This window comes from Vipera ursinii (assembly GCF_947247035.1).
Source record: "Vipera ursinii genome assembly, chromosome: 3".
NCBI classification, from domain to species: domain Eukaryota; kingdom Metazoa; phylum Chordata; class Lepidosauria; order Squamata; family Viperidae; genus Vipera; species Vipera ursinii.
In genome coordinates, this window is record NC_139516.1 from 188,567,972 (window position 1) to 188,640,060 (window position 72,089).

The 72,089-nt window shown below is 38.3% G+C and overlaps 3 protein-coding genes across 4 annotated transcripts in view; 1 reads left to right on the top strand and 2 right to left on the bottom strand.

Annotated features, from left to right (window-relative positions):
• UQCRB (ubiquinol-cytochrome c reductase binding protein) overlaps positions 1-7,143 on the bottom strand; it is a 9,258-nt gene extending 2,115 nt beyond the window's left edge. The window contains exons 1-4 of the mRNA XM_083358425.1: positions 7,088-7,143; positions 4,833-4,904; positions 3,492-3,658; positions 1-1,535 (exon numbers count right to left, since the gene is read on the bottom strand). The exon at positions 1-1,535 is cut by the window's left edge and continues 2,115 nt beyond it. Of these exons, the coding sequence (XP_083214551.1) occupies positions 1,458-1,535; positions 3,492-3,658; positions 4,833-4,904; positions 7,088-7,106 (336 nt within the window). The 5' untranslated portion in view covers positions 7,107-7,143 and the 3' untranslated portion in view covers positions 1-1,457. The remainder of the gene's footprint in view (positions 1,536-3,491; positions 3,659-4,832; positions 4,905-7,087) is intronic.
• A 3,046-nt stretch (positions 7,144-10,189) lies between these two features.
• MTERF3 (mitochondrial transcription termination factor 3) lies at positions 10,190-20,895 on the bottom strand. Of its 2 annotated transcripts, none has more exons than XM_083358759.1 (8): positions 20,737-20,895; positions 19,686-20,013; positions 17,824-17,976; positions 16,818-17,007; positions 13,083-13,230; positions 12,247-12,318; positions 11,338-11,499; positions 10,190-10,911 (listed from the first exon to the last, which is right to left on the bottom strand). In XM_083358759.1, the coding sequence occupies exons 2-8, from the start codon at positions 19,996-19,998 to the stop codon at positions 10,717-10,719; spliced, it is 1,233 nt and encodes a 410-aa protein (XP_083214885.1). In that variant the 5' UTR covers positions 19,999-20,013; positions 20,737-20,895; the 3' UTR covers positions 10,190-10,716. The 2 variants fall into 2 exon arrangements, with proteins under 2 accessions (XP_083214885.1, XP_083214886.1); XM_083358760.1 differs by having other exon boundaries at positions 20,747-20,768.
• Positions 20,896-21,033: 138 nt separating this feature from the next.
• PTDSS1 (phosphatidylserine synthase 1) lies at positions 21,034-48,982 on the top strand. The gene is made up of 13 exons (XM_083358758.1): positions 21,034-21,332; positions 24,897-24,988; positions 31,040-31,084; positions 32,389-32,513; positions 34,439-34,597; positions 35,828-35,979; positions 38,098-38,239; positions 40,453-40,565; positions 42,517-42,582; positions 44,674-44,773; positions 45,232-45,300; positions 46,215-46,284; positions 47,442-48,982. Exons 1-13 carry the CDS (start codon positions 21,154-21,156, stop codon positions 47,549-47,551), a joined length of 1,422 nt encoding a protein of 473 aa, XP_083214884.1. The 5' UTR covers positions 21,034-21,153; the 3' UTR covers positions 47,552-48,982.
• The last annotated feature ends 23,107 nt before the right edge of the window (positions 48,983-72,089 follow it).

Below are 72,089 nucleotides of genomic sequence, written 5' to 3' on the forward strand. Positions count from 1 at the left end.
TGTGCCTGGGCAGAACAATAAAACGACACAAAGTTGATATCCATATTGGCAATATTAAATATTTCAGGATGAGTTTATCTTATATTCATGTTTGGTGAATGACACCTACTAAGGAAATCAGTAACACCTATATTCTATTTCCCACTGACATCACTTACAAATTTTTTCCTCCCTTTTTTGCCAAGAAACTCCTTGAGTAAGTGGTTATAAGGCAATGAGACTTATGCTAAACTAGATGCAACAGAACCAAATAAATCTCTGAAGCAACAATAACTCTGAAACTTCTGGTCAATCATTATTAAATTCCAGTCAATTAATTACTATTAAAGTTGAGTTATACCAATACAACAGATTAACAAGCAAATCCTTTACATAGACAAATAAAATCCAATTTATATAGGCCTAAAACAATACTTCAGTTTTTGTAGCTAAGCAGTATCATATATTTCTTAGGAAATAAAGATTTCATAATCCAGGTAATTCTTGGAAGCATATTACAATACTGTGCCTAATTCCCAGCTTTTAAACAAATTGTTGTGTAGTTCTGAAATTAAAAAACACTTGAGGATATTATCCAGTTAAATGATACGATATAGTTTGCTATATATAATTATAATGTAGGCATTAGAGGAAAAGTAGGGAATGCATTCCTGTTTTTCTTTCATTTAACAAATATTTCCATTCATGTTTAGAATTTACCCCAATGCAAATAACAACTTACTGCCAGCGAGACCAATCCTTTACACACAACTTTCAATTTTAATAACCAAATTTTGAAATTTTTCAATGCCAATATGGATTGAATTTAATGAGATCTTTAGTCAAACTTAACCTATGGTACGTTTAAGTAATTTGTCAAGGCTGAATTTACATTCAACTATTTAGTAAATTCATTAAGTGATTAATTCAGATTATGTGAGGTGATTGGCTTTATTTGAAAGTTGGCAAGAACTACAGATTTCAAAAACATACCAATAGAGCATTCCATCTTTCTGAGAAGATATGATGGGAACTATGTAATCCTGATTTTGCATCACTGACATAACATTCAAGCTTCTATTTCCATTTCTAGGGCAAGATAATATATGATCGTTATTCACAGAAGCATCTCTTTAAAAAAAAAAAAGAGTTGGAATAGCAGAAACAAACAGAAAAGGACAGTTGCTATCTATTTTCCCAACTGCAGGAAACATCTGTATTAAGATAAAAAGAATTACTCAGACAGCTGGAATGAAGATTGCAGATCACGTCAACATGTAATATGGCTGAAAAGGTTTTAACCAATTCTTTGCAGCTTAGGAAACAGGATTCCAAAAAGATTTGGTAAGGTTTATTTGAACCGTATGACCAAGTATTACTAAGCAAAGAATTCTAGCTCAGCATTTGAAGTATTCAAAATCTCTGCCCAAACAAATTACATTCTAAAGAAAATATCTGTTTAAATAAATGATAGAAAATTATTTATCTCTGAATTCTTTTTTTTCACGTCTTTCACGCATGACTTCCACCACATGTGGCCAAAGATAAGGCTTATCCTAAAAAGACAGAAGACATTTTTATTAGTTTTACAAAACACATAAAAACTAATACTACAAGCTAAGAAAGAGCAGAAGCAGTAAAGAAAGAGTAAAAATGCAGAGTAAAATAGAAGCTTTTGATTCTGATTTCCTTTGCAGCACGAGTACATTTACAAAATTGTCAATTACTCTGATTACAAAAAAATCCTCACTTTTTTCTATTATCCAATTTTTTTCTAATCATAAACCACAAGTCATAAGTGCATTTTTTCTGTTTCATGCAAAAAATCCCTAAGGAGTTTCCAGTCAATCATAAATGTTAAGATACTGGTTTTTCTTTATCAAATCATTCCTCTTTGCAAGTGTCAAACCTTTCCACTCTTGTGCTTGCAATAGTTTTGCTGCAGTTGTCATATATGAAAAAATGACCTTTTTCTAGTCACTTGTCCATTAGTTCCAGAAACAAAGTCTAAGTATTTTACCCTTTACAATCTTCTGAATTTATTCTTGAGTAGAATGACTTAATAGAGGATATGCAATAATACATCTATTTGTTTGCAATAGTGGTGAATATCTGTAGCTCGGGTGTTGGATGAGGGTGAAGGTTAGTTCTCTGAGGTTGTGGGTTGGTTTCCAAATGCTTCGTTACCAGGCAACATCTTCGGTGGTGTTTAGTAGAGTTCAAATTAGTACACTAAACGGCGCTGAAGATGTTACCTAGCCTGGCAACGAAGCGTTTTGAAACCAACCACAAACTCTGAGAATGAACCTTCACCTTCACATCTATTTGTCTTTTAGGGTACCACTGAATATATGTATTAACCTTATGGAAGTTATTTCACTAAGCACTTGTCAGCTAGCAAAGGACTCTTCATGGCTCTCTTCTTGTATTGTATTTACTGATACGCAGATCTCTATGCACAGGGCACACTATCTTTCTCTAATCTGAGAGAATACGTATGGAGAGGTGGACTACAATACATTGGTCTCCCATGTCACTTTTTGTTATTCAGCTGGGATTGGGAGAGGGGAAGATCTCACCACTGGATTTTTGGTATAGAGTGACACTATGTGAGGCCTTTTAATCTCCAGCAACTCCAGGATATAAAATAGATCTTGTTCTTCAACTGAGAACAAGATTCCTTAGTCCACAAAATGAAAAGCAAAGTAAACATTTTTTCTTTTATACACAGAGCTTTATATTAGTGTTCTGCAGAATCATTTTTATAAAGCAAAATAGAGCATTAGGACTCTAAAAAGTATAAAGGGAGTACTAAAAGTCATGTATTAAGCATTATGCTGTTAATATCAGTTAATTCTACACCAGGCAAGCTTATTGAAACCGCTCCCGATGATTCTAATGGGAGGAACTCCTCTTCCCCACAACATCTTTTTGGGGTCAAAACATTCTGTGACTGCCTTCACACGTTACACCATAGCTTATCTTAACCTTGATTTACCAATTACTGGCAGAATTTAAAACAGCTAGGTACAACTATAACTTCAGAGAATAAAGAATGTTTTTACTTCAATGTCTTCCCTAAGAGGGATGAAACTTCTTAGAAATGAGCATTAATTAGTAAATAGAATGGAGAGCCCTCATGTACTAGAACAGGGTTTCCCAACCTTGGCAATATTAAGATGTGTGGATTTCATATTCCAGAATTCCCTAGAAAGCATGGGAGATTGTCCATAAAACGTAAAGCTGTTAAGATTGAGAAACACTATACTAGAGTCGGATGCATTGCATTGGATAATTATTTAATTCAGATGTTTTTATTTATACTCTCTCTCATACTCACATTCATTCTACTCAGATTAGCAAAATTTCTTTGGGATGATTTTTTTACCATAAAGTTTTAAATATCTTAAATGATTTAATTTCTACAAGGACACTGATATTCCTGCCCACTTTGAAACAACCTTCCCTTTAAAATGGATTCCTTTTATTAATATGCATGCAAGAATTCATACCTCTTCATATTTTGTCCACTCATCTTTAGGAAGAATGTCATGTGTCAGACTCAATTGGGCTGCTCTCTTGATGCGAAATATTCTCTCATAATATACATCTTCCGGAAGTCTTTTTATTGCTTCTTTCACAACATCACTTTCATATAGTATATCATCACGCCTTAATCCTGCAACAGAAAATATTTCTCATATTAGCTAAAATACCAGTCAATTAGATGAGAAAAATGTATTTAGCACTTAAAGCATACTAAGGTCTTGAAGCTTGCAACTGGTAACTCATTGTACAATTAACTGCTGGATATGACACAAAGAAATAATTTTTTGTAGTTTGTTAAGTGTCTGAACAATGGATCATAGTTGAGTCACTCCAGCATCCCATCTCCAACTCCAGCATAATCAAAAGACCCTTTTAAATATTTTTATGATGGTTGCATGATATCGCCATTCAAAAGTCCCTTATGTTGAGTTTCTGAACCAGTCTTGGAATAACATTAAAACTACCAAAAATACATTAATACTTTAGTAGCTGTTTCTAATGTGCCACGCTTATCTTCTCAATGAGTTGAATAAAAACCAAAGCAACAATTTTGTATATACTTATATGGTAGTCTGTTTACTGAACCTAACAGGGCTTCTTCTGAAAAGACATGTGTAAATCTATACTGTGTATTAATCTTTGATTTAGCAGAAATTATGACAGATGTTAATAGCCCGAATCCACTTCTGCATAGGGAGTTGCAAAGTAGGTAAGCTCATGAAGAAGAGGATACTGTTAGTGCAACAAGGAATAGACAATCAGTAATCTTGCTATTAATGACTTTGGTTATCATGTGTGAGCACATCTTATCCTTTAACTGTAACAGGATTTATTTCTAAATAAACATTTACAGGTAGACAGTTAACCATATTGTTTCTCTTCAGTGATGCCTGTAGCTATAGTTGGCAGTAAAACATTCATATTTGATTGTTTGAAGTCAATAGCTTTACGTTCTAGCAAAATTTATGACATAATGAAATACAGATACAGGTTGATACCCATATAGTTGGAACAATTTGCTGTTTTACATTTACAATCACTGTTTGGCTAAACTGATTAACATGACAATTATAGCTATAGTTGTTCCTTTTTAAAGTCACAAAATACACTAATTCAAAGTAACATACTTTAATTTTTATAATCTATTCTGCAACTAATAAAATAAGCAGCAACTTTCTATATTTTCATGGTTTGCTTGTCAATCCAACTGAAAATATTGTTTCAATTCAATAAAGAACTTACAAACCAGTAACATATTAGCAAATAAAATTTATAACTTAAAAATATTCACAGAAAATGCCCACCGTATTTGTTGAATCCTTGTGCATTGTAATACCATTTGCGAAAACTCTCAAGCAAACGACTGCCAGCTGAAACTAGAAGTATGAATCAATTAACTTAAGATGGTACACATGTTCCATGTGCAGACCCAAACATCATCAAAACTATAAATACAGAAAGTTGCAGTTAGAGGACTGCAGCACCTTCAGTACAGAAAATAAGACTGTCAGCTCAGAAAAATTCAACAGTAAAACAGTGAGTACAATATTTTTGAGAAAGGAGAATCTGCATACATGTGTATTATCTTTGGGTGATGATACACAAGCTCAGATACTATTAATAAATTTTGTTACATCTGTCGACCATTACCTTGAATGAATGCATAGTTTTAACTGTATTTGAAAGAATAAAATTGCTGGTTTCATCAGACAATTGCTAGTTATATTTTGTAGATGAAAATATTTTTTTGCACTTGGTATCATACGACTTCAAATTTATTAGTGATTACATGTGAAGACCAATAAACCAAAGGATTTGAATACATTAAGGATGTACAGAATGATACTTTAAAAGGCTTAAAACAATGCAGCTACAAGAATATGAGAAGTAAATATTCCATTTACTGCAGTATAAACAAAACTAGCAATACCTGTAACTAAATAAAAGTACTGAATATGTATTTTGAGGTATATATAAACTAATTAATTTAGGTTTCTCTTGCGAGACTTTTTATATAATCACCCTTATAACTTAGGTATTATATTTTTATGCCTACACAAAACACTAACCACAATGGCAATATTGCAGAATATTTGTTTTAAAACTGTACAGGATAAAGTTGGAATCAGAAAAGGGAAACACTTTGGGAACCAAAGCAGCATCTTTGTATTCTCAAACTTAAGAAACAGATACAAAACAGTGCTTGAGAAAAAAACAACCCTTTAATTACATACTGATAAAACTGTTATCAACTTCTTCCCCTACTAGGGAAACTCCTGTGGCTGCTAACAGCAATATCAAGTTTAAGAGAAGTGAAGCCAAACTTATACTCCTACCCTGTTCCTCTTCCTCTAGGACTCATGTACAAGTACCTTTTTTTCCCCAACTACTCTCCACTAAGCAGCCATGTAGCCTTTAGAAACCACTAAAAATTTCATAGAAGACAAAACAATATAGATATCTATTCTGACCAGAGTAGAAGACTGAGACTTGAAAGTCAAAAAGGGTAGGGCAGGAATGACAGCCATTAATTGCTGTCCTAAAGTTCTCCTTAAAGAGTTCCCTTTTCACATCCAAGTGTTTCAGGAGAGGAAAGGAAGCCCCGAAGTTATCATTTCATCAAAACTCTTCTTATTGCTTGACAGAAGAACCCTTTGGAGTCAGGGTCTACCTAGGCCAGGGGTAGGCAACCTCGGCTCTTTTATGACTCATGGACTTCAACTCCCAGAATTCCTGAGTCAGCTATGTAGGCAACCTCGGCTCTTTTATGACTCATGGACTTCAACTCCCAGAATTCCTGAGTCAGCTATGTAGGCAACCTCGGCTCTTTTATGACTCATGGACTTCAACTCCCAGAATTCCTGAGTCAGCTATGTAGGCAACCTCGGCTCTTTTATGACTCATGGACTTCAACTCCCAGAATTCCTGAGTCAGCATAGCTGACTCAGGAATTCTGGGAGTTGAAGTCCATGAGTCATAAAAGAGCCGAGGTTGCCTACCCCTGACCTAGGCCCTTGCAGAAAAACCAGCAGCCTACTAGAAGCTGGCAGGACAGAGGAGACACAAACGAATACATTTCTCCATCGTCGGCTAGAAGCGGTTTTACTTACTGCCTCTTGGGTGGCTGGCGAAATCGTCTTCTACTTAGCAAATTTATACAAGCCGCCAATTTCATAAAGTCGATTCTTTACGAGAGGGCACAGGACAAAATAAGCAGTTAAAAATAAATGACTGCTAAAAACAATTAGGAGGACGGGGGAGGGGGCAGGATGTCTGCCCTTTTCCTACAGGCGGCTCTTTACTCTCCTTCCGCAGTTCAAAGCAGAGCTAAATTCAATGGGGTTTTCTTCAAAGGAGCCACGTATAAAAGCGACGCTGTACAGACACAGCTGGGCGGTCGAGAACCCTCCTAAGCCCCTTATAATGTCTACGTCCTCTTACCATCATTACCGGTTAGACCAGGCTTGTGTGGGTCACAAAACGACACAATCTGAAATACGCCGCTTTCCCTCGACGGATAAACTCGCCCGGATTAAATTTTCTCTTTATACTTACGTACCGGGTGCCCTGCCCGCCATCTTCACCTCTGCACAAAACCGCACTGCCTCTTGGGAAGAAGAGCGACGTCTTTAAGCCACGTGCTCACAGGTCGCACTGTCACGTGACTCTGAGGTCTACCGCCTGGTTAGCAGCGGTTCGGCCTCATTCCAACTCGGCTCTGGGACGGTTTCAGCGATGGGTCCTTTTCCTGCTGCGTACAACCGAAGCGTGAAGGGCAAATTCATTTTTTTTTACACAAAATGTGCCTTTTTTTTTTAAACCAATAAAATGTGTTGCAAAAAGAAGCGCCCTTCATTGTTATCCGACACTGGACAGCGAACAAGGCTGCCGACAGTGGGAAATGGGTAGTCAAGATGACTTACGAATTGAGTCTACTAAATTTGGCAGATGGAGTAACGAAGTCTCTCTTTAAGAACGGTTTAAGAGAGTAGCTTCAAACAGCCCTAAAATGAAAACCAGGGTTGTTATTCCCTTGTATCATATATTATTTTTCTGGCAGAGCAAAAAAGCCTTTATTTAAATATTTTATCAAAACAGTGGTATGTATCTCAAGGTTGACTCAGCCTTCCATCCTTCCGAGGTAGGTAAAATGAGGACCCAGATTGTTGGGAGCAATAAGCTGACTTTGTAATAATGCCGCTTGGGGTGTGTGTGTGTGTGTGAAAGCCCTAATAAGCAGGCATATACATAGAATGAAGGCTATTGCTAAGCACATTGGTTTGTGCTTAAATTGTAAGCCGCCCTGAGTCTTCGGAGAAGGGCGGGATATAAATGGGATTAAAAATAAAATAAAAAAAATAAAATAAATATTACAGATCTTAAAAAGTTTAAGCGTTGAGAAAATTTCCAGTACTATTATTTTGATGAATCTCCATTCAATCTCAGGTTGTGAAAGCTGGGAAAAATCCTGTCATGCTGTGAAGACCATGGAAGCCGATAAAAGGCTGAATATTTCAGCAGGTCAACAGTCTGAAATTTAACTCCAAAGCAACCATGAAGAATGTTTTTCAAGGCAGGATTAATTCTCCAGGAGCCAACTTTTGTCATCTGGTTTTATCTTTTTATCAATAGCAGGTATTTCAAATTAATTCAGTAACATATACATCTCACACAATCTTGGATATAATTTGAGATCAAATTCAAGTTGCTTTCTGCTTTTAGAGCCTGGCTACTGTTGTATTATATACCCATGCATATCCTGTAAAGTTATTTATAAAGTGACAAAGGTGGGATAAAAATCTAATAAATAAAATCTCACAATCAGAAGTACTAAGTAAAGAGTGCTTAGAAGTAATTTAGATTATAATCAAGTTGAATGCTGCCAAAGTATTTCCAAATGAGCAGACTGAACAAAAAATACATTCCTTTGTGCCTCTTTGTACTATGAACCAATGCTAATAGGAAAAAACCCTACAATTTTCCATAAAATATTTTTTATTATCAAATGTACAAACTGCTCATCTCCCTCACAAAGGGACTTTGGATGGAATACAAGTAAATTGTAAATTATAACATCTTCATGCTATATTTTGGAAAGTATCATATCCAAATATTAGGTTTCCCTTTTCCTTCTGAGTTAATCTTCACAATCATTTGGGTTACTATTTATTAGAAAAGTTTAATGTGAAAATGTATTTTGGAATTACAGTTTAAATCAGATTGTTTTTAAGGTGCAGAACTTCTTATCATAGTGTAGCGCACACAATAGCAATCCAAGATCCCTAATTCAACATTATTTCTTAAATATGGAAATCATTTCTCCATTTTGCCTCCACATTTCTTTAGGGAGCCAATCATTTCATACAGCAAAATGAAGCAGCAAGAACACTGCCACAAGACACCTTACTTCTGTCATTTACTCACTAACAAAAAGGTATGTACATCAGCTTCAGGAAGTACATTTGCTTGGCTCCTCTCAGGCTAACAATAGCACCGAGAAATTTCTAAGAACTTCAGGAAATTTGATTACTCAATATGGAAGGACCTGAGGGTATAAGAATTAAGGAAAAAAGTGTCCTGAAAGTTCTGTTTTTCCATTTAAAATACAGATGGTGACTTTACATCTCGGATACCCTAGGAACCCAGTGTTCTGTTCCAGCCTACGACCGGCCCTGTTTGAATGTCAGGGACAACCCCTTTTTATAGTCAACAGGCTGGAAAAACCCAACCAAATTTATTTACAAAGAAATCAAGTTTAAATAAGAGTTAAATCAAAAGTTCAAACAAGAGTTAAACAGGAATAATAGACCACGACTCTAGCAGACCTTCAAACGGTTGCCTTCAGCAACCAGCACCTCCCACACCTTCCCCTTTTATCAGCAGTCTCAAGGCATGGCTTCTCATTGCCTTTTCCTCCTCTCACCGAGTTGCCTCATGGCCTTTCTCTGTTCTACTCTGCTGGATTGCCTCCTGCTCCTAGCATCCCTGAATAGATCCAGCTGTGAATCATCTACGTCCAATACCTTGTGCTCACAAGGCTGAGTCTGATGAGGAACATGACGGGAGGGGCCAGGCTGAGAGTCCTGCAGTGCATCAGAGCCTCCCTCTGACACCAAAGGCTCTCCAAACCCCTCCTCCTCCTCCTCTTCAGAATCATCAGACTCAGCTGCCGGTATCACAGGCTGACGCTGAATCACAACACCCAGTTGCAGTTATAATTTCTGCATTGGACATGGAGATCTATTCTGCGCTGGTTCCATTGTAATCCTAAAATCATATTATCAAATATGACCTAGAATAGAGATGTAGATACAGAACTCACTTGCATAAAGACCAAGGTCAGTAAATCATTATAATCCCTTGCAATGCAAGAGTAGAGAGTGGAATGGAAGTGCATAGACTAGAAATCCACTGTCTCTAGACCGATGGCAAACCTATGAAATGCATGTCATGCCCCCTTCAGAGGCTGGTTTGCAGGAGAAGGAAGAGTTGGAGTTGGGACCATCTGACAGGGAAGGCACGCCATGGGCTTAGGATGATGCTGTGCTAGGGGTTGGAATATGCCACACAATTATACAATTGTAGAATACAGCCATGCAAAACAGACAGACCTGAGGTGAATACAGCCCCTAAATGGATGAACAACAAGAGAGACTTTTGGTTTGATGTGATTTATAATTATTATGGTTACACTATATTTAATAGGAAAATTTTTAATTTGTCTCAAATGTAACCTGTATTTGCATAAAGACCTCTCCTTCTCTCACCTCTTCCCAGTTTAAATCTTGCATTAGTCTAGTAACTCTGCTGCATCTAATGAAGTGAGCCGTATCTCACATTTATGTTAATCTGAAAAGATGCTAACAATTAAATGTAATAGTATTGATTTAGTCACTGTGGAATAAATCTAAACCCAGGTATTTTTATACTTAGGTAAACATTACATCTAGGTCATTGATAGGAAATACTGGTGGCTGCACTCATGATTATAAATGCTCAATCATCCTTTTATTTGGTCTATGATGTTTCGTTCTCTTATTTAACATTTATCAGCACAGATATAAGTGTTATCTTATTTCTAAATTAGTTTGCATATTTAGAAGTCAGTTTACTTATTGACAAAGTTCTGTCGAAATTTGCAGTTGGAAGGCATACTACCAGACCTGTTTATATTTTTTAAAAAGTTCTTTACAGCGTTTTCAAAAATTTTTCAAAGTCTGTTTCTTTTGCTTTAGCAACTTCAGCACAAAACACATCATCTGGCAAGGCTATCAGTTTTTCCAAGGAGATGTAACTTGGTTGCTCCGGATCATATTGGGCCCTTCCCAGGAATTTAAGAAATAGATGTCTTTCTTTGATTCGTAAAAAATTTGCATTAAAAATCTAAAATGGAAAAAAAATTGAAATGTATCTTATTTGGGCATAAATCATACTGAAATCAGTGGCATACAGTTCTGAGCAACTATGGCAACAGGTCATTAAAACTAGTGACATATGCAAGTAATTTTCATAAATATGGACAATTTCACTTACATTTTAAAATACATTAATGTCTTTATGTCTTGAGAATTTGGGTGAGCCTATTTCTTAGTAGTGGTTATGCTAACTGAGTGTTTTTGGCTGCTATGTTATTTCTTCTGTTTTTACTGTTTTTAATTGCTTGCCACCCAGATACATATATGAGATGGTAGCCATGTAAATCTATTAAATCTATCATGTTGGCCTACAATCTGCATGAGTTCCCCTTAAGCTACCTTTCACAATATGTGCTCCAATGACTAGTAATTAAATAAACTACAAGATTCTTACCTGAGGAAAATGTACCATAAGTCTGTGGGAAATGCCCATTACATTATGCACATAATCAAAAATCTGTGTTAACTTTTTTTTGCTTGTACTTAAGTTCTTAGGGACAGTGTGTGCGATATGGCGGATTTCATTCTTACTAAATCCAAGTTCAACTTCATATACCTGAAAAAGAGTGATTGCAATGAATCAATTTTGAAATTTGAAAAAAGTCAGAGAAATAGATGACATGGGGACAATATTTTCAGGGGAAAAATGAAGCACTTATTTCCCCCCCCCAGTTTTTTATAGAATTACATCTTCAACCTAGCTTTGTGGATTGCCCAAAATAAAACAAATTATAGTATCTTTTCAAAATCTTTGTGTGATTTGTATTCTGTGTTTAGAATACTGAAATAGAAAATAAAGTCCCAGCTTCCAGCAGACTCACAATGTTAACTACTGTTATTGAGCAGTCACAAAACCTTTTTTTATGTATAGCAGAGAATTTCTAACATTCATTGATTGCACTTAAATACTGTATAAGGAGTTTACATAATACACATAATACAATGCCATTTTCTAAAAAAAATTAAAAGATTTAGCCTATTTCATATAAATCTAACCTACACCTCATTAAACATACAACCCCCTCCATTTTTGTAACAACACTCAAGTTATCATACACTACTACGACCTCATACTAGCTTTCCATCATATTTCTGTATAAAGAACTTCAAGGAACTTATTAGTTTCAAGTCACAGGGCTTGTGCAAAATACTTTACATGTACTAAGGTATTATTCCTGTTATTTGTTAAAGTACAAAGTAGAAATGAAACCTGTGAAAATTAGTCAGTTGCTATCCTGCATGACTTAACAACTTTTATGAGCTGAAGTAATGATTTTACAATAATTGCTAAAAGGAGACTTACTGAAAGATTTTCTTCAATTGGTTCAAGTTTGCCAGTTAGCAATCTTGGAAGACGGATTACCAGATTTCTAGTCTGTATTCAAAAACAAATAAATATATATTAAATAATATATATTTAGGTTAAAATTTGTATTTTGCTGGTAAAGCATATTACTACATAGGCAATGTATTCTAGTTGAAAAATATATGGATGTATATAGTATGGTGAAATCATATCTGAAGATAATTTACTTTAATATAATAGCAGTTTTCACACACATGTAATTTCAAAAGAAGTGATATATCTTCTATTTTGGCTTATGTTTGTGTGAAGAGAAGCTATGTGTGACAGCCAGATTCATGGGAAGCTGCTGTGCCTTAGCTAAGGGATTATAGGCCCAGATTTTCTTATTTAGGTGTTATGGTTGTGTAAGGAAAAATCCGCCAGGTATATAACTCAGTGTGAATAAAATAGGAATATATTTTATAACGTAGGTAAAATCTTAACAGGATTTCAGGTTCAATAATTTATACTCACATAAGCAGCTTCAACTTCCATATCAATTGATTTTTATAACCATTCTTTTCAGAAAACTGGGTGTAATGTTATTCTCTGCCATCTAGGTAAATGTCTATCTAACAGGAAGTTTTAAATTCTTATAATGCCAGAAATTCTTATTATTTATAATTTTTTGATGATTTCTTTCAATTATATGTTCACATATTGTGGGAAAATATATATTGTAATCAAAAAAGACTATCAACACCTCTCCAGTTGTTGCTAGATGCCAAACATATGGAATGCCACACAGTGCTCTTTTCAATCTAACATGGTCCTTAAAGGAAAGCAAAAGGTACCTTTCTTGGATTTAGTCCAAGTACATTTTGGAAGAAACCCAATCTATCATCCAGTTTTTCCACAGAAAGGAGAAGTAAACATGGAGCCCTTAAGACCATTTGTGTGACTCCTTCTTTGGAAAATTTTTTTGATATTAGATAGTCGACCCTAGAAACAGAGAAATACATTCATTTATAATGAAATAAATCAAAGTAGTAACCATTTATCCAAATAACCCAAGTTCCCTGCATTATCTATCAAAGAGGCAGATATTTCAATAATATTAACAAGCAAAACAGCAAAATGAAGGGTGGAAAAGTCTGACTAAAGCAAAATACCATGATTCCCAATCACAATAAAATCATAATGTAAAAATGTTGAAGAGTTAACAATTTCCAGCTGTATTTAAATAAAAGTTCTGTGAATACTAGCTGAGTTTTGAGATATGATCTTAGTATCTCATATGGCTTACACTAAAGTAAGCATGGAAAAAGGTATTTTTGCAACTGAATGCAAATACATTTTGATTTTAAGGAAAATGTTCTTAAGTTCTTAACGAACTTAAATGGCATATTTAAATAAATAAAAAAGGTTATCAAACAGTCGCTTGAAAGATATACTTCTTTCTCTGCCCCAAAATCATAACCATGGAAAAAGTGCTGGGAATTCATCTTGGACATTCCTTGTTCTTCTAGCCTCTTTCTGAAAATAGAAGTCTTAATACTATTCAGTTCATGAAAACCTGTTTGTGTGGGAGGCAGGCTTTCTGGACAGAAGGTCAATTGTGAATCTCAGAAAGCATTGAGGGTAAACTGGCCAAACAAATTTGGACAAACCTTTCCACTGTATTATTGTAGTTACAAATGGGATAGTGAAAAAGAATTAACTTGAAAAAGACCCCCAAATTAGTATGTTCTTGGCACTGCCAACTGACCCATAAAGATCCAACTGTAATGTTCTAGTCTTTTTGCTTTAATTAACCTCCCCGAAATATTTATTTATTTTTTATTTATTATATTAGATTTATATACCGCCCTTTCCCGGAGGACTCAGGGCGGTTTACAGGGCATTTTAAAATCATACCAATACAAAATACAAGTTAAAAGACAAATAAAAGATTAAATTATCCCTGAAAATAAAACCCCAGTTAAAATTCTCAGCCTGGGTCAGAGAGCTCAAAGAGCCAAGTCTTCAGGTCTCGGCGGAATGAACGTAGGTCAGGGGCAGTTCTGAGCTCCACGGGCAGCTGGTTCCAGAGGGCAGGCGCACCCACAGAAAAGGCTCTCCCCCTGGGTGTTATCCGCCGGCAATCTTTTATCGGCGGGACCCTGAGAAGACCCTCCCTCTGCGAGCGCACTGGACGAAGGGAACTTGATGCTGGCAGCAGGTGTTCCCTTAAATATCCCGGACCCAAGCCATTTAGGGCTTTATAGGTCATCACCAGCACCTTGAATCTCACCCGGAGGGCAACCGGAAGCCAGTGCAGCTCAAGGAGTAGAGATGTTACATGGGAGTATCGGGAAATCCCCATCACAACTCGCGCGGCCGCATTCTGCACCAGTTGAAGCCTCCGAGTGGTCCTCAAGGGCAGCCCCATGTAAAGAGCGTTGCAGTAGTCTAAACGGGAGGTCACGAGTGCATGAGTGACTGTGCGTAGGGCATCTTGGTAGGTATAGGTATAGGTAACATATTCTCCAAATATTACACAGAAACAATCTACAGGCTTTTCATGCTCATAAATATTTGGAAGATTGGGAAAAGGAAGATTATATAAGGGAATTATTTATTTCATTTTATTTCATTTCCTTCCACTCCATTTTTTAAACTAACATTACATTAACAGAGTCTTATAATTACTTACTACCATTTCACTAGAACCTGCTTGAATAGCATTCACAATCTGATTCCATTCAGATATAACAGAAACCATGTTTTTAGCAATTGCAGTGATTACTCTTTTTTCTCTTTTGTGTGGTACAAGGAAAAAACAATGTTTCTTTTGATTTTAACATTCTCTTGTGAATTCATTTTTTAATTATGCATTATTTGCACACTAACAAGTGAATTAGGGCTTACTTCAGCAGCATCTGAGGTGATTATAAGTTTCTACCATGGGTGCCTTTTTAAAACATTGCTATATAAAGGCCTTTGGAAACTTAAAAGAGATACTGGTCTTGCTCTTGAATCAATTTAAAATCCAAGTCATTTTTACATCTTCCATTAATAAGATGCATAAACATTGAAGTGTGAAGTTAAGCTTCTAGAAAGTGTTTCAATTTCTCTGCCACCAACAGCCAACCAGCACTTCTCCATCTTCAGTGGGCTGTTATGGCACTCCAGACTTCCAAGTTTTTTAAAAATATTTTCCATATCTGCTGTTAGAGGTAATCATTTGGCTTCAGCAGGTTATCACAAAAAGACTGCATGAGGTCTACATAATTCCTTAGTTGATCATAAATATAACTTTTGGCAATACTTAAAATTTGATTCTTAGATATTTCAAACTTCAAGAATGTTATTGTACATTATACTCAAAATGTAACTGCTGAAATATTTCCTCTGTTGATAAAAGGGTAGGTTTTTCCTTCTACCAGAATATGTGAATAATAAGCCTTTAAGAAAATGGCAAGTAAAATGAATTGAATCTCTATTTTTTTCATTTCAATCTACTGTCAAGGAATTTTAACTTTGCCTCATAATGAAAAAACTTGTGATAACGTTTCTGTGTTTAGTCAAATTTTAACAATTGAATTCTGTCACTCCAATTTAGAATGTATTACAAATTTTACTGAAAATAAAAAAAATCTGTCTTTTCAGGAAAACCTCCATGAAAATCAAATGCATGCATTTTATTGGACTCTATTTGGGAAATAATCATGTGTAATAAACAGAAGGTGGTATTCTTTCTAAATAGCAGCTGCTATACATGTTAAAATTGACCACTTGAAATTACAAGTAGTCCTTACTGAGCAACCACAATCGTGTCCTGGTGACTTGGTTGTTAAGTGAAGTAGTTGCTAATTGAAACCATGACTGTGCTTATGATATTACACCAACTTTCCTTTCCTTTACAGACCTGTGAAGGTGTAAGAGCCGTGGTGGTGCAGTGGTTAGAATGCAGTATTGCATGCTAACTCTGCTCATTGCCAGGAGTTCATTTTTGGCCGACTCAAGGTTGACTCAGCCTTCCATCCTTCTGAGGTTGGTAAAATGAGAACCCAGATTGTTGGGAGCAATACACTGACTCTGAAAACTGCTTACAGAGGGATGTAAAGCACTATCCAGCAGTTTATAAGTCTGAGTGCTATTGCTATTGCTAAATGCAAGGGTTGATCACAAAGTTACTTTTTCATCACCACTGCAGCTGTAAATGGTTGCTAAATGAGGTAGTTGCTAAATGAGGATTATCGATATGTTCAATTTGTGACTGGAAAAAACTTGGCCAGCTACACAAATATCCATCTGGAAAATAACAAATTTGGTAACCCACTCACTCAAAAGACTATACTCTTATATGAATAATCCAATGCAGATTTAATAATTCATGTACACCTCCCTTTTTCATCCTCTCAGGCTTCATTCTGCATGCCAGCAGTGCTGTTTAGACCTTCTTAATTCCTGCTACCATACAGAACCTAGCATTATAAAGTGGTGTCATTGCAACAAACAAGAAATCCAAGGGCTTCCAACACAACAGAGCTTTAAATAGGTTAGGTTTGGAGGATGAGGGAGTTGGAATGCCCAGATGTCCTTACCTTGTTTTTAGAACTTCTACCTCTTCATTGAGAATATAAGGATTTTTAGTGAGAAATGCCCCAAACTGTGATTCTTCCAAACCAATATCCTTAAGAAATAGAAGGATTTTTTTAATATCATTTTCAAAATCTAGTTTTACAAGAAGCTGGCCTGCATTTGGATGTTTTTCAACCATGGACAAGTTGACACCTGCAGGAAATTCAAAAATAGATTACATAACTGTTCAGTGAAATTAAATATTTGTCCTGTAGCATGCACAATTTTGTATATGCAAACAGTAAAAACGGTGTGTTCTACTTTAGATCTAAATATGATTAAACTTGGAATAACCCCACTGAAATCAATCAGCTTTAAGGTACACATTATCTTAAGTGACATTAACTTCAACAGATTTACTCCAGGTCGGATCATGTATGAATCCACCCCTGCTGTTTACCAATTTTGAGTTCCACTGCACAATCTATCATTTATAGCTATTTTTAATGTGATTGAGTAAACACAGATATCAATTCCAAATCATTAAAGATTGTGGTAGAGAGAACTCAAGGCTCATTGATTCCTATCATTCTGGTAAAATCAACAGATCAACTCCATTTTTTAAATGTCTCAGAAGAATATTGATTATTGGCACCAAATAATTAAATAGGATACAGAAATTTTAATATGATATTGAGTGTAAAGGTAATACGTAATATTGTATGCATCCTGAGGAACATGTAAATAAATAATAGTTCTAAAGAAGTTTTTTCCAAATTTTTCATGAATTTCTTGTATTTAAGGATCCTTAAATTGTGTAAAAGAAATTGTGTAAAAGAAAGCAGTTTCTGTCCTCAATTATATTTCTGCAATAGAGTATACCTTCCATCTACCACTTTATGATAGAAATATATTCTGCAAACATGAATCTGCTGCGTATTCAAAAACATGACCGTCTATTATATAGTAAAAATGGTTATCAGAGTTCCAACATATCACAAAGTATCTAGCAAGTGGAGCTATACTTACCTAGAAGCACCAATTTGCGTAATGTTTCCGAATGGTCAACGTAATCTCTAAGTGAGAAAGATTCTAATGGAGGTGGTGGTGCAGCTTTGATTTGAAGAGACTCATCTTCTGAAATTTTCTCCAAGGGAGATATAGGCAAATCATCGTCCAAATCTTAAGTTCATTTAAAGTGAAAACACACACACACAACCCTGATGTTAAAGAAGTGATAGAATACCAAACACATCAATAGCTTTTATATGGTGAACACCATTCCGCTGAGCTATCTTAGCTACTGATAAATAACCCTAATGAGAATTCTTTTATTATTCTGGCTTTAATTATTATTCCTTATTTTATTACAGTATTTGTTTTCAAAATATAGGGAAACGGAGATTCTACTTTTTAAATAGTCTATTGAAGACTATTATTTTTAAAAAATGAGAAACAAAAAAACAATAACAACATATGGAATCTTTGAGGATGACAATGCATGAGTGTTCAAAAAAAAATTTCCCCTAGGTTTTTTTTATGGTTCTGTTGTTACAGTATACAATGAAACTTGAAGCAATAAACCCACCCACCCACATACACACACACACACACACGTTTGATTCCCACACACTGTTATTAAACTGTAATTGTTTGGCTTCACATAACACAATAAAATCAAACAAACTACTGTATATTATAAAAGGTAAGGTAAAGGTTCCCCCGCACATGCGTGCTAGTCGTTTCCGACTCTAGGGGCCGGTGCTCATCTCCGTTTCAAAGCCGAACAGCCAGCGCTTGTCCAAGGACGTCTCCGTGGTCATGTGGCCGGCATGACTAGACGCCAAAGGCGCACGGAACGCTGTTACCTTCCCACCGTAGTGGTCCCTATTTTTCTACTTGCATTTTTACGTGCTTTCGAACTGCTAGGTGGGCAGAAGCTGGGACGAGTAACAGGCGCTCACTCTGTTACACGGCACTCGGGATTCGACCCGCCAAACTGCCGACCTTCTGATCGACAAGCTCAGCGTCCTAACCCACTGAGCCACTGCGTCCCTCTGTATATTATACCTTAGGGTAAAGAGTGAACCCAACTGGAAATGTAGATTTAGATTGGAAATTTAGCATAATTATATTAAAGCATTATTCATAGTTGCACAAGCAATATTAATCATTGCTAATTTAGATACAATAATATATTATGGCTTGCTCAAGGTTGAGATCAGACATTTCTAATTACACTGCATAAAGTGAGGGGAAAAAAGGTGTTTTTGCAATAAACTCGGATAGCTTTGAAGTTGAAGGTGCCTCAAATACTGAATGATGTATTTTATTACTCTACAAACAAAGGAGTCTTGCAGGACAAGAATGCTAGGGCTAGGTGGGCATGCCTCAGCAGAAAGGGGACAGTGAAGACCAGATAGGACGGTGGAATGTAAGGCAGCCAAAAGGGCAGAGATAGAGAAAGAGGTAAGGGATGGGGTGCATTGGAGGTAGTCCCTTACCTTGCTGAGGTTCAGGGCTGGGAGGGACCAACCCAGGGTTAGCTTGGATCGGAGTAGGTCTTTACCTAACAGGTGGTGGTTTGGTTAACAATGGCAAGGGGGAATGCTGTCACTAAGTAATGTGGTCATGTGACGACTCACTTTTCTAGTCTCAATTACTGTTATTAACTGGGAACTACCTGTATAAGATTCATCCTCAACTCTACCAGCCTCAACTCTACCAAATAATTTTCTCAGGCTCAATTAAAAAATGTGATTTAATTACTGTAACAAACAATAAATTCTAAACATTTTTTTAGTGGAGAAGGCTGAGGAAATAACATTTTAAAATTTTAGACATCATGCTGTGATATGTCACGTTCAACATCATATAAATTTGTTACTTACCTTGAAGCAATTCTTCAGTATCTACAGTAGGCACTATCTCAGGTTTTGGCTTGTCAATGAAAGAAAGCGAGGTCTGTTGGGGTTCAGTACTTGAGCTGCAGAGTTGCCTGTGATTATCCAGATGCAAAGTTCTAAACTTCTTTAACAGCATGTGGCAATAATATCCATAAGGACAAAAGCACTGCAAATCTGACGGTTCAAGAAAACGTGTCCACATTTTTATTGATTGCTTTCTCAGCTCTGTACTCTTTATAATATCGTACGCATTTAACAAAGAGCAGTATCTGGAAAATTGTCGAGTCCACAAAGGCATCTTACTGATTAGGTTCTGTAAGAAAAGACCAAGAAAAGAACTTAGAATAAGGATTTGTGATGCTGGTTTGCAATCTGGCTTTCCCATTGACTTTGCTTGTCAGAAAGTTGCCAAAGGTGACCACATGACCCCAGAACACTGTGACGGTCATAAACATCTTAATTTTGATCACGTGACCGTGGGGATGCTACAGTGGTCATAAGTGTGAAAAACGAACAGTCAAAGTCACTTTTTCCAGTGCCGTTGTAACTTTGAAGGGTCACTAAATGAACTGTTGTAAGTCGAGGACTACCTGTACTATATTTACTCCAACATCGGTCACCTTTAGGTGATGCCCACATTAGAGGGCACTCGACAGCATACTCCAGGGACAGCAAAGGGAATCCTCCCCTTCATTCTTCCGTTCCCTTCCCTTCCCCAAATCCACTTACCTGAAATTCTATAGGTTCTCTTGCTTGAGCGGGGCGCTGGACTAGAAGACCTCCAAGATCTCTTCCAGCTCTATTCTATTATTCTATTCTATTCTATTCTATTCTATTCTATTCTATTCTATTCTATTCTATTCTATTCTATTCTATTCTATTCTATTCTATTCTATTATTCTATTCTATTCTATTCTATTCTATTCTACTCCTCTACTCTACTCTACTCTACTCTACTCTACTCTACTCTACTCTACTCTTCTAAATTCCACCGAGCATAGAAACCTGGGCGCTTACTTCCAAAGGACCAACTCACCCGGCTGCACCCGGGGCCAGGGAACACTGCAACTCTCGTCCTCCGGAGAGGAGCCCGTTTGTTTGTTTGTTTGTTTGGAGCGTCAGCTTGGAGCGCCTGAGGGAAGGGGCCCAACGCCCGCCCGGCTGCAGCGAAGCCCTCTTCGTCTTCACGAGGGCGGCCTCCCCCCGGCACGCAAGGCGCTCCCCCTGACGCAGGAGCAGGAGGCGAGGCTCGGAGCAGCCCTTCCTCGTGGCTGCGGCCGGCTACGTCTAAAGCGACGCGCCGCCCCTTCTCCCATCCCGGTTACGTCTCCTCGCTGCCCCCTGGCGCGCGTCCTTCTGCTATCCTTTTCCTTTGGCTGAGCCGCCAGGGCTGGGTGTGGGCCGCTATCGCCGCCTGGACAGGACGAGGCGAAGGAGGAAAGGCGCTGCAACCATGGCGTCGTATATGGGGAGTCGCACTTTGAGCAAGAACGATGTGAACTACCGGCTGCACTTCCGCATGATCAACGAGCAGCAAGTGGAGGACATCACCCTGGAGTTCTTCTACCGGCCCCACACCATCACTCTGCTCAGCTTCACCATCCTCAGCCTCATGGCCTTCGCCTTCACCAGGTATCCGCGGGACGAGGGCGATCCGTTCAGGGGCAGGGCGCGGTGGCAGCCCGGCTGTCTTGCGAGGAAGAACCGCCGCAGAGACCATCTGCTGGTCTTTTCGTTGTCGGATGGGCAACCCTAAACCGGCACAGCGTTGTGGCAGGATTTTTATACCAGCCCTGCTTGGATGCTGGAGAAAGGACCGCATGTGTGCAAGTGCTCTGCACCGGTCCGCTGCTGTGGGGAGCATCATCCTGTAAAATTATGGGGTTGCAGCTTTCCGAGGTTATGCTTTAAAACAGGGTTTCCTTAATGTGTGGTCCCAGGGGACCCCTAATACCCTCTCAGGGGTCTGCAAAATCAAAATTATTTACCATCTACTGAAAAAAAATAGCAAAAAATAAAATAAAAAAAATCTCTTCATATTTTTAATTTGTTGAAAAATACAGGTATTTTTGTGAAAAAAATATCCACATTTAATGAGTTTATATGGTTGCCTTTACATGATTCATTAAATAAATATTCCATAAATATGTCAGTTTTAATTTTTAGTGTGGTAAATATTGGTAACCTATACAAAATCTTTGAGGGCGCTACGTAATTTTTAAAAGTGGGAAGATGAAAGCAAAAAGTTTAAGAAACGCTGTTTAAAGAAACATGGTGTTTCAGCCCTGCAGAAGTGATGCACTTTAGATCTGGCTAATGGCAGTTTAGGAGGCTGGGCATTCTCTATTAGCTGCCTTGAGTTTCATCAGAGAAGAAAGGTGCAATGCTAGTAAAAACTGAAGCGCTTTCTCTAAACGCACCCTTCTGAGCAGTAGCATCTATGTTAATGTTTGTAGGCTTTAAATTCCTTAGGTGCAAGAAGAGCACATCAAACAGTACTTGGATGCCCATTTACTTCAAAGTAGAGAGACACAGTCTTATGTTTTACTTTTTTTAGTGGGAAGTCAAGATGTGTATATTTTAATTTTTGTGACTCATTCTATGATCAAACAAAAAGAATGAGAAGTCAGCTCTCTCTAGTGGACTAGATAGGGTGGAGCCAGCAAGAAGTTCTGGAAATGATAAGAGCTGAAATCAATGGGGAGAGATAATAAAGGGGATTTTTAAGAGAGAAATACAAAAGAGAATGGGTGAATGCGACCAGACATTGAGGCCTAGATGGTTAATATATATCACACAGATAATACTGTAAGATTTTTTTTAAAATAGTAACGTAGGAGCTTTCCAGAATTTTTTATTCCTACTCTTTCTTATCAACAATTTCTGTTAACAAGTAGATTTTCCTAGGTTCATAAAGACACTTCTAAAAATCTTGGCAACACCAGTTTCCAGATATTGTGGAACAGTTCTTCTGGGAAAATGTACCAGATAGCAGCTCTTGTTCCTGTTTTGGTTGCCAGTAATGTTAAAATATCCTCTTCCAAAAGTTTAGTCTGCTACATGGTGCAATATCCTTGTTGTGATGACATAAGTTTACAGAAATAACTGTCAACTATTGATCAATAACCTTAATCCATTTGGAGGGGAAAAGTATGAGGTAGCTAAAATAAAGATAACCTAACTATTGTGGGGAGGGGAAAGGAACAAGATACCTGATATAATCCAGCAAACATATTGGTCATTTTTCCTATGATTATGCACACTTGAGAGATCTCTTGTAATTCAATGCACTTGCTGGATTAATTTGTATTCTTTGTTATTTTAATTTTCCTGCCAACCTAGCAGTTCCAAAGCATGCAAATTCAAGTAGATAAACAGGTACCACTTTGGTAGGAAGGTAACAGCGTTCTGTGCACCTCAGGCTCAGAATACATCATGCCAGCCACATGACCGGACAACACTGGCTCCTTTGGCTAGGAAACAGAGATGAGGATCACCTCCTGGAGTCGAACATGACTGGACAGAGGAAACCTTTTAACTTATGAATATTGTCATTGCCCTTACTATTTTACAAATTCTTATGTAGAAATACCTTACACACTAGCATGAATTGTATTTAATTGATAATTTACACAATTATGTGTAGGTGTTTACATATATGCATGTAGCATAGATTGCTAAAATCTTGTATAAATTTTCCATGTTGCATTATGATGTACATATCCATAAATGCACATCATGCACTTCATCTATGCATGTCATTTATGCTAATTCCTTTAATGTACCATTGTTGTACTGAAGTGACTACAACTGGTAAATCTTTGTAGGCGAATTGGAAGAAATTAAAACATAGTGGTCTGCTTTATTTCTATAGAAAATAGAAGTAATAACTAAACAAAATAGAACAGTTAAATAATAATACAAACAAATGTCCAAAAATAATTAGCAGAAGATGCAAAGTCAAATTCCATGTGCCGAAGTGCTATTCTTACAAAAGTGTGATCAATCTTTTGGATAAGTAAATACATATAATCCAATATGTAGGAAAGAGTTACTTTTAAATATACAGAATTGTACATATGAAGGTACTCATATCTAGAGAAAGATTCATCTAGTGTACAGGAGCTGGATTTTTTGTTTTTTCTGCCATTGACCTTAAGGAATATAAGTTCCATTTGCCTCAACCATTATGGCAGCAAATAAAGGATACTTTGCTCTTAATTCTAGCTCGTGTATCAAAATTATTTCATTGCATTTTTCTCCTTTAAATATTGTTGCTTGCTCTTATACATACTCTGGCATAGAATTACTTAAATTAATTATTACAGCTTTCACTCATGTCTACTAACACTATTATTGAAGATACCAGAATGCAGTCATTACATCTTTGATAATTATACAGTTTTTAACACCTTTGAACTAAGGCAGAAAGAAAGAGCATCCTTTTATCTACAGTGAAATAATAAAAAAGCTAACCCATCCTTTGTCACAGACATCTATATTAAACCTAATTTTCTAGTTAGTAGAAAGCTTCAGTTTTAATTTGTCTGAAATGAAATGACGGCAATATAAAGAACTTTTTAAATAATGTATGATTGTTAGCTGATCATAGTATCCCTAAAGTGGTTCTCTGTTTTCAGATTGGATACTATAGTCAATATCTTTATTTTGGTCAGCAATTCTTTACTTCTCTACATATTAAGTAGCAAGTATGGTGATCCCAAAGATGGTTTTCAAAAGGCAACTGGACATTGTTGGTTTGCCTTTTTACTTGAACTTTCATAGGAAAAACAAAAGGGAATTAACAGGAATGAGGTTAAATGTCTGAACAGAGCTTTCAAAGAAACAAGATTGGGAAATATACCTTTATTAAATTGTATTCCAAACTCAATCTAAGTAGTTCCCAAGTTCCAGTGTAATCCTTAAAACAAGGCCAGTTGCTTTTTGAAAAGCACTTTTGGAATAACCATGACTTGGATGATTGAGAATATCTGTAGACATTTAACAAGTATGGTAAATTTTGAGGAACTAGAAAAATATGAATATGTTGATTGTATGGATTAGGTTTATTCTTTATACAAAAAGGCAAAACAAGTTACTAGGCTTGAAAATAATTAACAAATATTTTTTATAGCAGAGATGAACAACAGTGTTTTAATCATATGTTTTACTTTGCCTTTTTTTTTTAAAAAAAAGAGATGATTCAACCCCTGAAGATAACATTTGGAAAGGCATGCTGTCTGTGATATTTTTCTTTCTAATCATCAGTGTTCTAGCTTTTCCCAATGGTAAGTAACATCATTGTATGTGACTTTCATGAGTATTGATTTACTGTATTTTTATAATTATTATTATATGTACTGTGTTTACATTGTTCTTTTAAGAATTACACTAAACTGAAGGTTTATATAAGTTTTTCATTTCCAGGCAACCCATTCTGCCAAAATAGAATAGATACAGACATGCACACACATTAACAGTTTAAAAAAGAAAGTGAAGTCCCTTAATCAAAGGAAATTAAATGTTGAATTCAGCATGCATACTTAAAGGAAATCTTGTTGAAATCTATGGCAGCTACAGCAAGAAAAGATGTTTAGAATTCCATTGTTTATTCTTCCATGTTGTGTATGACAAAAATACTTTCTGCAATGGTGCTAAATTATTAAAATATGTAGCTGAGTTCTTGCCTGTATTGAAAATTCTAAGGATTAAGCAATTGTCACTTTACATACAAGTATATGTAGTACTTTTGAGCTGTAACAGTTTTTTGGTTATAATTGAGATTTAGGCCAAGTTCCTAATACTGTAATCTTGCAAAGCAGATTGATTTTACAAATATTTATTTGAGCATGGATCTTAACTATTTCAAAGGAATTAAATTTAAAATATTTTTTATATTTTATTTTACTTTATTTTTTATTAGACAGTGATTCAATTCTCCCAAAGAAAATGCTTTTGTTTAAAGCTGTATTCTTCTTGGAAAGTTAATATTTTTTGGCTTTTACTTATTATCACTAAGTAAAAATCCTGTTCATGTGTTCTCCTGAATGAATTGTGCTTGACACAGAATGGAGACATGCATACCAATTGTCTTCCACCCTGGGTGGAAGATCTGTTTGTCCACTTACTTGAATATGACTTTGTGTGATTGGAGACTTGACCTTAATTATAGCCCTTACATGTTTGGGACAGAGCCTGAAAAATAATTTAGCATATGTGGAGAGTGTTTTGTGTTCATGAGCTCAAATTTGGCAGGAACATACAATCAGTAAATCTTGCTTAACTGAACTTGCTGTTCAATATTTTAAAATTCCTGTTCTTCTTTGACTCACAAATATGATCTCATTGTGTTTGGTAAGGGAATGGGTAGAAGTGCTATTATTATCTATGGTGGATGATTATTGCCCTTTTCCAAAAAAAAGCAGTTTATATTGCTTTTTCTGGCTAAAAGCTATAGCTGTTTGTTCTTAGGAAAGGACTAAATTCCAGATGATGTTTCCCAAGGAAGATGTGGTTGCTATTAAATGCCTTGTTCCAATTCCTCTGAAATTGGCTGTGTTCCTTTGCTATGATAATTGGTACTTTACCGATTCTTGGCTTTGGTAATTAAGTTGCAGCATAAGCACTTTGCAATACTTCCTCAGGATAGAGCTGTGGTTTATAGAAGCATTAGCTATTGTTCAAATTATTGGTCATTAAATCATGTCCAGTTGGAATTGTACACTATCTCTTTTTACAAGAGACCTTTGAAGTATATGTTGCAAAACCAGGTGCCTGATCATGGCAGATATAAATAAATCTAAAGGAAAGACTATAAAGCTAAGTAGATGTGTTCTTTCAGCAGTTCAGGCTATTTGTAGGTCAAGAACTCTTTCAAAATTTAATCTACTTTGAGCCATATAATCTAGATTTATGTTTGATCTCGGAGTTATGTCTAAAAGATATTGATTTCAGTTCTGCAGCCAAGAGGAATTGTTTTTTTCCATATAAATTCAGCCTATGTGCATGCTATTTGATAGCCTGTTGGATATCTGATGTCCAGTTTATTGAGAGTTTACCCGGTCCATTTGATTCCCTGGCCCTTTGGTCAACAGCGCCAAGCTCTTGGTTCTTTTCCTATCTATATGGCGTCACTGGAACAAAGCAAATTAAGGACAACTAAACCTCTAAAATGACTTGACAATAGGCATCTAAACCCAAGGGGAAAAATAATAATGAAATTAGCTTGGTATGAAATTGCTATTTCCTTTTCTGCACAATTCTATGTTTTCTCACAGTTTAACCCCAATGTGTCTAAGAGATTGGTTTGTTCATTAAGTGAATGTGTTAAGGATTTCAACCTTCAGCTAGTATATGCTATGAGCACATCAAAAGGCTCTTATCTCTGGGTCCTGCTGAGAGTCGATAGCTGAATAATTTGCAAAGAACTGCCCTCATTGTTTTTGCTTTGTAGTGGTTTTTCCTTCTTCCTAGTTCTTAGCAGGTTCTAATCTCCTTAGGTTGTGCAGTTGTAGAGTTTGGGTAGTGCTCTAACTGTGGAACTAGCATCAGGGAGACTCAGAATCATGTCCACTCTCAGTTACAGAAGCTCCCTGGGTGACTTTGGGCCAATTTCAGAGCAACCTATCTCTGTATGATTGCTGTAGGGAAAAATGGGAGTGATTGCTATGTATGTTGTTTGGTACTCTTGAAGGTATGGCAAGATGTAAATCATATTTATGCAGAAGTATTGAAATTCAAAGGATTCACAAAATGTTAATAACCACTGTAGTGTAGAAGTGACATGCAAATAAATGGAATCTTTGGAGTAGGAGTAGAGAATCTGTGTCCTACGGATGTCACAGAAATTTTATTTCTGACATTCCTTAGCTTTGATTATGCTGACCAAATGTACAAGAGATAACTGAGTTTTAAACAATTAGTAGACTTTAGTCAAGTTATAGCCTTGATAAAGCAATCAGACCACTGTTTTAAACAAGTATCACTTCAAGTAAAAAAAAATGGCATAGCCTTTTTCATCTTAGCATTTTCAAAGTGCATGGGGCTTGCAAATCTCAAATTTTAACTAAATAGAATTCCAAACATATGTGGGAACTACCAGGTTGCAAAATGTTACTGTGCCATTCATAGAGATAAGTATAAGACTAATAAACTTAACCATATCTCTTTAACAATGGAAATCTTGGCTAGGGATTATATATAGATTCATAAAGGTATTTTTGTATGAAGAATACAGAGATGTATAGTAGATATATACTGAGGTGCTCGCATATGCAGAATCCTTTTAGTGTATGTCAGTTGATGCACATGGACCTCAGTTCAGTTAGGGATGCTTCATTAGTAAGTTTTTTTAAATGGTCTATCCTGATCAGCAATTAAATGTATTACTATAATGATCTCTTCTACATTGCAAACTTCTCCGATGAGTGTTTACTTCTTTGCAGATTATTGCCTCATTTGTGGAAGAGAATGAGATCCTAACTTGTTAGTGATTATTCTCAAGATAGTACAGGCAGGATTTCGAAGAGGCAGAGGAACTAGAGATCAAATTGCCAACATACGCTGGATCATGGAAAAAGCTAGAGTACCAGAAAAACATCTACTTCTGCTTCATTGACTATGCTAAAACCTTTGACTGTGTGGATCATAACAAACTGTGGCAAGTTCTTAAAGAGATGGGTGTACCAGACCATCTTATTTGTCTTTTGAGAAACCTATATGTGGGCCAAGAAGCAACAGTGAGAACTGGACACGGAACCACTGATTGGTTCAAAATTGGGAAAGGAGTCCGGCAAGGCTGTATACTGTTGCCCTGCCTATTTAACTTACATGCAGAGCACATCATGAGAAAGGCAGGGCTAGAAGAATCAAAAGTTGGAATTAAGATTGCCGGAAGAAATATCAACAACCTAAGATATGCAGATGATACCACTCTAATGGCAGAAAGTGAAGAACTAAAGAGCCTCTTGTTGCGGGTGAAGAAGGAGAGTGCAAAGGTTGGGTTGAAACTTAACATTAAGAAAACCAAGATCATGGCATCCAGCCCTCTCAATTCCTGGCAAATAGATGGGGAAGAAATGGAGGTAGTAACAGATTTTATTTTCCTGGGCTCCAAGTTCACTGCAGATGGGGACTGTAGCCAAGAAATTAAAAGGTGCTTGCTCCTCAGGAGGAAAGCCATGGCAAATCTAGACAGCACACTAAAAAGCAGAGAGATCACCCTGTCAACAAAAGTGCGTATAGTCAAGGCTATGGTCTTCCCAGTTGCAATGTATGGCAGTGAAAGTTGGACCATAAAAAAGGCTGAGCGCCAAAGAATTGAGGCCTTTGAACTATGGTGCTGGAAAAGACTCCTGCGAGTCCCTTGGACTGCAAGGCGATCAAACCGGTCAGTCCTAGAGGAGATCAATCCTGACTGCTCTTTAGAAGGCCAGATCCTGAAGTTGAAACTCAAATACTTTGGCCACCTAATGAGAAGGAAGGACTCACTGGAGAAGAGCCTAATGCTGGGAAAGGTTGAGGGCAAGAGAAGAAGGGGACGACAGAGAATGAAGTGGCTGGATAGAGTCACTGAAGCAGTAGGCGTGAGCTTCAATGGACCAGAAGATGGTAGAGGACAGGAAGACCTGGAGGAACGTTGTCCATAGGGTTGCTATGGGTCGGACACGACTTTGCAGCTAACAACAACAACAATAACAACAATTCTCAAGATCCAAAAGTCTTGGATTTAGTTACCATAATAATTCTGAGGGGTCTTTGACAAATTCTAAGAACAGGCTAGCAAGCATAGAATTTTTTAAATGACTTTAATGGGAATCTTTTATGCTGTTAAGGTTTTGCCCCAGTTTCAAACTAAGGGCTTGTCCAGGCAGCTGCTTTAATATGTTTTCCTCCCATCCTTGAGTCTTGAGGAAGGAGCATCACCATAAATTGTGTTGCTGCCACTGTCTTTATTAATTATCAGGAATAGGCTGGTCACTGTTATTAGCCATAAAGTGTTAGTTCATGACACTGAAAGCAATTGGTAGTAAGTGGTCTATTTCCAGTGTTACCTGTTTGCAGAATCCCCCCCCCACCAATTCTTATCTATGAAATGTAGTGAGCTGATGCTGGAAAACTACACATATATCTACTTCCTTCCTGTTGGAATATCAAAGTCCTAGTCTTCTGGAAGATATGAAAGATTGAGTGATAAAGAGTTCTTCTTAGAGATGAAGATCAAGGTCAAATATTAAGTCATTCAAAATCAGCATGGATTTCTGCCAGGAGTCAATAGAAACATCTTCAAGAGAAATGTATCACATTAATGTATAAGGCAGATATATCAATTTCTCATCTCATAATTGGAACTATCTGCGTATTTGTCTAGATGTTTGAAAATCCAGAAAGATTTGGAGCCCAGATCTGAGCATCCTAACTTCAGATTGAGGTTTTCTCCCTATAAAACTGTTCCTGATTTTCTTAGCTGCTATCTTCCCACTCATATGCTTGATATAATTTCTCCTGTCCCTACATCAAAATAAAAAAAAGGAAGGGGGGGGAGAGAAATGACAGCTGATGGGAAACACTAAATACGTTGGGATTGTCCAACATTTGTGCAACCAAGACAAAATAAGCAGGCATATACATAGAATGAAGGCTATTGGTAAGCACATTGATTTGTGCTTTAGATTGTAAGCCGCCCTGAGTCTTCGGAGAAGGGCGGGATATAAATGGGATTAAAAAAAAATGGCAACAGGGATACAGTGACTAGAAATTGGGTAGGACAGGAAAGCAGTGATTGCACAGCAATTGCTTGGCCAGATATAAGTAAACAGAATTTGTCCATGGGTCTATCATCTGTAGATTACTCCTTTAGGCATCTTAGATTGTTGCCATGGAATCTTGGAGACAACTAGAGATTTGTCTGGATACTTCCATTGTTGAGGCGGCCATTTCGTATTCTCCTTCTCTTACCGTTTGTTGTTAGGATACTTATTACTATGATTTTTATGTTTATAATTGTTATTTTTAATATGTTCTGTGTTATCTATTGTGCATCACGAAGAGCCACTTTTGGTGAGATGGGCAGCTATATAAATATGATTAATAATAAAGGAAACAAAGAAGGAAAACATCACTTCTAAAATTGAATAACCAAAGATGGTTTTAGGATACCTCAGCAATGGGCTGAAGATGAGATTGAAGTGATGTCATGAGCACATGTCCCCACAAAATGGTTAGTAAGATGTCTTTGCATCAAGGCAATCAGGCTGTGAGGATAAGCCTTAATGTTAGATATATTATTTCAATGCTTAACTATCAGATCATTTTCAGCAATTACACTTTTCTTTCTACAGGCCCTTTCACCCGTCCACACCCTGCAATATGGCGCATGGTATTTGGTAAGTGATTTTCAAGGTATAACTTTCCATTGTTACAGATTTCTGGGTATCTTCTTTCAACAATCCATTTTATAGTAGAATATATTTTATGCTATCTGTGTTATTGCAAAGGTATGTTATAATATTCAGATATTGTGAGAAAGGTTTCCCGTTTCACAATCTTAATGTTCTTAATAACTCACCTATGTGTGAGTTGGGTGGCTATATAAATTTGTTTAAAAAATAAAACCAATTAGAATTTTTGGATAAAGCTTCAGAATAGTTCATCATATAAATACAATTTGCAGTCTCAAACTGTGATGGTACTGACATAGTATTCTCACATTAATTTCTATTGAATGCTTTTATAGATTACAATAATAATTTACTTGTAGTCGGTTCTTCTAAATGTTCACTGAATGCCATGCAATATAATCATTGAAACATAACATAATTTATTAAAGTCTAAGTGTGAAAAATGTTTAAAAGTGGTTCATAATATAGCCAATATTTAAAATAAACAGCTCCAAGAGTAGCAAGGGTTAAAAAACGGTGATTAATTTATACATTGATGGTTTTTTTTACTATAACTGACCTTTTTAAAATTAAGATCCTTTTTAAACAGTATTAGTTTTTACTTCTTTCAATTTTGTCAAATTCAAATTCAGAAAGAATCACAAACTTTTAAGCCACTACTGTATGTGAGCATGTTGGATTTCTTAAAAAGGAACATTGGTCATTAAATAAGAAGAGAATGGACACAATACCTAATTAGTGTTAGAAGGAAAAATGGCAGAGCAAGCCTTTTATTTATTGTCACTTCAGTGAGAATTTTGCAATGGACTTTGGGAAATAGGATGTGACCTGCTGAGTGTCAAGTTCCTTTTGAAAAAACGTAATCTTCAGGCAAATGCAACAGCTACAGCTGGATTATAGCTCTTGACTTCTTTCTTTCCAAATGTTTGCCTTTCTATTTGTATCTGACCCTTCTCACCTTGCCTAGTTTCTCCTTGGTAGCAACCTAGCAGAATTGTCATGTGCTGGAGGAGTATGAGTAAGCTATACAAATAATCAGAGTTGTACTAATACTTCTTTATGTTTTGCTAAGCTCCCTTTTCTTTCTTCATTTTCTTTTCTATAGATTGAAAACAAAATCTGTGACCTTGAAAGTTGGTATAAAAATACAGAAGCTTAATTTAGGAGCCTTAAGACAGTAAAATATTTTGATCTTTTTTCCTGATGAACTTTGCTTGTGTATGCGTGCATATTTCTTTTGCATGTGGTACATTAAATAGCCACTCACCAAAAGTATTATTGTCTTTTAGGTTTGAGTGTACTTTATTTCCTGTTTCTGGTATTCCTGCTCTTCCTTAACTTTGAACAAGTGAAATCAGTGATGTACTGGTTGGATCCCAACCTACGATATGCAACAAGAGAAGCAGACATTATGGTGTGTACCGTACACTGATAGCGTTGTAATGAACGTTTTGGTGTCTTGATCCTAGTAATACCATGTGAGTTAGCAACAGTAGACAAACATGACCCAGAAGTTTGAAGTTGCTGTTAAAAAACCCCAAATACTATTTTGGGATAATTAACAAGAACACGGAGTCCCGATTACAGGAAGGAATTATTCTACTCTGCTCTGCCCTGGTAAAACTCCATTGGAAGCATCACCATTCAAAAAAGACAGTCACAAATTGGATAACATTCACAGGTGGGCTCTCAGAGGATGGTGAATGTTCCAGGAACCAAGACTTATGAGGAATGGTTAAAGATGTGTTTATTTAATTTGTGTAGGGTTTTTTGATGGATGGATTGTAGACTTGAAGACATGCTATGTCTAATAAAAGTAATAACTAAGTCTATAGGGGTTAACTGAAGCATCCCTCTGAATCTACTTCTGCAAGTATTTAAGTGTTGCATCTTCTCATAGTTTCCCTTTGGCTTTCTACAGCAATTCTCCTGTGTTCCTTGCATGCATAGGGGTGCACAGATATTTAGGATGGCTTTTGAAGCAGCTGTGCCCACTCTTCAAAAGAACTAAGCATCTCAGTGCTTCAAGTAGTAGGTTTGGAAGGCATCTGTTGCATATCTTTGCTAAGCCTTAGTAGGTGTATTCCATTGGATGCCAAACCTCTGATACCTGCAGCTTTAGTGCCTTTCTTTTGTTTAAAAGACTGCCAACCTGAAAGCAGCAAAAAAAACCATTTATTTGTATCCAGTTTGATGTATATTTATTTGATATGCTTTACGTGGCTGCCCAGTTTAAATAATGTAACTGAGTGGTGTACATACAGAAAAAAGTAGTTATAAAATGGGACTCCACTGAACTGGACCCAAACACCTGGAGAAAAGCCAGATCTTAACAGCTTGTCTAAAGATGAACAGAGCTTGAGCCTGACAAATCTCGAGAGGGAGATATAATTTCAGATGGGCAACTACTAAGACAGCCCATTTCCTAGGTTCCATTAAATAGCAATGTTCACATAAGAAACATGCCCTCCCTATGGGAGTTTAAGGCTGGGCAGATGTTCTTGGGAGTAGGTGATCCTGCTGGTCCTATGCCGTATAGGGCTGAAAAGGTGATCAGCACTTTGATTTGCTCTCTGAAGCCTTTTGGGAGCCAGTATAGCTCATGGAGTGTCACATGAGTGTAGAGAACTATGCCCATTACTACCTCTGCCATTACCTTCAGGACCAATTGAAGCTTGTGGATGAACCTTAAGGGCAGCTCCGTATAGAGTGCATTGCAATAGTCCAATCAGGAGATGACTTAGGCAACAGTGATCCTAAGCAAGGCCTTGCAGGTATGAATTAGTACAGCATGATGCAGATGTGCAAAGCCTCCCCACCCCCCACCCCCCACCGATCTCAAAGAGCTTTAAGCAGGAGCTGTGAGTCCAGGAGGACTCTCAGATTGCATACTGAGTCTGAACAGGACAGGATTATCCATCCAGGACCAAATATGGAAAGTCTCCCAATCTTGGCAGGGTTGACTTGCAACTCAATCTTATTTAAGAATAAAAATCATGAATTTTGGTCAAGAATCTAGTTTATCTTGGTGTGAATTTAGTTAGTCATATCCAGAATTATTTAGATTAATCCTCACACTTTTTCTTTTAAAGTCATGTTTCTATTTTGTGAGCAAACGTGTGAGTTAATATTGTATGAAGAGGCATCTTAGTCGGTGTTGTCTAATAGTTCATGATGTTATCCAGATACATAGTGTAGCTTCTGAACAAGCCTGAGCTACAGAAAAGAATAGTATTTTAATAGTGTATTCTATTTCATCTAAAATTATTCTAAAATAAATTTCAGCTTCTGTTGCCTTATTTGTCTCTCTTCTCTACATCCTTTCTTAATCATCAACAGGAATATGCTGTGAATTGCCATGTTATTACCTGGGAACGAATCCTAAGTCATTTTGACATATTTGCTTTTGGACATTTCTGGGGCTGGGCAATGAAGGCTTTGTTGATTCGCAGCTATGGATTGTGTTGGACTATTAGCATCACCTGGGAGCTGACAGAGGTAAGTTGGGTAATGGGCACTGAAAAAAGATGAATGCACAGGGCACCTGCCATGACTTGATGTTTGGTATGTGTCAAAGAATGCTGAGAGCTTCCTTGCAGTTGAGACCATACAGACGTCTTTCCCAGTAGCATTGTTGCAGAAATAAAAGGTATATGAAAAAAGCACCTTTGGGATCAAAGGTATATCTCTGGAGTGAAATCTCTATTATCTATCTATTTGGCAGCCTGAGTCAGATGTGGCAAAATGTGCCCACCTTTTCATTTATAAAGGAAAGAAATTTATATAGGATACCTATGCATGTATGTGACATAAATGAGAAGTCCCTGCAGCTAGTTTATGTGGCAAAATACAGTTCTAATTCTTTTCTGTAGAATTAGCTCAGCTACAGTTCTGAGTACTCTTCAAGGACAGCCCTTTGCTACAGTGCCTTGGTGTAGTCCAGTAGATCACACCAAAGCCAACTCAGCAGGCTTATTCCTGAACTCAACAGTGATTGCTCCAAGTGATTTTATCTAACAGATGTCTCAAAAAAAAATCTCAGTAGCCCTTTAGATTATTAAGGATTTCTGATACATCTTTCCCAAAGTGCCCAATATTTTCTTCTGAATGCTTGTTAAAACTTTAGAATATGGAGACTTAAAACAAGAAATGCAATGTTAACTATCCATCTGCATGGATCTATATTAAATTAGTTGAATTAAGTCCAGCTTTATACAGATGCTAGCCTTCAAAACTTTTCCCTGGTAATCAGCGAATTACTGGTATGACATGGATAAAAAGAATAGAACATTGTTGAAAATACATAACATTTTCTTTAAATTAGGGCATTAAATAAATAAAACTATCACTAGTATATCATAATTTATGATAAGACTAATTAAACAATATATATACATACATATTGTTTAAATAGTTTTACCGTAAATTATAATTTGAGGTATGTGTGTGCGTGTGCACGCACATGCGTATATGGTATCATATGGTATGTGTTTGTATATGTGTATGTGTGTGTGTATATAATTACTATCTGTAACTTTATTTTTTATCCATTGACTATCAGAAAGCCTTTAAAGTTCAAATATAATAAAGCTTCCTTTATTTCTGAAATCATAGGCTGGCCTTCAGTCACATTCACTTATTGTATTAAAATCTTTTCCATATTTTCAAATTCTGTTTTTTTTAATGTTGAAATGAATTTCTTACCAAAATTTCTGTTGTATTCTGTAGCTGTTCTTCATGCATCTGCTGCCGAATTTTGCTGAATGCTGGTGGGATCAAGTTATTTTGGATATCCTATTATGTAATGGAGGTGGCATCTGGTTGGGCATGGTGGTTTGCCGTTGGTTGGAGATGAGGACTTATCACTGGGCAAGCTTCAAGTAGGTCTCAAGTAGTATCCAATAAACATTGTTTTAGTGAGATATTATATTGCACAGTTTCATAGGAATACAGGTAGTCCTCAACTTATGACCACAATTGAGCTCAAAATTTCTGTTGCTAAATGAGACATTTGTTAAGTGAGTTTTGTCCCATTTTATGACTTTTCTTGCTACAGTTGTTAAGTGAATCACTGCAATTGTTAAGTTAGCAATGTAATTGTTAAGTGGATCTGGCTCCCCATTGATTTTTGCTTGTCAGAAGGTTGCAAAAGGTGTTCACGTGACCCCAGAACACTGTGACCATCACAAATATGAACTTGTTGCCAAGGGTCTGAATTTTGATCATGTGACCACAGAGATTCTGCAATGGTTATAAACATGAAAAATAATCATAAGTCAATTTTTCCCAATACTGTTGTAACTTTGAATGGTTACTAAACAAACTGTTGTAAGTTAAGGTCTGCCTGTATAGTGAAAGTTGCCAATTGCAGGGATAATTTAATTGTAAGCCACTTAAATAGATTTGTTTAAGCTCATATTTATGAGCTCTTTGTATTACTGAAAATACTACATGTACTTGTGCTAGGAATTGTAATTTGGAATAATCTTAGTTTTCCAGTTATATCTACCAGTGGATGTTGAGTCATATGGACCCACCTACAGATTCATTTGGATGAGTAATCTAAGACATTTTTAGAAAGAACCTTTGTTTTAGTTTCTAATTGATTAGAAATTAGCTGATTTGGGCTCGTCCTAGTAAAAGATAAGTAGATATGAACTTGGATGAGAGACAACCAGAAAAATCTTAGAAATATAGACTAGATTGAGAAATTTAAAATTATTTCAGGAGATGGTAATGACAAACAACTTCCATTTCTTGCTAAATAACTGGACTCAAGGAAGTCCTTTCTACAGTGTGATTAATTGTATGGGATTGGAGCATGAAAACAAATTGTTTCATATTGCTTGTTGTTAAGTATACCGTTGAAGGGTGAAATTATGAAATGGTTTCCCATGTTTCCTGTTTCTTTCTATGTTGAATTTGGTGCAAGAGCATTTTAAAAAACCGAGTTAGTTCTATCTCCTGAGAGCTGTGCCTGAAAAAAGTTATTTCCATATATGAACCTTTGTTTTATCTATTTTCCTTTCTGGTTACTCTCCTTGTGTTTTACCCTGGCAATAGAATTAGAAGAACAAACCTGTCTTTCTTGATATATTTCTCAACCATCTATACTATGTACACAATCATTTATCCATGGAACAGTAAATCCATAGAGCTTGAAGTAAAATTGATTTCATCCTGCAGTTGCTAGAATGCAGAAAGATGATTTTCAAATTAGTGTTTGAAGTTTTATTATTGATCATGTCCTGCTAGAGTGAGAATTTTCTCTGAATGCCATTGTGACAAATAAAAAAATAATGGTGGATATCCTTAGTTATTTTCGTGCTTTAGATATAGTGAAAGACATTAAGCAGGAAAGTTTCTTATCCTGGTAATTTAGAGGAGATTTCACTTCCTTCAGCCACACTGTTGATGCTCCAGAGGATCTCAGATCTTCAGGATCAGGAATGTGAATGCAGGACCTGGAAGGTCCAATAGAATTGGAAGAGGCTAGAATGGAAGTCACTGTTGTAGAATAGAAATGAAACCTCACATATGGGACTTTGAAGTGCACTTGGAAACTGTTTATGTACATAAAAAGCAAATAGAAATTTCTACAAAGGCACCTTTAATGCTAACATTCGCATTGATACAATCACTGGTGACTTTTTATTCATTTATCCTTAATTGTAAGAACATCTGTCAAATGATTAAAAATTGGGTGGGAAAGCCTACAATTTAAAAATCCTTTTCCTTGAAAGCAACTTTTAAAAAGTAGCAGTGTGTAGTAACAGTGTCTATTTGAGTAACGTAGGAAATTGTTCTCTCATACATTTAGAGAGGAAAGCCTTTGTGTGAACGAGCATTTTATTGCAAATTTCTGTTGAAAAAATTGCTTGCTTGCTGAATAGATTAAAGGACTTAAGTCTGCAACAATATCACAATATATAGCACCATTTTGAATTATGATCATTAAGCAAAACTGCAACATGGATCTCCTCCTTGTCTGCTTTTAGGGACATTCACACTACCACAGGTAAAATCAAAAGAGCTGTTTTACAATTCACTCCAGCAAGCTGGACCTACGTTCGCTGGTTTGATCCCAAGTCCTCCTTTCAACGAGTAGCTGGGGTGTACCTTTTCATGATCATCTGGCAGGTAAAATATAACTGAAGACTTAGCTGATGTTTTGTTGGGGAGCAGATTATATTTGTTTTGTTAATGTAGGGCTCCTCAAACTTGGCCACTTTAAGACTTGTGGACTTCAATTCCCATGGCTGGCTGGGGAATACTGGCAGTTGAAGTCTACAAGTCTTAAAGTGGCCACGTTTGAGGAGCCCTGTGTTAATGCATAACCAAATGAAATAATATCATTTGCTGGCTTGAATTCCAGGGAAATGCTAGGTATACATATATTTGTTGAAAAGTAGGAGTGCCATAGTTGTGCATATACGGAATGATTCAAGCATGATAATTCTCTTCAGATAAAAGCAAAGGGAAATGTATTTACAAAAGGAACAATAACATTATGAAATAATTTGCTAACTTGATTATCTAAGTAGGCAAATTATTCATACAGGAAGCAGTGCTACCTGTATTTAAATACTGTACTTATGTAATACATCCAACTACTTAGCATTTTCCTAAAATTATATAATGTTTATTATTTTTCCCCACAAGTATTTATTCCTACTCTTATTATGCAAAAGTTGAAGAGTTATACTCTTAATCTTAATTGATAGACACACCTTCAAACTAATTCTTTTTCTTTATTCCTCTCCCTCCCACCCCAAGATCTCCTGTCCTGTTGTTCATTGATTCATTGTTCATTCATTGGAGTTCTAGTGGACGATCACTTAAACATGAGCCAGCAGCGTTTGGCAGCAGCCAAAAAAGCTAATACAATCCTTGGTTGTGTAAACAGAGGCATAGAATTAAAATCACGTGAAGTATTAGTACCGCTTTATAAAGCCTTAGTAAGACCACACCTGGAATACAGCATCCAGTTTTGGTCACCACATTACAAAAAAGTTTTGAGACTTTGGAAAAAATGCAAAGAAGAGCAACTAAGATGATTAAGGGCCTGGAGACAAAAAATATATGAAGAATGGTTGCAGGAATCGAGTATGGCCAATCTAGAGAAAAGGAGGACTAGGGATGATATGATAGCAACATTCCAGTATTTGAGGGGCTGCCACAAAGAAGAGGGGGTCAACTTATTTTTCAAAGCACCAGAAGGCAAGACAAGAAACGATGGAAACTAATCAAGGAGAGAAGCAACCTGAAATTAAGGAGAAACTTCCTAAAAGTGAGGACAATTAACCAGTGGAACAACTTGCCTTCAGAAGTTGTAGGTGCTTCATCACTGGTTTTAAAGAAAAGACTGGACATACCTATCTGAAATGGTATAGGGCAGGGGTCGGCAACCTCGGCTCTTTTATGACTCGTGGACTTCAACTCCCAGAATTCCTGAGCCAGCTATGCTGGCTCAGGAATTCTGGGAGTTGAAGTCCACGAGTCATAAAAGAGCCGAGGTTGCCGACCCCTGGTATAGGGTCTCCTGCTTGAATAGGGGGTTGGACTAGAAGACCTTGAAGGTCTCTTTCAGCTCTGATTGATTAACTGATTACAGGTGCTGTCACATAAACACTTTCCTCACCATAGCCAACATTCTGATCAGGCTTGCACTTGGGCTAAAATAGTGTGGTTGTTTGATTCCATTGAGTTTGTAGTTTGTAAATTAGTTTATTGTTTTGTATGATCGACAGATGAAGTTATTGTGGGTTATTTAATATATTAGGCTTACAGACCATGGTTTAGCATAATGGCCCCCAACCTTTCTGTACAGAGAGGTTTTTCTGCAGACTGGAGGGGGCATGGTTTCGTGTCTTGCCTGCATCCCGTGGGGATAGTATGCCACAGCCTGGTGCCAGTCCACAGACCGGGGGTTGGGGACCCCTGGTTTAGCACATTGTACAAATCTAGTCTCTGGCACTCCCCCCCCCCATATCAGCCAATTATGTATTGTTCCAGAACATCTATAATTTCTTAATACCAGAATAATAAAAGAGAAAAATGAATGTGTTTTCTTTTATCAGTAAAACGTGACCATTTAAAACCAGTCTCATTCTTCTAATGGAGAGAAATACAATGCAAATTCTTCATTCGCTGCTACATAAATGCTGTATATATTGATTTCATATATACCATATATTAGCTAACCAATTCACTATGTAATTAAGTAGCTATGCATTCACTAACTACGTATATATTATTATTCTGGAATGAGCCAAACTTGTTTTGTGGCTCTGTTTTTGTCTTGTTTGTCCAGATGAATATATTGATTTTTCTCCCTGACTCTTTCTTTTTAGTTGACAGAGTTGAACACCTTTTTCTTGAAACATATCTTTGTTTTTCAAGCAAGTCACCCTTTAAGCTGGGGTAGGATTCTCTTCATTGGAATTATTACAGCACCAACTGTGAGGTAATTTTTGGCTGTTTTACGTTCATCACCTAGTTCCTTCATATGTAGAGATGGAAGCCTGCTACAGAAAAAAAAAGATTAATGATGGTTCAGCATACATATTTATTTATTTTATTTGTATTTTAATTCCATTTATATCCCGCCTTTCTCTGAAGACTCAGGGCGGCTTACAAGCTTAGCAGTAGCCTTCATTCTATGTATATGCCTGCTTATTAGGGCTTTCACACACACACACCAAGCAGCATTATTACAAAGTCAGCTTAATTGCCCCCAACAATCTGGGTCCTCATTTTACCTCATTTTACCTACCTCGGAAGGATGGAAGGCTGAGTCAACCTTGAGCCTGGTGGGATGCGAACCTGCAATAATTGCAGGCAGCTGGTGTTACTTAAGGAGGCATTAGCCCACTGCTCCACCAAGGCATCGAGAATGCCAAGGAGATCTACTGCAATATAAATAAAGAGATAGGTATTATACAATTGAAAATTTGCCATATGTATAGAGTATACCAGATTAAAGTCTATTGCTATTGAGATAAATTATAAAAACCATCCAAGTTTGATATAATTATGGTTCTTGCCTCTAATATCTCATTAATTTAACTTTGCTTGTAATTTTTTTCTAATGTAGCAATTTTGTTCTAATGTAGCAATTGAAGAGGTCTTATTAATGCACAACTCAGTTGTTATGTTATCTAGATATTTTTGGTGTTGCGCAATTATTAATTTGGTGGCTAACATTAATAGTTCCGTATTTTTAAGCTTTTGATTTGGTCCTATAAATAAATGCAGTCTAGCGTTCCACATAGCACATCCCATTCTTGTGATGCTTCAGAAGACTTCAGATACATTCCAAAGACTCTGAAATGAGAGAATGGGGCATGCTGTTTGGAGAAAAACACAAGTGACCTCAGGAAAAAGGCCTGGCCTGGCTAGCAATGGCCTCACATATGGCCAAGCTGGATACTTTTCGACAGCAGAGGTAGAAAGATAGTTAAGATCAGCTGGGCATTGCAGAGACTTAGTATTGTTGTGGATGGCTACAGTATGGGGCAAAAGAGCAGAGACGGGAGGAGATTTGTAGGAGAGTTGAAGTGTCCCTGCAGGGCGTACCAAGCTCCCAAATTTTGATCATGTGACCACAAGGGCACTGCAGGACCAGGCATAAGTGCCATTTGTTCATTGTTGTGGTAATTTATTTATTTATTTATTTATTTATTTTATTGGATTTGTATACCACCCTATTCCCGTAGGACTCAGGGCAGTTTACAAGGCAGTTAAAACCATGAATACAAAAAATTAAAAACAAATAAAACAATTAAATTCAAGCCCCAAGAGTAAATCTAAAACCCAGTTAAATTAACAACCCCACAGTCTGGACCAAACAGATTGAATAGCCAAGTTTTCAGGTCCCGGCGAAATGAGTGAAGGTCAGGGGCAGTCCTAAGTTCTGTGGGTAGTTGGTTCCATAGGGCAGGCGCACCCACAGAGAACGCCCTTTCCCTGGGAATAACCCGTCGGCATTAATTAACCGGTGGTACCCTGAGAAGGCCCTCCCTGTGGGGGCGCACAGGACGATGGGAAGATGATGCCGGCAGCAGGTGTTCCCTTAGATAGTCCGGACCCAAGCCATTTAGGGCTTTATAGGTCATTACCAGCACCTTGAATCTCACCCGGAGGGCAACCGGAAGCCAATGCAGCTCACGGAGAAGAGGTGTTACACGGGAGTATCGGGAAGCTCCCATCAAAACTCGCGCGGCTGAATTCTGCACCAGTTGAAGCCTTCGGGTGGTCCTCAAGGGCAGCCCCATGTAGAGGGCATTGCAGTAGTCTAATTTCAAACAGTCACTGAAAAAATAGTAATAATTTCCCCTGTAAAACAGATTTACAGGCAACCACTTAATATGCCATTGTCTGCTTCTCTAAAAATATTATTGTTTTTGTTGTTACAGGCAGTACTATGCTTATCTCACAGACACACAGTGCAAAAGAGTAGGAACTCAGTGCTGGGTATTTGGGTAAGTTGCTGAATATAGAATTCTTGAAATTCTTGTCATCTGACTTACTGGCTGGGTTCATGCATTGTTTTAAGCCACCAGATGATTTTGTCTTAGCATGCTGTATAAGTTTGGTCATTCCAGTTTGGAAACCATAGTTTGTAAACTACTAATTGTAGTTTATTCAATACATCATAGTTAAAAATAATCCGTGGCATGATCTGTGAATCTTTTTAATTAAGAAGAGGAAACAATTCCCCTCAAATCATATGGTTTGAACGTTTGTTGTGAGTTAGTTATTTTACCAGACTATAGTTCACTTTACTTCTTGTATGTGTTTTGTAGTGTCCATATGACTTACAGTGGCATAAAGAAGAATCCTAAATCCTGTTGAGAGATGGGATAACATTCACCTTGTGTTTTCGCATACGTTTGTAGTTTGAGCAATTTCCTTTTTCCGTTGCTATTATTCCCCATTGGACACCATGGTGAGGAGTCATTTGACTCTCTAGATGTGGTTTTCCATGTCTATAGGAGGCTGCAGGAAGGACCCAACCCCCTTGGCCAGCTTCTGCTTCTGGTTCTCAAGCCTCTAGGTTTTCTGTTGCTTAAGGTTTATGTACTCTACTCATTTGTAAGGAGGGCTGTAATGGAATTCTGATTTCAGCAAAAATATAAAAACTCACCCTTTGAGCATTGAGGAAGAATTAGTTTCCCAAATATTGTTTGACTCTCTTTTTGGAACCACTTTGATTGCTAAAGAAGACATTCCAGCAACTTGGATTGGCTGCTACTGCTTGTTGGACTCTCCAACTACACTCTCGTTCGTTGGAGAAAGATGTGAAAGCTTGGACTGAATTGTATGAAATCTAGACCTATTTCAGGCCATCGTTTGAAACTATTATTTCCTTTCTTATATGCAAATACAAGAGAAGAAAGCAAAAAAAATACCCATCTAAAATACGTTAGCGTTTCAAAAGGTTTTCATACTATGAAGTTACAAAAATAGCAGGATTCAAACCAGTATGCTCTGGCCTTTTGGAAAAGCTTGCTTTACACTAGATGTGGCAGAAACATGCTGATTTCTTCAGCTGGCTTGGATGTCGTTGGGAACATTTTTCTGTCATCACTTGCTTTGTTCTGATCTATCTTGTCAGTGTATTCAGAATAGCTATTACTCATTCTTCTGACAAAAAAGGTAGAGAGACAAGAGAGTCACCTTCAAAGAATACTCTTGCTTTCCGAAATGAATCTTTGTTAGATAGTATCAATGATTTTAAAATGATGTAGAATGGAGAGGTGCTAGCTAGACCAAATTAACATATTTTGACAACTGAGCCAATCAAATTAGCAGACTCTTGGCAGCTCATAGTATATGATAAAACAATCAATAATAATAACAACAGTAATCTCCCAATGAGGTACTATCTTGACGTAGTTATTTGCTGTAAAGTAGATGAGAGGTTCAACCACACTGGACAGGTTTCATAAGAGGAGTCAGGTGAAGAGCGTCTCTCCCATAAACAATATGGTGAGATGTAATTAACAGAAACCCATACTGCATGGGGTCTTCACCATCAACAACAAAGACTGCTCTAGGCATGCAAGTTCCTGGACATCTGGTGACAAATGGTCTACGGGACTCAGGACTGTTTTTTTATTGCCTTTGATTTTATTGCAGTCATGGCAGACTTTATCATCAGGAGGAAAGCAGATTCTTTATATTGGCATCCATTAGAAATCAAGAAGAGAGGTTTTAAAAATGGGTATTAATATTCTGGTCAGTATAAATAGTTTAGCTTCATTACATAGTGAGAAAGTATTACATTGTTAAAACACTGAAAGAGGCCAACATAAACTTATGAGAAAATATGTTGTGGAAGGAAAAGGAAAGAAAAAAAGCCGTGCCAATTCAATCTAAAACACTGTGATCCAATTAGGTGTGTGATATATTTTCTGGATGTTCCCTTTATCTTGCTTTCTGATTCATAACCTGACAGTGATGAGAAAATATTTCTCAAAATATGCCCCCAACAAATTGAGATTGTTAGGTTAAACAGAGTCTCAAACAGAAATTCAATATATTTTGATTTTTTTTTTGTCATCCTCTAGAGTTATTGGTTTCCTTGAAGCTATTGTGTGCATCAAATTTGGTCAAGACCTCTTCTCCAAAACACAAATATTGTATGTGGTATTTTGGCTTCTTTGTGTGGTAAGTGCATCTTTTCACATTTAGGTTGCACACATTGATATTTTAACCCAGGTTTCTTAACATGGTACCTTGCAGAAGTACTGGCATAACACCTTCCAGAAATCACCTATGTATTTAAGACAAGTTGTTTTTAACTCTGTGGTTGTTATAACCAGGAAAAATGCTGTGTTCGTTCCCTTCTTCCACTCAAACATAGGTAATTGCTATATCAAATTTTACTAGGATAGCAACAACCTATTTTAGATAGGTGTCCTGTTTCATTGAAACAATTTTTTTTCAATACTTGCAATATTAGCAGCTTTTTTTGACTGCTGTAAAAAAGACCTCCAGTTTTAATACTGTCATTATTGTCTCTTTTGGCAAGCCATGTCATACCATGAGAGATTGGGCATAAATCCCCTTTAAAAATAAGTATTAAAAGAGCAACTGAAGGGCATCTTCTTTTTCTTCTGTTATAGGCGGTTACGACTTTTCTGTGTTTGTATGGGATGGTGTGGTATGCAGACCATTATGGACAACGAGAAAAGGTAATGTCTATGGAAATGCTGAACGTGGCTCAAGAGATTTCTTGCATTGTAGACTATTGCCCTCTGGGTAAACATGTTAAAATATGTTAGCTATAACCTGTTGACATTTAGGTGAACTTTCATATAGAGACATAATTTGTGTCTAAATTTAATTTATTTGTATTACTATTTGGGGAAGGGAGATTAGATTATACTTTTATTAAATAAAAATGTTCAGTGACAATATGCAACAGTCAGAGGGCTCTTGCTGTCATTCTCTCCTTTTAACTTCCTGAAGGCTTTTGATTCCAAGCACTAGAAAAACGGAGGAAAATGGTGATTTGGCTGATGTGCAAACATGCAGAGTCACCATTTCTGAGTTCTCTTCTATGATTGAGGCAAAATTCGTAGGCCTAAATCTGTTCCTGGTTGTCTTTTTCTGCATTCCACGTACTTTTTTCTTGCAGAGTAGAGTTGGAGAGGAAATTATCAGTGATCTGTATTTGAACAGAAAGGCAAAAGGTGATGTCGAACAGGATTGCTGTCAAGAGGAGATTCAGGCAGTTCAAATGAGTATAAAGAAAGATTTATTGCAAGCCTAAGCTCTCTACATGAATCTGAGCTACTAACAGTCAAGGGAAATGAGTGGGAATTAAGAAGGCATTCAAGGTGGGCTGGACTTAGATCTCATGTGGGCATGCAGGGACTCATGACTGATGACGTGTTTGATCCCTCCTTCGGGCTCAGCCTGGTTATTTCCTACATCTGCATATAGTAAAAGACGAGAGCAAGGGTTCCTTTCTCACTTATTGATTAAATTTGCATAATTGAAGAAAAAATTTAAAAAATTAACTTAGTTATCTCAGTTATTAAACTAATAGTGTTTCTTTGCTACAAGTATTCTCAAACATACCTTATTATATTTATCTCACCAGACATTGTCGGAAAGTGAAGATGGTTTGTACATCTCGGATGCTTCCTGGCATAACCCTAAAATCACTAGAGGTACTGTCACTTGCTCTGGTATATTTATTCGTTGTATCAATAATACCAAATTCCATTTAATTCAAGTTTTCCTGAATCACTTGTGAATTCACACAATCAACTTTCATACTCTTTGCTGCCTAATGATTTCTATATTATTCTTGGGATCTGTTGTAATTATCTCAAGAATTAAAGGGATTTTACCTAACTGCATTATTTTATCTATTGAGAAATGCTCTACTATCCTGATCAGTCTATTCCAGAAAATTTTGAGGAATTGTAAAGGCTAATGTAAATATTTGTGGCTCCTGGTCAATCAGTCCTACCATATGCATGGAAACCTTACTCCATAGCCTTTAGTTATTGAGGTAGCTTGTAACTCACTAACTTTTTATGCAATAATAAGCTAAGGTGCAACAAATATACTTAATAATTTAAATAGTTGCTGTAGCCCCATGTTCAATTGGTGGAAGGATCCGTGTTCAGCAGTAGGCTTTCACACCAAAACAGGATGTGAAAGACTGAGAAAAAAGAATCTTCTTTGAATGATTAAAGTAGTTTCTCAACTTCATAGCACTCAAGCATTTTCCATACCTACATTAACGGCAGCAGGGAAGGGATTCACCTTTTGCTTCAGTCTTTCTGGATAGTTGAAGGATGCCAATGGCTTCTTTCCAATGATACTCTCCTGTATGTGTGATGAAACACATACATTCTTAACATTATATTTAAAATATATCTATAAAAAACTTGTCTAGATTTGTGAGTTAAGTCCCTTAGGAGCAAAATATATCTAGGTTATATACTATTTCACACACATTACAAAAATGTGACAATAATTAACATTTATGTAGAGTATGATATTTAAAATTATATAAAATTTCATAATATATAAAATTACATAAAGTACATCTGTCTAGCAGGAGCTTGGCCTATCAAGGTTAGCAGATCTTTCATGGTGTTGCCTGAATACATGAGTATTCCACAATAATCAGCTCACTTAATGGCTTGTAAAATTAGTTGAGGGCAGCTTAACCACTAGATGGCATGTTGGCTTCAACTAAACTTTCAATATGCATTCATAATCCAGAATTTCTCTTGACTGAAAAACCAAACCAAACAATAAATTAACTGATTATCTTTTATGTGCTTTTGTGTATGTGCAAATTGCTTGTTAGGAATGGAAGACAGTCCACCCAAACACTCAAGCAACAGTGACAGCCATTCGTCCAGGAGGAGAAATCGTCATTCAAAAACAAAAGTAACGAATGGGGTTGGCAAGAGATAAAGAGAGAGAGAAAGAGAGAGAGAGAGACTGTCAGTTTCTAGATTTGTCCCAGAATCGTGCCTGAGAGCAAAGAAGGAAGAAGACTGGGCCTGGATCTGAATTTCCTACTTGAAGGTCAACAAGAGATGAGGAGGAGATTGAAGGGAACAAACTCTTCAGTCATTGGAGGCCTTGGGCTTTGTTAAGAGGGAATTCACCTGTGTATTGCAAATCATTAGCTGCTGTCCCTTGCCATTAATTGGCTTGACTCTCTGCATTCGACACTCAAGACAGTTGAAAAGGATTCAAAGGCAAAGCAGTTCCTTGGTCTGGAGAGGTCTCGTGGTAGTGTGTATGCCTTATGACGATCTTGTTTAGTTGAGAAGTATGATCCAAAGTTAACTGTCAGCCAGTTGGTTTATATGCCCATGGCTGTGAGTTTTTACATTCGTTTTGCATTTTTGTGTTCTTCAGCATAACATTTTGATTGCTATACTGCTTTTGCTTTTGGTAACTAAACCCTTCTGTGCTATTCACTTTTAGGAAGCAGCACTTCCATTTTTGAATCTGAGACTGCTAAGTATTACAAAGCGTATTCCGAATTTTTGTAGTGTTTTTTAAAATAATATTTTATTCTGTTGAATGCCTTGAATTCACATTCCTATTATGTATGGATTGTGTTCATAGAGTACTTATTAACACAGGAAGAGATATTTACCTAAGCGTATGGCCCTTTGTTTTCTGGCGGCTACAGTATTTTCCATAACGCTGTTCCTTCTTTGAAGTATATCATGTAGGCTTTGTGACAAACAATAGTAAAACTTGACCTTAGATTTAAAGCCAAATACATGCTGACAGTTTTACAACAATCTCCTTGGCCTAATAAAGTGCTTGTTCCAGGAAAGCACCATTCAGCATTGCTATTTAAATAAAAAGAAAAGGGAAACTCATTCAGAGTCTTCCTGGATTTTTTTCCTTTTTGTTTCTTAGGAAATAATCATAGAATAAACCTTTAATGTCAATTCTTAGACATTCCCTGAAAAGGAAATGAAGTATTAAATGTTAAGGTGTCAGAAGTGAAATAATTCTGCATTTTCTTTGCCTTGACTTCCTTTGTGTGTCCCATGTGGGCTGTGGGTCAGATTATGCCAAGAGTCTTTTCCAAGTTAACCAGTTAAATGAGAACCCACACCCTTGCCATTGTATGGGAGCTATTGCTAGCTTTGAGAATGCCACAGGCTGTGTACCCAAGGTCTGATCTGTTGTAAAGGCTTCAGCATACAAATCAAAGGATTGTACATAGGAAAAGGCCACCACAATCCACACCACCTTGTGTGCTACAGAAGATCTGCTTTTTTGAATAGTAACACTTGCAGCTGCTAAACAGTGGGAAAGCTCCCTTTTTTCCACTCATAAATGTGTGACCCTTGCATTAAAAACTGCTATAACCTATTTGCTGCAACTTTGCTAAATCTGTGCATGTTGGGTTGGGGCAGGGGGATCCAACTGAAGCTGATTTCTCATTCATATTTTGAAAATTGTGAATTGATCATTCCATACGCATATTTGCATAATTCTCAAATATCTGCTCACTCACCAAGTTCCATTTCTTTATTCGTCAGCTGCAGAAAAACGGCCAGTTGTTTTCCTCCCTTTATATTCAAGACCAAAGCTGGTCAATTTTACTGTCCTTAGGAACATTTAAAACAAAAATATTTTGAGGTTAATCCCACTTTTTCAAAAAGCCTTTCTTGTTTTGCAGATACTGGGGCATGCAGGATCTTGGCTCTGCTAAAGTCAATAATAAGATTCCTGTTCACCTTACTAGAGATTGGGCATTAGATTCACAGTACAGTTTAATATACAGATACTGATTTTACAAATGATGTATGTGGGTATCTTAATTGTACACAGGACGGGCATCCATATCTATCTTGCAAAACTAGAGTTTATGTTAATATTCCCTAATACTGAAATGGAGTGATCCATGTATAAGGGATAAGTTTTTCAATCTCTTGGTCCTGCAATGTTGGATCAGGGGATATGCCTTTGGAAGACCACCAGCAGCAATTGCCTCTCCACATGCTTGTAATGCTTCAGTGCACAACTTGGATTCTGGCTGAAATATTTTTAAAATATATAAATATGGCATGTTCAAAGATGCATGACTAAGGTGAGTAGATGAGCACTCCGGACAGGAAGGACATCTGTGATCTGACACCTTTCAGAAATCCAATCAAGTCTTCATTTATGGCCTTTTTTTGTATTGGTTAGCTTTAATGAAATATATTGCCTCAAAGCACCACTAGCCTGCAGGGATGATATGCTTTACCTTCCACACCAATTAGACCTACGCTACCAGAAATAGGGGAAAGCTGTGTATTCTAAATCAGATCTGTCGGATCCAAGTTTTTTCTTCACTGCTGCTGAATTGAAGAGATACACGGCTATTATCTTTATACTGAGAATTCTGGAGGATGCAAATTGCTCCTGTTTGTAGATTTCTAGAATTGCCTTCCTTGTTGCCTCATTCCATTTTAAAACATTTTAGATTAGTATACAATCCAGTTTGTTGTGATTGTTTTTGAATTACTTTTTAATGTGGGATTATTTGTTTTAAAAAAGTCTCATTCCTATGGACATTGCAATACTGCTCTATCTGTCATCTTTTGGTGGGGAATTGCCTTTTTTTGGGGGGGGGGAGAAGATCTGGTGCAAAGAGATTTCTACAAAGAGAATGAAGGCTAAGAAGGGCACAGGGTAGGAATGAGCAAACCTTACTGCTGCCAGTATTCAACCTGAGTTGAAGGCACTACTACATATAAAGATTATATAAAATCAATACCGTACATACTTTTGTTCCTCACCTATGAGAAATAAACTTTGGACTGCCTGGGATTATTTTTTCCAGTTTCTTTTTATTAACATTTCGTTTTAGATCAAAAACATTAGCATGGAATAAGTTGTGATGCTATGAGAATTTCTGTTGTCCCTGGTTTTTAGTCTATGTTACTTATCAGTGTGCATGATACTTGAAGCAGTCTTCATGTCTTATAAAGTAGAATATAAATTTCCATGCCCAAATAATCTTACCTAATACTAATTTTCTGCTAATTGGGCTAAATAGGTCATTACAAAAACAATACCCTATAAATTCTAGTCTAACAAATTATTTGCACTTCTGAAAATGTTTATTTTTAAAGTAAGTAAAATTCAATTAGCCTTTTTCTTCCACTGATTTTCATTTATTTGTTTTATGCGTACACAACAACAATCTAAAGCTAATTTTAAAAATTAGAAAAGAGACAATCCCAAACAAGCTAAAAATGCAAACTAAAAAAGAAAAGAGAAAAAAAACTATATTTTATCTATATATTACTAAAACTCTTATTTCTGTAACCATTAACTGGCCAAAGTGGTGCATCATAAGGCAATAATGTTTGAACCAAGGTACCTCAAATGGGCTAACTTACACAAAGGATCCAAAATCAGAGACCCATGACTGGAATTGAAATTTTATAAAATACAGTATTTTATAACAGAAAAATAAAACGGTTTATGACATAATACAAAATTCATGAAACAAACCCTATGCTGATGTTTGACTGTTCTCTAGTTCGACATGGGCTATTTTCAAAATGATTACATCTCTGGCTGCATCTCAATTTGAAGGCAATACATAGGAATTTTGTCATTTTTGAAGGTATTGAGGAATCGTCATGACATATCTCTGAAAAAAAAATGACCTTTCAGACTACAGGGAGTGCAGAATTATTAGGCAAATGAGTATTTTGACCACATCATCCTCTTTATGCATGTTGTCTTACTCCAAGCTGTATAGGCTCGAAAGCCTACTACCAATTAAGCATATTAGGTGATGTGCATCTCTGTAATGAGAAGGGGTGTGGTCTAATGACATCAACACCCTGTATCAGGTTTGCATAATTATTAGGCAACTTCCTTTCCTTTGGCAAAATGGGTCAAAAGAAGGACTTGACAGGCTCAGAAAAGTCAAAAATAGTGAGATATCTTGCAGAGGGATGCAGCACTCTTAAAATTGTAAAGCTTCTGAAGCGTGATCATCGAACAATCAAGCGTTTCATTCAAAATAGTCAACAGGGTCGCAAGAAGCGTGTGGAGAAACCAAGGCGCAAAATAACTGCCCATGAACTGAGAAAAGTCAAGCGTGCAGCTGCCAAGATGCCACTTGCCACCAGTTTGGCCATATTTCAGAGCTGCAACATCACTGGAGTGCCCAAAAGCACAAGGTGTGCAATACTCAGAGACATGGCCAAGGTAAGAAAGGCTGAAAGACGACCACCACTGAACAAGACACACAAGCTGAAACGTCAAGACTGGGCCAAGAAATATCTCAAGACTGATTTTTCTAAGGTTTTATGGACTGATGTAATGAGAGTGAGTCTTCATGGGCCAGATGGATGGGCCCGTGGCTGGATTGGTAAAGGGCAGAGAGCTCCAGTCCAACTCAGACGCCAGCAAGGTGGAGGTGGAGTACTGGTTTGGGCTGGTATCATCAAAGATGAGCTTGTGGGGCCTTTTCGGGTTGAGGATGGAGTTAAGCTCAACTCCCAGTCCTACTGCCAGTTTCTGGAAGACACCTTCTTCAAGCAGTGGTACAGGAAGAAGTCTGCATCCTTCAAGAAAAACATGATTTTCATGCAGGACAATGCTCCATCACACGCGTCCAAGTACTCCACAGCGTGGCTGGCAAGAAAGGGTATAAAAGAAGGAAATCTAATGACATGGCCTCCTTGTTCACCTGATCTGAACCCCATTGAGAACCTGTGGTCCATCATCAAATGTGAGATTTACAAGGAGGGAAAACAGTACACCTCTCTGAACAGTGTCTGGGAGGCTGTGGTTGCTGCTGCACGCAATGTTGATGGTGAACAGATCAAAACACTGACAGAATCCATGGATGGCAGGCTTTTGAGTGTCCTTGCAAAGAAAGGTGGCTATATTGGTCACTGATTTGTTTTTGTTATGTTTTTGAATGTCAGAAATGTATATTTGTGAATGTTGAGATGTTATATTGGTTTCACTGGTAAAAATAAATAATTGAAATGGGTATATATTTGTTTTTTGTTAAGTTGCCTAATAATTATGCACAGTAATAGTCACCTGCACACACAGATATCCCCCTAAAATAGCTATAACTAAAAACAAACTAAAAACTACTTCCAAAAATATTCAGCTTTGATATTAATGAGTTTTTTGGGTTCATTGAGAACATGGTTGTTGTTCAATAATAAAATTAATCCTCAAAAATACAACTTGCCTAATAATTCTGCACTCCCTGTATTGGTCATTTACCAATTTTCACTGGTTCATTAATAACTATACGAAAATAAAATGTAATTGTAAAATATCAACATGTCTGTCACAATATCACATTGCTGCATTGTTTTGACTTGTAGAAACATACTACCCTTTCCAAAAGAGATCACCCATTTTTGACAACCATACCTCGACATCTTGGAACAATACCACATTCCAATTCCTCAACATGTTTCTTTCAGCTGCCTCCACCCTGCATATAACCATAATTCCTGATAAATTCCAAAGCTTTGATATATAGTTCACCATTGAATTCTTTTTAACATTTAAGAAATTCAATCAGTTTCACTGTTGCAGCTCTATATTGCAGCTCTGTTCTGTTTTTCTAGCATTCCATTCTCAAGTGTTGGCTTTGTGTTGTTTTGTAGCATGGCTTAGTTCACCTCTCCTCTAGATGGCACTCAACCACTGCTAGAGCCAAACTTGCCAAGCATAATAAGAGTTTATTTTGTGGTGCTATATGAAATAGGTTGAGTAGCAGGAGCTAGCTGTGGACTATTAGATATAATTACCTGACATGAAGCTGCCTTTTAAGGCAAAATGAGCATGATGAGGTATATTGCACAGTAAATTGGATACACATCCTTGGATGAGTCTGATTTTAAATGTGCATGCTTTGAAAAACCAAATGTGTTTGTTTCTTAGTGTTGTTCTTCTGCAAGATAAGCGGAGTTTTTTATTGAAATGCCATGACTTCCAGGGAACCACAAAAATGTAATAGAACTTATGCAGTGATGTGTTCCAAACTGATTTCTTGGTGTATTTATAATGGTACCTATCAAATAATAGTAGTAGACTAATGCTTAAAAATTAAATGTTCTACTAAATCTTACTGTAAATCATTATCTGGCACTGAGAAGAAAAGAGTGATAGAAGATTTTGGCTTGCCTATGACTACTTGGCCTACATTTTTGTACGATTAACTGGAGACATTGAATTGATCTTACCAGATGATCCTAACCCTGACAGTTTCAAAAGATGATGGAGTTGACAGCTGGCATTTTGAAGATGTTAAACTGAAATGTTGGTGAATCGCTCTTCTGACATAACGAGGATTCCAATTAAAGAAGCTTGCTCTAAGTAACAAGAATTTGCCACAGCATCCTTTGCTTTAAAGCTGTTTTTCTTATATCTTTTCTTATACATTGATAAACATAATGAAAGTCAAAGTACTATTTTTTTGGGGGGGGAAGTCTCCCACGGCATGAGTTATGAATATTACCTTCATTTAATTAAAGATTTAAAGTGCAGTTTAAAGTGCACCTAGGGCAATTAGCACATATAAAACTTAACCTTAATTAGCAAGAAAGCTAATTTGCCATGTGGTACGAAATAAAATGAACTAGGTAGGTTCAGTCCCTTTATGAGACTGCCCAACTGCCAGTCTTTACTGGCAGTTGGGCAGTCTGCCTGAAGACTCATTTGGTAGAGGAAGAGCTCGGAGGGGGGGGGGGGAAGCCAAACAAAAGATATTGGACTACAATTTCTTCTGGGTTTTTTAAAAAAATATTTTTTTAAAAAAAGAAGCAATTGTTAAGCCTACATTGTTATATGGCAGGTGCTTATCTATTTGAATTCAAAAGTTCCAGAGCACTTGAGCTTCTTCATTTTGGCTATTTTGTGGTCCCACCAGTTCTCGCTTGCAAGCAAATGGTATTTCTTGCAGATCTTCCAATGCACCATTTGTGTTATATACGTAAACAATCCCCTGAGAGAGATGTATATATGTTAAATGTTCAAATAATACGGCAGCAGCAAGCGTATAAACTAAAGCAGCCTGACAAGAAAACACGCGGGAACTTTGACAGCTGTCAAAGTTCCCCGCACCGCGCAGGCGCCACCACTGACAGCTCGCGGCTGTCAAACGCCGGACTACGAAGAAGCCTGAGCTGTCAAAGCATCCACCATACAGCGCAGGCGCAACCACTGACAGCTCGCGGCTGTCAAAACACCAAGACACGCGGAAGCCGGAGCTGTCAACAAAAGACGACGCGGATTGGTCCCTGCCTGACAGGGCGCCAAAACGGACACCGCTGATTGGTTCTCACTACCAGCTGCCGGCTATAAAAGCCGGACAGTTATTCTATGTTTGCCTTTGCTCTTAAATAAATCTGTTGTTACTAGCCTGTCGTCCCGAGTGGTCCTTCGGCTACTTCACTGGCGACGAAGGTGGGATCGCTCCGGAGCTGAAGTCACGGCCGAGGAAGGGAGTTCCCGGCAAGAGCTGTCACGGAAGTTTTAACTTCCATCGGAGCAACCCAGGACCGGACGACATGGCAAACTTCAGCCGTGTGAGGGAGTTTGATACCCGCCATCCCGAGAGATGGCAATCACACCTCGGCCAAGTCGAGGGATTCCTCCTCGTCAGCAAGATCACTGACGACCGAGCAAAGGCCGCCGCTCTGCTGTACATCAGCGGGCCCCCGGTGTACGATGCAGCCGTCGGGTTGTTCAGCCCAGTGCCCATCACTGAAGTCTCCTACGCGGACTTGGTGGACCAGCTGAGCAAATACTACATGCCGGCTCGATCAGAACTATACTGGCGGGTGCAATTCGCGCAAAAGAAACAACGGCAGGACGAGCCCGCCAACGAATTCATCGCCGGGGTCAGGCATGCCGCAAGGAACTGCTGCTTCCCCGACCTGGAAGACCGCATCAGAGACCAGGTGGTGATCGGTCTGAGGGACGAGAAGCTACAAAAAAAACTGACGTCCAAACCCGACATGAACCTGGCCGAGCTGACCAGGGAGATCATGGCATACGAACACAGCCACAAGAAGAAGCCGACCAACACGACCCCAGAGACCCCCGCGACCGTCTACCAGGAAAGCGCAGCCTTCAGCGACAGCGGAGAGTCGGTAGATTTCACCGACGGAGAAGCCCTACAACGCCGAATGGAGCACCGACAGCCGAGAAGGGGAAAGACGTCGGACCGCCGGGGAGCCAGGAACCCTCCACCGCCACCGCGTTACGAGCAACGAGCCGCCTGTGCCAGCTGCGGGGGCAATCATGCCCGAGGAGGTTGCCGTTTTAGGAACGCGAAATGCCACAATTGCGGGAAGACCGGCCACATCAAGCCGGTGTGCCGCAGCAAGGGCCGGGACAACATCAATGAGGTGGAGGCAAACCCCCCAGGTAGGCCAGCTGCCCAGGCCAGCAGAGAACCCCACCCAGGGCCCCTGGTAGAGATTGTGGACAGGGTAAACAGCATAAGCTCCAAGGTTAAGATCTGGGTCAGGATTCAGGGGGTGCCCTGCCACATGGAAGTAGATTCCGGGTCGGCAGTTTCCTTAATTTCTCTAACAACCTATCAGGAGATCTGTCAGAAGGGCCGAGGACAAATCCCCCTGAAACAAACTCAGGTACACCTAGCTGACTTCCAGAAAACCCCCATTCCGGTGGAAGGAAAAGCCAAGGTCGTAGTGCAGTACAAGGGGTTCAAGGGGCCCCTGGAGGTTTTAGTCACACCAGGGAACCGCACCGATTTGATAGGACTAAACTGGTTCAGTCCATTAGGTATCGCCTTAACTGGGGTTAACACCATCCTAACACCCAGCCTAGAAGCCGTTTGCGATAAATTCGCCGACGTTTTCGATGGCACTTTAGGGAAATACACGGGTCCCCCCATCTCCTTACAGTTAGACCCTGCAATCCAACCAGTTAAGATAAGAGCCAGGAGGGTACCTTTTGCCCTTAAGGAAAAAATCGAAAACGAACTTGATCGCCTCGTAGGACTAGGGGTGCTTGAGCCCACAGAAGGGGGAACCTGGGAGACCCCTATCGTCACCCCAATCAAACCTAATGGGGAAGTGAGACTGTGCGCCGATTATAAGGCGACAGTCAACTTAGCCCTCAGCCCCCATGCCTACCCGGTGCCAGCGGTAAGGGACGTATTTGCTTCCATCCGCTCGGGCACCCTTTTCGCCAAGCTCGATCTCGCTCAGGCGTACTTACAGCTACCTGTCACTGAGGACACTGCGGAGGCCCAGACAATTGTCACCCACCGCGGCGCCTTTAAGGTAAAGAGGCTCCAATTTGGCATATCGGCGGCCCCGGGTATATTTCAGGGTATCATGGAGAAGACCCTGAAAGGAATACCCGGGGTCTGCCCCTACTTCGACGATGTTCTCATCGCCGGAGAAAACGAAGCGAACTTAGCTGACAGGCTGTCAGCTGTGCTAAGCCGGCTCAGAGAAGCCGGCCTCAAACTTAAGCGGGAAAAGTGCTCTATTGGAGTCACATCCACTGAATTCCTAGGGTACAAAATAGATAGCCAGGGCATCCACCCCACCTCAGAAAAACTACAGGCTATTCAAACCGCACCCAGTCCTAGGAATAAGCAAGAGCTGCAATCCTTTTTAGGATTGTTAAATTTTTACCATGCCTTCATCCCCCATAAGGCCACTATTGCGGAGCCTCTGCACAGACTCCTAGACAAGGGTACAACTTGGTCCTGGACCAAAGAACATGAGAGTAGCTTCCAATCATTAAAAAAGATTATCTGTCACAGTTCAACTATCACCCTTTTCAGGGAGGACACCCCAATATGCATCGCTTGCGATGCCTCTCCCTATGGAATCGGGGCTGTCTTAAGTCACATATTCAAGGACGGCACACAAAGACCCATAGCCTTCTATTCACGCACTCTAACCAAAGCTGAAAGAAACTACGCCCAAATCGACAGGGAAGCCCTAGCAATAGTAGCAGGGGTCAAAAAATTTCACGATTACCTGTATGGAAGACCATTTACTATAATTACAGATCACAAACCCCTGCTAGGCATATTCACGTGGAACAAAACTACTCCACAAATTCTCTCCCCGAGAATGCTAAGATGGTCAACCTTCTTAGCAGCCTATTCCTATCAACTAATACATAAACCAGGTAAAGAATTGGGTCATGCTGACTGCCTCAGCAGACTGCCCATACAAACCAGGGACCCAGACCCAGCCCCAGCCAGCCAGATTTTAGCAATCTCCCAACTTCCAGAATGCCCCCTGACTGCAAACATCATAGCTAATAATTCTGCCAAAGATAAAATACTTGCCAGAATCCTCAAATGGGCCACAACAGGTTGGCCAGCTCAAAATCCACAACCTCAATTCCAACCTTATTATAACAGAAAAAATGAGATCTCAACACATAGAGGATGCCTGCTGTGGGGAAATAGGGTCATCATACCAGAGAGGAACATAGACCAAACATTACAAATTTTACACGAAGGACACCCTGGAATTGTAAAAATGAAGGCGATGGCTAGAAGTTATGTGTGGTGGCCAGGCATAGATAAGCAAATAGAAAAGTACGTAGGTGGGTGTTATACCTGTCAAGAGACCAGGAATGAACCACCCCAGGCTCCAATCCATAAATGGGAGACAACAAGAAACCCTTGGTCACGTATACATGTAGATTTTGCGGGACCCATCCAAGGCCAAAGTTTCTTAATTGTAGTAGACAGCCACTCAAAATGGCTGGAAGTCACCCCCCTTAGAACAATAACGTCCCAAGCCACTATTCAAGCTTTACGAAAAATATTCGCTACGCACGGCTTACCTGACACCATAGTTTCTGACAACGGGCCTCAATTCACCTCTCGTGAATTTCAGATCTTCGCTATGAAGAATTGTATTAGGCTGGTCACGTCGGCGCCGTTCCACCCTTCGTCAAACGGAATGGCTGAAATTATGGTACGATCCACGAAAGAAGCATTAAAAAAATTCGTTAAAGGAAACTGGCAGAGGCGCCTCAGCCAGTTCCTCTTAGCACAACACACAACACCATGCTCTACGACCGGCAAATCACCAGCAGAATTAAGATGGGGGAGAAGGCTAATAACACGCCTGGACAGACTGCACCCTGACACGTATCCAGAAAAAGAACCACACCCCCACCCTACCCGCACACTCAACCCAGGACAATTGATTTGGGCACGATCATACACAGATAAAAACAAGTGGGTCCAAGGAACAGTAATAAAACAAACAGGGCCCATCTCATACCTTATAGCTACGCAAGCACAGGGCAACATACGCCGCCATATTGATCAGCTCAGACCCAGACAACCACCACACAATTCTGGGCAACCAACCAATGCCAGCATACAGCTCCCACCGGAAATGCTGCCTATTCCAAACCAGGAAGAAGAACACCAAAACGAAGACCCGGAACCTCACCACCCTCCACCCCTTCGCCGCTCAAACAGGAATCGGAGACCACCCACCTACCTAAAAGACTATCAGTGGGCAGGTTCAAACATCCAAGAAGATGGAAACGCACCAGGGGAGGGGTAAGGGGTGTGTTATATACGTAAACAATCCCCTGAGAGAGATGTATATATGTTAAATGTTCAAATAATACGGCAGCAGCAAGCGTATAAACTAAAGCAGCCTGACAAGAAAACACGCGGGAACTTTGACAGCTGTCAAAGTTCCCCGCACCGCGCAGGCGCCACCACTGACAGCTCGCGGCTGTCAAACGCCGGACTACGAAGAAGCCTGAGCTGTCAAAGCATCCACCATACAGCGCAGGCGCAACCACTGACAGCTCGCGGCTGTCAAAACACCAAGACACGCGGAAGCCGGAGCTGTCAACAAAAGACGACGCGGATTGGTCCCTGCCTGACAGGGCGCCAAAACGGACACCGCTGATTGGTTCTCACTACCAGCTGCCGGCTATAAAAGCCGGACAGTTATTCTATGTTTGCCTTTGCTCTTAAATAAATCTGTTGTTACTAGCCTGTCGTCCCGAGTGGTCCTTCGGCTACTTCACCATTGTTGTGACTTTGTCATGCCATTGTTTGTACTCAGTCTGTGTGATCTTGCAGCAGCTAAGCAGGTGATCCACTATATTTGCAACCTAATCCATTGTCCTTACTTAACCTGATTTAGAATGGAGAAAATAACGTATAGTCCTCATCCCTTTCTTAATGCTATTGTTGACAATGTACGCTAACGAATCTCTTGCTGCTGCAGGATGGCTTATATTTTATACCATAAATGTGTATGCAAATGAAGGGAGGAGCTATGATATCACAGGAGATGCCATTAACTAATTTGAGAGGAGGAACAAAATCTCTTTTGTGGACATTGAAGCAAATTATACAGACTCCTACATAAATGGTAAATTATGGTTTCAAATCCCAAAACATCAATACAGTAATTGACAATAGATTTTAATCACTCATTCAAACAAAACATTGTCCAAATGTAAGCGTGCAGTCGCCTTCCAATTATCTGTCCAAGGGATAGCTGATGCTTTAGGACTGAATGTGGCATTCTGCCCAGCTGGTTTGAAAAGAAACCTTACCCTTTTTGGCAGCTCTGTTAAGTAAAAATCAAGATTTAGAAAAATAAGGAGAGGGACTTTGTAGGAAGTAATGAGGCTAAAAGAAGCTAAGTGAAAATTAGCTTGGGAAGGCATCTCTACCTTTGCTGGACTAAAGGGTAAAAACAGCAGATGAATTTACAGAATGCAAAATACTGATCACCACCTCCAAATACCATTATTATGTTCACATAGCCTGTCATGTCTAAGCAAAGAAACCACATTGTAGCTTAACATGTTGGTTGAGTGCACACAAGATCCTAAAATATTATGTTTTATGTTCTCACAGTAGGTTGAACCTCAAAATGTTCATCACAAAGTAGGATATGAGCAATAATTCATGCAGACTCATTGTTCCAAATAATTGGATTTGAGTGGCATAGTGCTTTGTATCATCAAATATCTGTGGAGGTCTACAATATTCAGCTTAGTTGTGAGTTGTAATCCTATGCACACTATTCTGAATAGAGAAGCAACCCTTCCACATTTATGAAGTAGAAACCTGAACCCATTTGTCTTCTATATGAATGTGCTAATTTTTTGTGAAGCCTATTTTTGTTAGTTGGAAACCTATTTTACACTACCAAAATAATGTTAGCCAACTTGAATAATGTCCACACATGTTTCTTGCATATCTTGTTATTAAGTCCTTCATTTAATTTAGCTTGTCTTTTTCCAACACATTTGCCCCCACACACCACTCCTATTTACAGTGTTGTGCCACCTCCACAATAGCCATGTGAAACAGACAAGGTTGAATAGTAAGCAAGTTGAAATTTAAACCTAGGCTTCATACAAATCTCTACATCACCCAACATCTCACACTCAGATTTAATTTGCTTCCATCATCCCAAGCTCACCTAGCATGGCAGAAGAATGGAGTATGAATTAGAACAGTTTCTACATAGCACTGTATCTGCTAGCCTAATGAAGCCGACATGACATCACATCATGAAACAAGTTCTATCTATTCATCACACACAAGTGCATAAGAGGTAGAGTTTGCATTGTGACACATGTGATGCTTGTTCCCTTGCCTCCCAACCCCATTGGGTTCTTATGCTTGGGGGTACAGACAGAAATTTTGGGAATCAGGATCTGCTTTATAACAGAAATTTCTCCAAGTGACGTACTACTACTGGAAATAAAGCAGTGAGATCTGCTTGAAATAGTTCTGTACTAACTGTGTGTTATGGCTTGGATGTCTATTTTCCCCCCCCCCACTGTGTGTGCTGACAAAGCTAGTTGTCATCAATGCAAATAGTCCGAAGGAGGGAAATGCGGTAGGTTCATACTAATTTTTGTGCATCTAGTGTGTTTCACCACATTCAGAATGTGCTGGGATAAGCAGATTCCCCTTGACCACATGTAAAATAATTTCTTTCTCTTCCCCCATCTAAAAGCTGTTAGGGAAATAAGGGAAGATGAACCTGAGAAGCAATGAAATAATCACCAAAATTCCAGGCAACTTTGAACTGAACCTGCAGTTGTAGCCTTTGAAATGCATTTTTTCTACTCACAAACACCACATCTCTTCTGCTTTTGTGCTTCTGGGAAATGTGGGCTGTTGAATCTCCTGTAGATTTCTTCTGTAATGCAACAATTCGTTGTCACCACCTCCACAGTGGTGAGTTGTCCTAAACCTGATTTCTTCAGTTCTCTAGAGTTTTATCAGTGCACCCAAGTCAAGAAAACTTGAAAATGAAGGTCTGTTTTCTGCTAATGTGTTGAAGCTTTGCTCAGTTGTGCTCTGGTGGATAATGAAATCACCTTGAAAGCAACTTCACTGGCTACTTTGAGGAAGATCTTAAAATACTCCAGTAAAGGACAGCTTCTGTTGCAGAGGACAGGATGAGAAGCCTTTGAAGGATGACCCAAATGAAGATGATAGAATTCCAGTCATGCAGAGGAGTAGGCAAAAGAGAAGTAAATTGTTTTTTTACCACTGCTTGGTGCTCATGAAGGATCTCTTCTGGCTTGCCTTGTTTCCTTGGGGAAGAGTCCTCAGTCGTGCCATTAAGATGGATTTGGGGGCTGAATGCCAGGACCGTGCAACCCAAGGGGGTGGGGGTGGGGATCAGAGAGAGTTGTCAGTAATAGAGGCAGTGGGATCAGCCTGGCTAACCAGTTCAACATTGACATACTTCCACACAAGCCATTTTCTTTCTGGTTTTGAAACAGGATTATACACAGGAGACAGGCAGACAGGCATGCTTAATATATCTGAGGGTCATTTCTTTGACTTCTCAAGCAGCCTTCACCCTTTTCTATAACAAAATGCATTTCCCATTAGGACTGCACCTGCTTTCTTTTTGTGCAGTCTTAACAGCAGTGAGGTTTTGAAAACTTGGAAAATAGAAAACTCAGATATTATTTAAAAACTAATTTTAGCAAAAGATATAGCCCTCTCCCCTCAACAGATCAGGAAGAGAAAGATGGTTATAAAGCAGGGGATGGGATGGAGGAATTGGGGCATGGAGAGAGGAGAGGTAGTTGCGTGCTTTACCCCTGAAGGGACACCTAGGAAACTGTAGAAGACATATGTGAATATAGATGTCTTTGGATCATGAGAACTACAGGGAAGCTTTTCAAGGAGCATACAGTAGATGGACTGTAGGTTTATGTGTGGGAAGGGGCCGTAATGGCAAAGGGATGTGCAAAGGAGGAATGGCAGGGCCCTCCACTGAGTGTCAGGACAACTGTGGACCTTTCTTTGGTACAATAAGAGAATGAGGCAATTTGCATATATTAAGGTAAGGTCTTCCTCCTCTCACTTTTCATTTCTGGTGATTTCATAATCATGTCTATGTAGTTTTCTTGGTGGCGGCATAGAAGATATGGTTAGCAGTTCTCCTATCCAAGTACTAGGCAAGCCAAATCCTAGCATCCAAATCCAGAGAAAGCAAGCCAGATGCTGCCACCTTCTGAGAGTCATGTGGATCTGCAAGTCGATGTCTTATGCATTCGTAGATACAACTTGATGCCCTCCAGGTAGGGAAGGTGGCTGATGGTGATTCTACTCTTGTGACCATGTCCAATCCTTGTGATTATTTGTCTGAGGCAGTTCAAGCCTATGCAGAACAGTATCAGGGATAGGGCATCATTTGATGACCACTTGTGTGAGCTGTCTTAAGTATCCAGCATTGTCTTCAACTATCCCATTGAATTCCTGAGGAAGGTCTGTGGTGTCCTGTTGATTTGTATAACATAAAGCATTCACAGTTCATATGTGTGTGACATTGAGCTATAAGATTTCCTGTAGTCAATCCAGGCTGTGATAAATAGATAGGTGGAGAGTAGGTAGGTAGATAGATAGATAGATAGATAGATAGATAGATAGATAGATAGATAGATAGATAGATAGATAGATAAAATTAAATACAGAACACAAAGAACAACAAGAAGAAGATAAATAATTTTATAAAAGAAAAAAAGCTGAATAAAATAACTCTATACAAACGTACAAAATGTGTATTTATAGGCCTTCTTTTTCAGTCCTTCAGTTGGTATGTGTTTCAGCACTTCCAAAGTATGGTTATTCTAAGTCTTGAAGAGAATGAAAAATTTTCAAGTGATTCATTCTAAAACAGTTCAATGTCAGGATGCTTAAGTGTTCCCTGCCTCTAAATGGCAGGAAATCAGTGCCACTGATTTTTACCAATGTGGCAAAAAAAGTGGGACAGCAAAAAAGGCCTTTGAGACCCAGGATATCACACTGGTCAAACAGCCAGAATCGTAGACTTGTGTAGGACGTGACTCTAGCTCAAGCTGTAAGCATGTCAGGTGTTTCTACCCTCAAATTACTTTTAGCTGGTATGTCAGTCAGGCTGTTTAATCTGCCCTATTTAGCCTACTTCGTTCCATGGAGAGCATGGCTGTGAGTACCTCACAGGCACTGAAATCCTGAAATCTCCTATTTGCCTGAGATTCTTCATAACCCAGAAGATGTGATTTGGAGGATTAACTATGATTTGTGCCAACTAATCTATTGATTTTTAAAAACCTGATCATTGTTTACATTTGTTGCAAGTTGTTCATTATATAATCTCTCTCTCTCCTTTCAATTAACAGATTCTTTAGCTGCATTTTCAGTTTATGTGAGTTTAACCTATAAAACCTATAAAAAATGAGCTGTAAGGAAACATTGGAAAGATGTGACTTCATGCTGCTGAATAGTGAGATTCTATATACCAGAATGAGATCCACACTCTCATAATATCAGAAAAGCAGATAATCTTAGAGCATAAAGTTCTAATGACCAGTTATAGTTCTGAAACTTTGTGACATAATTCTCAAGCAAAAGTAAAATTTCATCTCAGCTTGCAAATGTATGCTCTCAAATTTATGGCTGAGAGATACCTGCATTAAAAGTTGACAAATGAGTTAGGAAGTCTTAATTCATAAAAAACACACAAAATGTGGGGCTTCTCTAGACATACCTTATCTATGAGTATTCATTTTTCACTTTCCTTTGTCATCTGGCCATCTAAAAGACTTCCTTCCATGCATGTCTCCTTCTATGCGACATTAATATAACAAAACAAGCACAAGGCTTGGAAAATGATGTTGTCCTATTATGGCTACATTCATGCATCATGCTAAGCATTATTTAGATAGCCATTATGGCTGGGTTCATGTAACATCCTAAGCCAAAGTCAGATAAATCCTATGATCCCCAAATACAGTGCTTGAATCCTGACAATTCGTAGTTCTTCTGAGAAGGTTTACATACTGTATTATTAAACTACAAGTTTTCTACTTGCTTACAGTAATTGAAATAGGCTTTGGTACCAAAAGGCTTGTAGAAGTCTTCAGCTCTTCAAAAAGTTGGTAAAGTACAACTGATTAAGCGTGTATTTTCCCCATATTTCTGAACTGTCCGCAGTGTGACCCATTGATACCAATATCATAGAGAGAGTCCTCCAAAGATTGCCTCAAAGTGTGGTGCAGATGGATTAGAGCAGTGTTTCTCAACCTTAGTCACTGTAGGATGTGTGGGCTTTAATTCCCAGTATCTGCTAGCCAGCATGCCCAGCAAGATCACACATCTTAAACTGGCTATGGTTGAGAAATCCTGTTCTAGAGCAGTGATCTTCAAACTTGAGATACCCAAAGAATGCTACTCAATCTGAACAAATATTCCATAGAATAAATTTTAAATTTTGTTCAAATAGATTTTATTTAAACAAAATGTTACAATTAATGTTTGTCGTATTGCAACCTTGCAATAATACATTTCATATTATGTATACAGAAATGGTCATGTCCAATCCTTCATGGAATCCTGGGGTTCTGAAAAACACATTTTCAATATCGTAGCTGTGGAGTGATTTCCTGCAATTTAAGTATCTCCAGAACAGTTTGACTTCAAATCTCGGAACCTCTAGCAGCAAATCTTCTTAGAATCTAGTTGGAAGTGAAGCTACCAGGTCTGGGAACCCCCAAATTTCAGTTTAATCTGGATTTAAACAAGTCTCAATTTAAAAGCCGATGTATGAAATGTCAATATGCAATACATTGTGCATATGCTGCCCATGTTGAAGTAATTATCAGTTATATGAGTTTTTAACCAGTTGTATTATGCCCACAAAAGAATTTTGTAATTGGTATTGTCTCTATAGATTAATTTATCTTTGGGTTTTCCATTGCACAAGCAAAATGCTGTTGCAAAAAAAGGAGAAATGGATTTAGAATGCATATATATATATATATATATATATATATATATATATATATATATATATATATATACATACATATAGTGTATATATATATATATATATATATATATATATATATATATATATATATATATATATATATACATATATATATATATATATATATATATATATATATATATATATATATATATATATATATGGCGTCTAGTCATGCCAACCACATGACCACGGAGACGTCCTCGGACAAGCGCTGGCTCTTCGGCTTTGAAACGTAGATGAGCACCGGCCCCTAGAGTCGGAAATGAGTAGCACGCATGTGCGGGGGAACCTTTACCTTTACTATATATATATAGTACCCACAGAACACACCCCCTCTGACAGTTTAAAAAAAGAGGAACAAACAGCCACATGCTTCTCCCAGAAGAAGGAAGCTGAAGCCTCCAGCCTGATGATGACGGATGGGATTCCGTCGAAACGTTGCACCTACACCTTTAGTTCTACGCGGGGAAAAAACCTGAATGACCAAAGATCTATATATATATATATATATATATATATATATATATATATGTGTGTGTGTGTGTGTGTGTGTGTGTGTGTGTGTGTGTGTGTGTGTGTGTGAACTTATGCAGAATTGACTTGGGAGGCCGGTGTGTGGTGTAATTGGTTCACATGGTGTGGTAGGATGGAGGGTTTGTTGTCACTGTGTGTTGGGGGGAGAGAGCATGGGGGGAGGCTCAGCTAATCTCAGTGTACACATGTTGTACTTTGACAATAAAGGTTTATTATTATTATTATTATTATTATTATTATTATTATTATTATTATTATTATTATTATTATTATTATTATTGACTTTATATCTCAACATACAGATGCCCAGAAAGTGTTTCTCTGATCGTAACAGATTATTCTGCCTGTTCTTGAAGTGACATTTATGTACTGCATTGGGAAAGCAAGGCATGTCTGGCTTTGTGACAAAAGAATATCTTCGAAAAGGTGAGCATGAAAATTTTACCTCATCTAACTTCTCTTTTTAGAAATTACCTCCCTGCCATTCAGTTAACTACCTTTGAGCTTTCACATGCATATTTCAACCAAGAATTCTAGTAGTGAACAGTAATTTAGAGATTGCAACTCACAAATGTGTTGGCCTGTGTCCATGGCACTTTAGAAATTGCATGAATGATCCTTTTTTTGCAATTAATTCTGTGGCTTTTAAGTGGTTCTCACAAACAGTTTTTGTTTGCTGTTTGCATGCATGGCATGCATTTCCTCCTGGCATTTGCTTACAGCAAACTTTTATATCTGTCTGAAATTTGGGTAGGATCTCATCTTGCCATAGATACAAATTATTTAAGCCCCTGTGTATGTGTACACACACACACACACACACACATGCACACACACACACACACACACACACACAGAGAGAGAGAGAGAGAGAGAGAGAGAGAGAGTACAGCAGCTGATCTTTGCTTCTTTCAACTGAATTTACAAATAGAATGAATTCCAGGCAAATATGGGGTAAGTGACTTTTCCCCAAGGTCAACATGTTTACTGGAATACAGAGCAAAATTTAGGCCTTTATTTTTCCCCCTGCATATTTCATGAGAGTATTGCTACAGTGCATCAGTTTCCTTAGCTCGAAGTGATACCTTTTGGAGCCTGAATTTCAATTGTCATAATTTTCAACTCACATAAGTGTTGATGTCCACCATATCTGGATTGCACACACACACACAAAGGGAAAAACTGTTTTAGTCCTTATCAAGGCAATCTTAATCCCAATCAGTTTCTTTATTATTAGAACAGCCATAGTTTTCTCTTGCACTAGATTAAAAAAAATCATTTTTTTTTCCTTTTGTCGAAACTTCTAACACGGTGGTGGGTAACTTGTATATTATTGGCAGCCCAATTTGATTTTTGCAGCCCTGCTAAGCCCTGCTAATCCCTAAGAACTATGCCACTGAATTGTGATTTGTGCCAAAATCTCTCTCAGTAATGTCCCACTTTATTAGCTGCATACACCCTATGTGCCCTCAAAGCACAAATATGAGGTTGGAAGGAGCAAGTGTGCCTCCCATCCAGAGTAGTTCAACTCTATTCTAATATTTGGAGACAAAATGGCAGAACACAAAGGTGGCCCATGTATTTCTATGCAAACCATTGTTTTCCCCAATAATAAGTCACTAAAATGATTGTGCATTTGTATTCATGGGAGGCTTAAGAGGCAACTGGAAGAAATGGAAAACCTATCTGTGCTTCTTGTGTCTGCATTAGGCTCACCATATTTTCACCTTGCAAATTATTTGTGCTACTGATCATGAATAACTCAAGCTTATATGAGGAGGGCTGAATAGGGAAATCATGGGAAATATGCATGAATCTTTCATTTGCTGGGATGCTTCTTTTATTGCATTTTGGTGATGCAGCAAGAAAGCATGTCGCAGGACATATGGGATTGCTTTTGTGTAAAGGCAGTGAGCTTATGTTCAACTGAACTGGATGATTATTTCAATGATAGATTTGGCAATTGCAGAATAGGCAGAAGCTCAGGGGTCTATGGCTATGGAATATATTTGAAAATGAAAGAGTGAGTGTTGTTGCTATAGCCTGGAATGCCTGTAAGTTGGATTCAGCAATGAAATACTAACCAGCAGTAGCACCAATATTCTGGCTGGAAAGTGTGGTCAGAAAGAAGCCCGGAATTACAAAATGGATGGTGCATTTTAACCAGGAAATAAGGAGTTGGTGCAGTTATTAACCTTAGGATGATTGATTACGATTTCTAGTGACTACATAGATCAGGCATGTCAAACTCACAATGTCACGTGACATCGTGTGATGTATCACAACTTTTTCTCTATTGCTGGCAATGGGGTGGGCGCAGTTTTGGCATGACGCATCTGGCCCGCGGGCTGGCAGTTTGACATGCCTGACATAAATGGATAGAACCTTAGAATTATTTTTTGTTAGCCCCACAGAGTCATGTATTTGAGATAAGTGGCCATATACATTTATTAAATAAATAAAATCTGCTGCAATGTTGAGTCCCTTCACTCCCCAGAATTCCCCAATCTACATAGCCACAGTAGAGTATTCTAGGAGTTGTAATCTACACATATATAGGAATATGCATATTGACAAATGTTGCTTGAGTGAAATAATTAGAGCATTTTAGGCTCTAAATGTATGAGTTTTATGAACCAAAAATTGTTCAAAATGTGATATGCCACCTGGCAAAACTTTTGTTCCCCCCTACATGTCTGCCCTACAGTCTTAGCCTGACATCAGAACTTTTAGTTTGGGTGGTGCTGCAGCTAGGCATATGGTGGGGGGGTTTTTGGTTTTTTTTTAGCAAGGATCCTCGCTTCTCCTGAACATAAGTGAGTCCTCCTGGAATGTTCTAGCCAAACCAATTGAACTGGGGACATAAAAAGATAAGAGAAAAAGAAGAATAGTATCATTGGCCAGTTATGTTATTCCCACGTACAATTTTCACAAGAATCTTGAGAAAAGCTGACGGATATTCATTGTCAACAATGAGTAAAAGTGGCCCCTTCAAATATAGTGACAGCTGCTACTCAACATTCATAACTCAATCCTTTGGCCTACTTGACCCACTGCTTGACAATGGTGATAGTTCCAGGGCTTCAGCCTGAGCTGATCCCCTTCCTATAGGTGTCACCCCCCCTTCCCAAGGGAGTGGAACTGATGTGATGTAGAAGTGCTTTGAGTCCCAGAAAAGACTATTTAGGATTGCAGCCTGAGTCAGTTAAAGGTGTGCAGGTTATATAACAATCACAGAAGATGTATTGAGTTGCCTGTTAAGAACAGGTTAATGGTGCTCTGTGTTTTATTGAGCTTCAGATTGATAATTCTAGCAGAACCAATAAATAATGTTTAAGGTGCACATTTACCCAAGAAAGAATGTTAAGGTTTTTGCCTCTTTTAACTTTTGTTTTTTTATTGAAAAACAAATACAAAACTAAACACATTACAGAGTCAAAAGAAAAACAATAAGAGATGAAAAGGAAAGGAAGAAAATAAAAAATGTACATGTAAATGTACTTCTGAGAAAATAGGAATAGATTTGTACTGTCAGATTATTAATTTCCTGGAGCCAAAGGTGGAAACAATATGCTTTCATTAGGTTTTTGACAATTTTATACCAAGAAGAGTATTAAACCCTCATGCTAGAAAGCATAAAGGTTTATCAATGTGGAACAGGATTAATGATGACATAATAGTCTTCAATAGAAAATCTATTGATCATGTAAAAACTACAGTGCCTATAAATAAAGAAAAAAACTCTGCATGTCATTCTTCTTACTTTTAATTTTGGAGTAGCTGGATTTAGTTTATTAAAGTATCAGTGTTAAAGAGGCTTAGAACTGTAATAGATTCATCATTAACTAATCTTAACTGTATAATTGTTGTAATTGTTCACTTTCCACCTTTTTGGTAAATTTGTTTTGTTTTTTTTCAAGCACAATAGACAAATCAGTGACCAGAGACACCAGCAGGGTACAATATTTATAATACCTTAGAAGCACGAATGATTGAATTCTTCAAAACAATGGCCAGAATCTATTAAGATGAAAAATCACTGTTTTATATGCCTTTGATCTTTCAGGAAATGCCCAGTTCAAATCTAGGTTTAGCAATAAACTTATTGCAACAGCCTTTGTTGGCCAGCTGTCTACCTAGCCATATTTGAATTCTTACAATATGCATGCTTAGTGTTGATTATGGAGTTGAAATCCAAGAAAGCTTGGAAGTGATCTCAGGTTAACTAACTGTAACATGTGAAAGGACTAACTGAGAGAAAATGGGGTACTTGATGTGCTGAAGAAAAGAACACTGCCCTTATTTCCCATTTACTTCAACACCATTCTGTCTGCTCCTAAAGCTGGCCATGTGAAGCTGTTTTCTTGTGTTTGGCTCTCTTTATGTGTTCAACTGCTTAAAAAAAAAACCTTAAAGCTTCTCATTAACAGGTGTAATAGGTGCATTTGTGTTTGTCAAATGAAACAGGCAGGAATTGAATGACTAAGCAAACTATTTGGGTTGTTCTCTTGAATAAATGAAAAAATGGTTTCTTATCAGAGAAAGAATATCAGTTTATTTATTTATTTATTTTATTGGATTTGTATACTGCCCTATTCCCGTAGGACTCAGGGCGGTTTACAGGGCAGTTAAAACCATGAATACAAAAAATTAAAAACAAATAAAACAATTAAATTAAATTCAAGCCCCAAGAGTAAATCTAAAACCCAGTTAAATTAACAACCCCACAGTCTGGACCAAACAGCTCAAAGAGCCAAGTTTTCAGGTCCCGGCGAAATGAGCGAAGGTCAGGGGCAGTCCTAAGTTCTGTGGGTAGTTGGTTCCATAGGGCAGGCGCACCCACAGAGAACGCCCTTCCCCTGGGAATAACCCACCGGCATTCATTAACCGGTGGTACCCTGAGAAGGCCCTCCCTGTGGGGGCGCACAGGACGATGGGAAGATGATGCCGGCAGCAGGTGTTCCCTTAGATAGTCCGGACCCAAGCCATTTAGGGCTTTATAGGTCATTACCAGCACCTTGAATCTCACCCGGAGGGCAACCGGAAGCCAATGCAGCTCACGGAGAAGAGGTGTTACAAAGGAGTATCGGGAAGCTCCCATCAAAACTCGCGCGGCTGAATTCTGCACCAGTTGAAGCCTTCGGGTGGTCCTCAAGGGCAGCCCCATGTAGAGGGCATTGCAGTAGTCTAACTGGGAGGTCATGAGCGCATGAGTGGCTGTATGTAGAGCATCTCGGTCCAGATAGGGATGCAACTGGCGCACCAGGCGAATCTGGGCAAAAGCCCTCCTGGTCACGGCTCCTATATGATCTTCCAAACTGAGCCGTGAATCCAGGAGGACTCCCAAGTTGCGAGCCCTATCAACGGGGGGTAATAACTCATCCCCTATTGTTAATGATGGAGAAGGCCGGTCAGCCCGAGATGGCGGTATGAACAGCCACTCAGTCTTGTCAGGATTGAGATGAAGCCTGTTTCTCCTCATCCAAACCCGGACCGCCTCCAGGCAACGGGACATCACAGTGAGGGCATCACTGGGTTGGGTCGGGGTGGAAAGAAAAAGTTGGGTATCATCAGCGTACTGGTGATACCCCACCCCGAAACCATGAATGAGCTCACCCAGC

Bases quoted from the DNA above. Each gene is read 5' to 3' on its own strand.
- MTERF3 (XM_083358759.1), bottom strand. From the start codon at position 19,998: ATGCCTTTGTGGACTCGACAATTTTCCAGATACTGCTCTTTGTTAAAT. The intron at 17,008-17,823 runs GTAAGTATAGCT...AATTTCCTGCAG, and splicing joins ACGCAAATTGGTGCTTCTAG to GTGTCAACTTGTCCATGGTT. The intron at 10,912-11,337 runs GTAAGAATCTTG...TTTCCATTTTAG, and splicing joins TTATGGTACATTTTCCTCAG to ATTTTTAATGCAAATTTTTT.
- PTDSS1 (XM_083358758.1), top strand. From the start codon at position 21,154: ATGGCGTCGTATATGGGGAGTCGCACTTTGAGCAAGAACGATGTGAAC. The intron at 35,980-38,097 runs GTAGGTCTCAAG...GTCTGCTTTTAG, and splicing joins TATCACTGGGCAAGCTTCAA to GGACATTCACACTACCACAG. The intron at 44,774-45,231 runs GTAAGTGCATCT...CTTCTGTTATAG, and splicing joins TATTTTGGCTTCTTTGTGTG to GCGGTTACGACTTTTCTGTG.